At 47.3% G+C, this 71,375-nt stretch overlaps 1 protein-coding gene and 1 long non-coding RNA gene across 4 annotated transcripts in view; one reads left to right on the top strand and one right to left on the bottom strand.

The window, feature by feature from the left end:
• Positions 1-31,731: 31,731 nt before the first annotated feature.
• NMUR1 (neuromedin U receptor 1) lies at positions 31,732-62,485 on the top strand. Of its 3 annotated transcripts, XR_014547901.1 has the most exons (4): positions 35,016-35,055; positions 54,209-55,118; positions 59,623-60,665; positions 60,933-62,485. XR_014547901.1 is itself a non-coding variant. In XM_083612926.1 (3 exons), exons 2-3 carry the CDS (start codon positions 54,218-54,220, stop codon positions 60,021-60,023), a joined length of 1,302 nt encoding a protein of 433 aa, XP_083469052.1. In that variant the 5' UTR covers positions 31,732-32,017; positions 54,209-54,217; the 3' UTR covers positions 60,024-62,485. The 3 variants fall into 3 exon arrangements, 2 of the variants coding, with proteins under 2 accessions (XP_083469052.1, XP_083469051.1); XM_083612926.1 differs by lacking the exon at positions 35,016-35,055 and adding an exon at positions 31,732-32,017 and having other exon boundaries at positions 59,623-62,485; XM_083612925.1 differs by having other exon boundaries at positions 34,950-35,055; positions 59,623-62,485.
• Positions 62,486-70,492: 8,007 nt separating this feature from the next.
• LOC310762290 overlaps positions 70,493-71,375 on the bottom strand; it is a 2,232-nt gene continuing 1,349 nt past the window's right edge. Inside the window, exon 2 of the long non-coding RNA XR_014547930.1 lies at positions 70,493-71,375. This exon is cut by the window's right edge and continues 527 nt beyond it. This is a non-coding gene — a long non-coding RNA (uncharacterized lncRNA).

The following is a 71,375-nucleotide window of genomic DNA, read 5'->3' as shown; positions in this document are numbered from 1 at the left end:
AATAGTAGGTATTTCTTGTGATTTCCATTTTTGGGCCAGCAAAGTCCTCGCTGCGACTGTGGCATATGTAAATAGATATGGTGGCAATTCTTTGTTTCTTGAAGCAGCAAGTTCCACAAATCTGTGCTGCAGGAAAGTCCTTTCTTTGGCTTGCCCTTAATTGTCCAACATTTAGTTTCATTGGATGTCCACAAGTCTGAGTGTTATGCGAGAGGGAGAAAAACTTCCCTCTATCTTTCTCTGCGCTACGCATGATTTTGTAATCATGTCATCTCTCGCTCGCCTTTTCTCTAAGTCTAAAAAAAAAAGTCCAAAACGCTGCGACCGTTCCTCACAGGGGAGTCGCTCCATCCCTGGATCATTCTGGCTTCCTTTTTCCGAACCTTCTCCAATTCTCCAATGACCCTTTTGAGGTGAGGCGATCAGGATCAACGAAGATGACCCAACGACTTCTACACCCTGCCTGCCAAGCTGTCAAAGATGTGCCGTGATGTGCACACTTGCAAAACTTGCACACTTTGCAAGCTTGGGGGTGGGTCTGCTCCCACCTGCAACGGCAGTGCCTTGGGCTAGGTGATAATCCTGCACCCTCCTTTTAAGACTCCTGATCAGCCTCTGTTACTTCTCCCGTCAGCAGCCTATGCCCCCCCCCAGCCTCTTCAGAGACCCACCCCCCACTCTGCCAGGAAGGCATTGGCATCCCTGCTCCCCTTTCCAAAGCAGCCAATGGCACCAAACCAGCTTCACCTCTCTCGGCCCAGTATACCTGAAGGAGCGTCTCCACCCCCATCATTCTGCCCGGATGCTGAGGTCCAGCGCCGAGTGCCTTCTGCCGGTTCCCTCATTGCAAGAAGCAAAGCTGCAGGGAACCAGGCAGAGGGCCTTCTCAGTGGTGGCGCCCACCCTGCAGAATGCCCTCCCATCAGATGTCAAAGAGATAAACAACTACCTGACATTCAGAAGACATCTGAAGGCAGCCCTGTTCGGGGAAGTTTTTAATGTGTGACATTTTGGTGTATTTTTAATTCTTGTTGGAAGCCGCCCAGAGTGGCTGGGGAAACCCAGCCAGGTGGGCGGGGTAAGGTAAAGGTAAAGGGACCCCTGACCATTAGGTCCAGTCGCAGACGACTCTGGGGTTGCGGCGCTCATCTCGCTTTATTGGCCGAGGGAGCTGGCGTACAGCTTCCAGGTCATGTGGCCAGCATGACTAAGCTGCTTCTAGCGAACCAGAGCAGTGCACGGAAACGCCGTTTACCTTCCCGTCGGAGCGGTACCTATTTATCTACTTGCACTTTGACGTGCTTTCGAACTGCTAGGTGGGCAGGAGCAGGGACTGAGCAACGGGAGCTCACCCCGTTGCGGGGATTCGAACCGCCGACCTTCTGATCAGCAAGTCCTAGGCTCCGTGGTTTAACCCATAGGGCGGGGTACAAATAATAAATTATTATTATTATTATTATTATTATTATTATTATTATTCTCCATCAAACGCAAGTGCCAGTCCTGAGCCAGGTGAGGGACGATAACTTGGACCAGAGACATGGACCAGACATGATGGGGGACTGCTATGCACCCAGAAGGTGAAGGATATTGGGCCTGTTCTAGATGGGCCGAACTTCCCCTAAGGCATGGGTTGACAGTGACTGGATCTGGCTGATGGAACAGATCCTTACCTCTCCCACGGGCCAACTTTGACAGGTGACCCTCCCTTCGCCCACTCCCAGGTCCCACCTGCCTGCCACTCAGTGGTGTCCGGTGGCCAATACTCCTTGATGGGCATTCCGGGTCTTAGAAGAAATGACCGCCTTTTGTCCAGCCACAGCAGGGCCTCCGTGTTCAAGCAAGCAGGAGAACGGCCATCTGGCACCGAGCGAAGCTTATTTGAGAACCAAACGGATGAAGATGATGGACTTTTCGGAGCTAGCTGACCTGACGGGAAGAATCCGCGACCAGAAAGAAGAGGAATACCAAGAAGATTGGAAGAAATTTAAGGACTACCTGAAGAAATATTGTAATATTAAAAACCAGAAATCATTTGAAAGCACCAAAGAGGCCTAGGATTAAATTAGGATTTATTAAATAAATTGGGTTTAGAATAGTAAGAAAAGTGAATAAGTTAGATAACAACTGGAAATATTTTTGTTGAAGAATGATATTGGAAAACTGTTACATACAGATACAAGGAAACTCAGAAGGGAGGGATTAGAGGAAGTCAACCAATATGTAAATAAGGTTGGGTTGTAAAGGTTTAAGATTATTTTCTCCTATGTTGTGGTTCTGGTTATGTCTTTCTTGTAATGTATTGTACTGTTTTTTTCTTTTGGTATGTGTGTGTGTGTTTTCTTTCTTCTCTTTTTCTTTTTTGTTAGATTGTAAGTGTTATAATTGTGGAAAATTCAATAAAAATTTTTGAAAAGGAAAAAAAAGACATCCCTGCTCACGCCCTGGCATGCATGTCAAATGCACCGTGTTCAACACTCCTGGCGTGGTGAGTCAGTGCGTCTGGTTGTTAACCAGAAGGTTGGCAGTTCGAGCCCACCCAGGAATGGTTGTGGGTAGAATTCCTGCATAGCTGGGGTTGGACTGGATGACCCTCAGGGACCCTTCCAAGTCGACAATTCCAGGATTCTGTGAATATGGATGTAGCCGGCCTCTCATATGAAATTTAAATGTTCTTCCGGTTTGGTACATCCCCACCAGAGGGAGGCAAAGAGCCACAAATGATGATCTAGGACTCATTGCGCTTCCAGCTGGGTCCTTATTGTGGGCTCCCAGCACCCAAAAATACAGGGGTTTATTGGCAGTGAGTATCCACAGCAGCACCTGCCAGCCTGATCCCACCCCCCCCACTGCCCTCATTTAATCCAGTTTCCCCCTTTCCACGGAAAATCAGATAACTTTTTTCTTAAAGCCCTATTGCTAGCACCCATTTGTGGCATCTTCTGACCAGCCCATAGCCAATATTGAGCTCCGGTCTGGAAGCTAGATGCCAACTCCCCGAAATGCAGTGGCAGCAAAACATAGCCGTTGTGTCTAGTTGCCATTGACAGGGAAGTCATAGTCCCGCTCTATTCTGCCTTGGTCAGGCCACACCTGGAGTCCTGTGTCCTGTTCTGGGCTCCACAATTTAAGGGTGCTGACCAGCTGGAAGGTGTGCAGAGGAGGGCAAACAAGATACAGTGGTACCTCAGGTTACATACGATTCAGATTACATATGCTTCAGGTTACACACTCCGCTAACCCAGAAATAGTGCTTCAGGTTAAGAACTTTGCTTCAGGATAAGAACAGAAATCGGGCTCTGGTGGCGCAGCAGCGGCAGGAGGCCCCATTAGCTAAAGTGGTGCTTCAGGTTAAGAACAGTTTCAGGTTAAGAACAGACCTCCAGAACGAATTAAGTACTTAACCCAAGGTACCACTGTAATCAAGGGTCTGGAAACTAAGCCTGATGAGCAACGGTTGAAGGAGCTGGGCATGTTTAGCCTGGAAAAGAGGAGACTGAGAGGAGATATGATTGCTGTTATGTACTGAATTTCTCACCCTGGGCCAGCAGGGAGATACTGTAGATAGTTATGCAAATAAGGGATCGAAAGTGACGTTCAGTGATTAGATAGTTACGGAAAGTGGTTACAGTTGCGTTGTAGTGGAGCTCTATATAAGCAGGCTGGCTGAACCCTTCAGTTCAGTTCTGTCCTGGCCTGTGAATAAACAAGAGCTGTTTGAAGAACCGCTGTGTCGTCTGATATGTTCACCCACAACTTAACAATTGCCATCTTCAAATATCTCAAAGGCTGCCCCATGAGAGAGGGAACAAGCTTGTTTTCTTCTGCTCTGGGGGGGCGGGGGTAGGACTCGAACCCATGACTTCAAGTTACAAGAAAGGAGATTCTGACTAAACATGCAGAAAAACTTTGTGGCGCTACACTTCTGTGATTGTATGATAGCTTCAGACGCCTGTCACACTCCAGTGATCTGCACTAACGCTCCTTCCACCTGTTTTCACCACCACGCAGGCAATTACCTTTCCCTGAATGTCTAGTTTGGAGCCATATTGCGAAACAGCTCTATTTCCATGTCCAGCATCAGCAGAGACATAAAATACGTGATTCCGGCTAATGGCTGCTATTACAGGCAATGGCAAGAAGGCAGCCTTTCCTTTATTCCTTCCCATTCATATTTGCACCCACCTGGCCGCCAAAGCCCCTTCCTTGCCTCTCTGCTCACGCCTGGTTTGCGTCAGCTAATTTGCCCCCATCGGGTGCAAATTATGCCATTGACTCTTGCGCGGGGGCAAAGCGAGCGGCCGGCTGTCACAAGAAAAGCTTATAGCTCTGTGCGGTGTTTCTCTGGGCAGCCGTTCAAGGCCACAGCTTTCTTCTTCTTGCTCAGAAACAGCTTCTGGTTTCTGGACCAGATTCCCCAGGAAGTATAACTGTTTTCTCATCACTCCCCCCCCCCCACTTATCTTAATCTTTAAAATGTCTAATAATAAAGGTTTATAATTAAACATAAGGAATCAGAGCTATATATATGAGCAGGTGATGAGAGGGGCGGGAGAAGAAGGTTATGTTAATGGGGAAGAATTAATCATTATCATTATTTTCCCCCTTTTTTGTAAAAAGAGTCAATGTTTCTATAAATTTAGACCTCCTTGTCAGTCAGCTGGTGACTTTCTTTGGTAGGGTAGTTCATCAGAACAATTTCGCAGGTTTTCACTAAGCCCCCCACATTAAAAGGTTGATTAAAGAAGTGCAAGGATCGCTGAAAATGGAGCTTCCACATTCAGTAGCACTCTACCTCTACATATGAGCTGCTAGGAATACCCAAGCAGGTGGGCTATTGTGTTCATGCCCGCCTTGTGGGTTTCTTTGAGGCATCTGATTGGCCGCTGTTGGAAATGGCACACTGCAATACGCCAACTGTGACCCTGCAGAGTATTTATGAAGTTCTTAAGGTAAAGGTAAAGGGACCCCTGACCGTTAGGTCCAGTCGTGGCCGACTCTGGGGTTGTGGCGCTCATCTTGCTTTATTGGCCGAGGGAGCCAGCGTACAGCTTCCGGGTCATGTGGCCAGCATGACTAAGCCGCTTCTGGTGAACCAGAGCAGCGCATGGAAACGCCGTTTACCTTCCCACCAGAGCGGTACCTATTTATCTACTTGCACTTTGATGCGCTTTCGAACTGCTAGGTTGGCAGGAGCAGGGACCGAGCAACGGGAGCTCACCCCGTCATGGGGATTCGAACCGCCGACCTTCTGATCGGCAAGTCCTAGGCTCTGTGTTTTAACCCACAGCACCACCTGCGTCCCTATGAAGTTCTTAGATTACTGTAACACTCTGTGTGGAGCTGCCTTTGAAGCTGTAGCTAGGGAAGAATTCTCCTCTCTAGGCTCCTGTCAGCTCCTGGTGGAATCTAGACACACACATATATAAAAAAAGGCTGTAAATGATACCATCCTGGCAGAATTGAATGATACTTGTGTATAATAAATAAATGGAATACACATCTTAGTGGAATGTATGAAAAAAGATATAAAACAAAACTGTGTGATAAAACCAGGACAATAGAAAAAGTATAATGAGAATGATTGGAAGTTTTTTTACAGAAAACTTAATTGGATAAGACATGATGTTGTATAAATATTTGGTTCTTTCAATACTGTTATTTTTCCTTTATTTCGTTATTTTTAAACCCCTTTTCGCCTTTTTTGATGCGATGAATCCTTTTTCCTCTTTCTTTTTCTCTTTTTCTTCCTTTGTACCTACTTTTGTTATACTTGACTTCGTTATGTGACTGTATTTTAAAACAATATGGACTTGTTTTTTTAAAAAATGCTGCAAAAATGTTTTTTTTTAGCGTTTTGAAAATATACCGTATTGGCCTGAATATAAGCCGCACTTCCCCCCCCCCCCAAATTCCAGCTGTGAAAAGTTGAAGTGAGACTTATATTTGGAACTGAGCGCTGCCAGCGCACCTCCTGGCACTACTGCCCTGAACGGTGGATGGGGGCAACTGGTGCCGGCTTGGGAAGGTAGTGCTGGGAGTACCGGAAGGCAGGAGTTGCGCAGCACGCTCAAAACCGAGTGCCAGTGCCGGCTTGGGGAGTGGGGCGCTAAGCACCGACCGCCCCCCTTTCCCCATTCAGGGCAGTAGTGCCGGGAGGCAGGCCACACCCGCAAATAAGCCTTGAATTTTAAAGGTGCAACTTATTTGTGGGTGCCTCTTATATTCAGGCCAATACGGCATATTGAATTTGTCATAAGCGCGCCATCGCCATCTAGTGTCACATTTGTATAATGCACTTAAAAAGGTAAAGGGACCCCTGACCGTTAGGTCCAGTCATGGCCGACTCTGGGGTTGCGGCGCTCATTTCGCTCTACAGGCTGAGGGAGCTGGCGTACAGCTTCCGGGTCATGTGGCCAGCATGACAAAGCCGCTTCTGGCGAACCAGAGCATTAGACGCATGGAAACGCCGTTTACCTTCCCGACGGAGCGGTACCTATTTATCTACTTGCACTTTGACGTGCTTTCGAACTGCTAGGTTGGCAGGAGCAGGGACCGAGCAACGGGAGCTCACCCTATCGCGGGGATTCAAACCGCCGACCTTCTGATCGGCAAGTCCTAGGCTCTGTGGTTTAACCCACAGTGCCACCCGCGTCCCTATAATGCACTTAAAACACACTTAAAATGTTCTTATTTGCCGCTGATGGGAGCATATAACGCTCAGTTCTGAAAGCACTGCATGGGCTGCTCAGTATGCAACCAAACCCTTTTCTGAGGTCTTAGTCTTGGTATAACAAAGACCTAAGCAACTTGGGACCTGGTTACCTTAGAAACCTCCAAGGAAGGAGAATCCACAACCTCCCAAATGTCGCCAGAATGGGAGACAAAAGGGGTCCTTGGAGAAAAGTATTGCTGAAGGACAAAATCCTTTTTTTAAAGACACCACCTATTTTATTTTATTTACTTACTTACTTACTGCCCTTCCTCCAAAGATCACAGGGCAGCTCACAGCACAGAAATTCTCCAAAATTCTGAGATTCTAAAACACCTTCAGGGAAGCTTGTTAAGTTTCTCATTTGTAAATCTTACAGCATAGTTCATGGGTAGGCAAACTAAGGCCCGGGGGACGGATCCGGCCCAATCGCCTTCTAAATCCGGCCCTCGGATGGTCCGGGAATCAGCGTGTTTTTACATGAGTAGAATGTGTCCTTTTATTTAAAATACATCTCTGGGTTATTTGTGGGGCATAGGAATTCGTTCATTCCCCCCCCCCAAAAAAAGATATAGTCCGGCCCCCCACAAGGTCTGAGGGACAGTGGACCGGCCCCCTGCTGAAAAAGTTTGCTGACCCCTGGCATAGTCACTTGCATTACAAAAATACTCCTCTTCCACCTACCCTTAATTGTGTGAGAAAACGCTTAAAGTTTCTGGACTGTGGACTGGCGTCTACCTGGGCTTTATCACTTTAGAGTATGGGGGGAATAGAGACACAGGTGGTGCTGTGGTCTAAACCACAGAGCTTCTTGGGCTTGCCGATCAGAAGGTCGGCGGTTCAAATCCCCACAATGGGGTGAGCTCCTGTGGCTCAGTCCCAGCACCTGCCAACGTAGCAGTTTGAAAGCACACCAGTGCAAGTAGATAAATAGGTACCACTCCGGCAGGGAATGTAAACGGCATTTCCATGCACTCTGGCTCTTGTCACAGTGTTCCTTTGCGCCAGAAGCGGTTTAGTTATGTTGGCCACATGACCCAGAAAGCTGTCTGTGGACAAACGCTGGCTCCTTCGGCCTGAAAGTGAGATGAGCACCACAACCCCATAGTCACCTTTGACTGGACTTAACCTTCCAAGAATTGATGCTTTTGAATTCTGGTGCTGGAGGAGACTATTGAGAGTCCCATGGACTGCAAGAAGATCAAACCTCTCCATTCTGAAGAAAATCAGCCCTGAGTTCTCACTGGAAGGACAGATCCTGAAGCTGAGGCTCCAAGACTTTGGCCACCTCAGGAGAAGAGAAGACTCCCTGGAAAAGACCCTGATGTTGGGAAAGATGAAGGGCACAAGGAGAAGGGGACGACAGAGGACAAGATGGTTGGACAGTGTTCTTGAAGCTACCAGCATGAGTTTGACCAAACTGTGGGAGGCAGTGGAAGACAGGAGGGCCTGGCGTGCTCTGGTCCAAGGGGTCACGAAGAGTCGGACACAACTAAACGACTAAACAACAACAAACCTTCCAAGGGTCGTTTACCTTTAACTTCCCAGAGGGGAGTGCAACACTATAAGTAGCAGGGCCTTTTCTGTAGCTGCACCCACACCCATCCAAGAGAGCTCTGCCCTGCCCTGACATTGCCCTCCTTCCTCTATTATGACTCAAACTTTGCTGCTTGAACTTGGCTGGACGTCCCCCCACTTTGGTACGCGTTTAATATCCACTCCACGATATCAGAAAAAGCGAGTTCTTTTGGGAGAGGCCTAACTCTTACGGGTCTTGATTCCCTTCCAGTGCCGCCACTTCACAATTCAAGGTCTAGAGGTGGCTGTGGCAGCCTTTCGAAGACAGCTCATCGTGGCTGTGTAATTAAAGACTATTGTGCAATTAAATGATTGGTTAATCACTTCGCAGATCAGATGAGCTTCGGAGGGAAGGAGATGAAGCACAGAGCCGCCGTCTGGAACAACGTCGGTTTTGCAGAGGGAGCCGACAGAGGAAGAGGCAACGATACTTCAGCTGTGATGAGCCTATTATCTGCATCATCATTTTGCAGAGCGGGGGGGGGGGGCTTCTGGGACCCCCTGAGCCAGCTTGTGGCTGGTTGATCTCCCCAGCGAGGTGGCAGGATCCAAGCAGATCCCCTGGAGAGACTGGGAAGAGACACAGTTCGCATTAACGCTGCCTAATGAACCTGTCATTTCATGGAAAACTGGCCAGGAAATATTGCAATGTCTAGGACAAAGCCAAAGAGAACGAGCATATAAAAACAGCGAGACCTGCAACAAAATGTTGCAGCATGTCCTTAGCGTTCCAGTCACCTATGGCCTCCTCCAGGATACCCCTAGGGAGCTCAGGTAGAGCATCCCACTGCCTCACACCCCATTTTCTCATTTTTCCTATTACAGCGATGCAGATATACAAAGCCCTAAACAACTTGGGTTCAGGACCAGCTGAGCCTTTACATCCCAGCTTAGAAACATAGAATCAGGGTGTTGCAAGGCAACCCCAAAGATCATCTAGCCCAACCCCCTGTGATGCTGGCAGCTTCATACATCTACATCAGGTGTGGGGAACCTCTGGCATTTATTTTACTTTCAGAGCCTAATAACCTAAGGAGAATCTGCTGCATCAGGGCAAGGGCTGATGTATTCCTGCATCATCATCATCATCATCATCATCATCCCTTTATTGTCATTGTACAACCGGTGTACAATGAAATTAAACGAGTGTGATGGCCTGGGATTTGGACTCGGATGCTGAACCTGAGGGATCCCAGCCTGCACAGGATTCCCCGCCTCCAGAACCAGCTGAGCCTGAAGGGTCCCTCACCTGTGCTGGGTCCTCAGGTGCAGGCATCAGCTGAGTCTGCTCTGGCTCCTGAGGTGATGGAGGACCCATTGCCTCCAGGTGCTCCACTCTCAGCCCCGTCAGAGGAAGCTGAGGTTGCTTCTGGGTCCGGTCACCCTCCAGCGTCTCCTGAGCTGCAGAGGCTCAGGGCAGAGAGGTGGAGGGAACTAAGTTCCCGCAGAAGGAGTGCTCGCCTCCAGGCCAGGAGAGGCGAGTCACCTGTGGACCGGGGCCACCCTATGCCTCGGGGCAGATAAAAGCTGGCCGGCCCCAGTCCCAAGTTGTGGGAGCAACATTGTTGGTTGCCAGTTCCTGCCTGAACCCTGTCCTGCTTTTCTGCCTGAGCTCCTGACCTGCCCTGGCTCCCTGCTTGCATGCCTGTTCCTGACTTCACCCGACTCCCTGCCCTGCACCCAGCTTCAGTTACTACGGACTGCCTCCACGTTGCACTTTTGACCACGGACAGCACTTGGGTAACCCACGGGACCAGCACACCGAGCCTCCCCCCCCCCAACACTCAATCTCTTATTGCACAACACACCACCTCGCAAAGTCAATTTCGCTATGTTATTTTCCATTCAGCAGCCTAACAGCCCACGGATAGAAGCTATTTTTTAGCCTGTTGGCACGGCTGATTATACTTCTGTATCTCCTGTCCGAGGGTAGAAGATTAAAGAGGTGCTGGCCGGGGTGTGAGGCATCCCTGAAAATTTTTCTCGCTCTCCTAAGGCAACGATCCCTTGCGATGTCATCTAGCAGACTCAAGGGACAGCCCATGATATCATGTGCTGTGTTCACCACCCTCTGTAGAGACTTTCTGTCCGTGGCTGTCAGGCCAGCATACCACACTGTGATACAATATGAAAGGACACTTTCTATTGTGGACCCGTCAGAGGAGTTCATCAGTTGTTGTTTAACATTCTCCTTTCGCAATACCCTGAGGAAATGGATTCTCTGTTGGGCCTTTCTGACCACCTGAGTTGTGTTGATTTTCCAAGTGAGGTCCTCACTAAGGTAAACTCCCAGGAATTTAAAGGAGGAGACTCTCTCCACACAGCCCTCCCGATATACAACGGGGCAGGTTCCCCTCTCTTCCTCCAGAAGTCCAACACCATCTCCTTTATAAAAAAATTCCTTCCAGTAGCACCTTAGAGACCAACTTAGTTTGTTATTGGGATGAGCTTTTGTGTGCATGCACACTTCTTCAGATACCATCTCCTTTGTCTTACTAATATTTAAGGTAAAGGTAAAGGGACCCCTGACCATTAGGTCCAGTCGTGGCCGACTCTGGGGTTGCGGCGCTCATCTCGCTCTATAGGCTGAGGGAGCTGGCGTACAGCTTCCGGGTCATGTGGCCAGCATGACTAAGCCGCTCCTGGCGAACCAGAGCAGCGCACGGAAATGCCATTTACCTTTCCGCTGGAGCGGTACCTATTTATCTACTTGCACTTTGACGTGCTTTCGAACTGCTAGGTGGGCAGGAGCTGGGACTGAGCAACGGGAGCTCATCCCGTCGTGGGGATTTGAACTGCCGACCTTCTGATCGGCAAGTCCTAGGCTCTGTGGTTTAACCCACAGCGCCACCCGCATCCCTATTCAGAAGCATAGCTGCCTCTAACTATGGAGGCAGAACAGAGCCACAATGGCTGTTAGCCATCGCTAGCCCTCTCCTCCATGAACCTGTCTAATCTTCATTTAAAGTCATCTCAGTTGGTGGTCATCACTGTCTCCACTTCACATGCACTGCTGCCAAGCCAGGAATTATCATCTATCATATCTTGCATCACGGGCTTGATGCATAACTTTACCTTTCTTTTGGTCAGATTCGCCTGCGTCTTCCCTTCCGTGAAGGCCACCTTTTATTCCTGTCTTCTGCAAAAGTGTGCAGGAGTTCTGCGCATCTGATCACGATTCCTCCACCTTTTCCTCCAAGTCCTCGATCCAAGGGCCAGAACCTCGGAAAGAGCTCTGTGACGTTCCTCGCAAAGCCTCCTGCCACGTTGATGAGGAACGACTGATGAGCAATGTCTTCAAGGACGGCTCTTCAACCAGCTGTGATCTGCATCCTCTCTACCCCACATCTGACCCAAAATAGCACGGCAAACTTATCTCAAATGCTTGGCTGAGATAAAAGGTAAATTGCATCTGACACTTTTTGACATGCTGGTTTTCTGTGAATTGATGAATTGTTATGAAGACTGCCTACAAGGCGACTCCTTTATAATCTATTCTGGTATCTTTGAGAGGCATAAATAATACAATTATTATTATTCTACTGAAGTCAGGCTGACCCACTGAACGTGCTCCTGGTACACATATTGAAGTTCCAAGCGGTAGATTGAAGTTTCCTGCACATAATGTGACAGGTGGCCTTAGGGATGAGAAAGGCAGTGGCGTAGCGTGGGTTGTCAGCATCCGGGGCAAGGCAAGTAATTTGCGCCCCCTAACCCATGGATTTGCGCCCCCTAACCCGTGGATTTGCGCCCCCTAACCCTAACCCCCAGATGTTGCGCCCGGTGCGGCCGGCCCCCCCTGCACCCCCCACGCTACGCCACTGGAGAAAGGTGCACGTTTCTTGTGTTGTGGTTTTGCTCAAAAACCACACTGTTGTGATACTTAACCCAGCTTTATTTTGGCTAATGCAGTGGCTTCTGGGGAAATGAATCCCACCGCCAGGACATGCCAACTTTTATAAACTTCCAACTTAACAGCGCTAAGCGCATCTTCACTTTCCAAATCACATAACGGGTTGCAATCCGTCAACCAAGCAGCGACCTTAACGGATGGAATGAAAAGCAGCGACACAGGGAAGACGCGAGGAAGAGTCGAGGCTGCAGATTCGTCTTTCGGTGTCAACAAATTCCTTCACGCTTCTTTGCCGAAATCTCAGCTTTATCCTTTCATGTAACATCCTGTTTGCACTTTCTTTGGTTGCCTTTACGTCTTAGGCCAGTGGTTTTCAGCAAGGCAGGGGGGCTGCGGGCAACCCTGGCTTCTGTCCCTCTCTCCTTCCCTGCCTCCTCGGACGCCCTCTCACATCTCTGCCTCCCAAAGGCTTGCACAGCTGTTTCTTGCAGCAGCCCTGGCTATAAGCTCCCCAGGTGAATGGTGCCCCTGGCGCTGGCCTGTTGGCATGCACCCAAGGAAACGGGGGCAATTGGCAGGCCCCCAGCTGGCTCCAGCCCACTGGCCGGTGTGCCGGGTGAACTCTGGTCCTTGGTGCAGCATAAATCTGTGGCCCAGGCTTTAGAAGACTGAGCACGCTATTCAGCAGAGAAAACGCTGCACAAACAGAAGTGGCACGAGAGGCTGTGAGAGCATATTTACAAGCAGGTTTATTCAGCGTAGATCAGGACAAAAGGAAACGTGTCTGATCTCCGTGTCCAAAGCAAAAACAGAAAGCTATTCACAAACGGAAGTTCCCAGCATGCAATGCTGGTATGTGTTACAGACACGTGACACACAACAGTCCCATGTCTGTTCCTTACGGTGGAATGGAACATCCCAACATGACCAGGGGGTGCTGAGGCACCCACACAGTAGGCAAGCAAGCGGGCAAGGGAGTTGAGCCTGCCAGTCTGCCAGCCCTTGCTGTTGGGAATAGACAGACAAGTCCCAAGCCCTTGTGGGGCAGTGTTAGGAGGCACCACTCTTTGGGGCACGGGGGCCACAGACCAGAGGCAGCAGCAGCGGCTGCCCAGAGGATTCCCAAGGAGAGGGGAGAGGAGAAGAGGCTGAGGGAACACTCCACAAGGGAGGGTGTTTGAAAGAGGGTGAGGGGCTGCCAGCTCTGCAGGCAAAGGGTGATCTAACTGGGCTCCTGAGCCCCACAGGGGTGCCGCAGAAAGAAGGTAGTTGGTCAAGGGAGCTGTGGGCTTAAAAAGGTTGATAACCTCCGTCTTAAGCTATCGATGCAATACGATACGATCATCTTTATTGTCATTGTCCCACACAGAACAACGAAATTGAAAATCTACAGCAGACATTCAGAAACCAACAAGCCTGCTATCGCAGTTATCCCAGCCTGGTTAGCCCCCTAAAAACTCTGATACCCCTTAATTAAATACAATATACTCCCATAGAGACTACCTTGCACTGCGTTTAAAACCAAAATCGCATTTGCATAGAAACTGTTTCTCAGGCGGCTAGTCCAGTCTTTATAACCCTGTACCTTCTTCCAGAACGCAGAAGCTGAAAGAGATCATTTCCTGGGAGCGCACTATCCTGCACTATCTCTGCAGCTTTCTTATGGCACCTGGAAGCGTAGATTTGATCCAAGGTAGGGTCCATCAATGCCGATACCATAACTTTCCCACTCCACTTGCCCAGAGCAAACGGGCAGGCTAGTCGCTAAGGCGTGATAAGTTACCGAGCTGGAGGTGTTACTGTTTGTCTATAAGGCCCTTAATAACTTGGGGCCAGTTACAGGTGCTGTTTATTCTACTGAGTGGATGTGCTAGGAATGGGTGTTTCATTCCAAGCACTGCAGAGAGACTCACAGCTATCAGGAGACCATCTCTTCTCATTAGCTCCCCCTCATGAAACATCAGCTGAGCATCCTTCTCCGTCATAAACAGTTAGATTCCCCGATGCTCGATGAAGAGTTCTGCAAAGCCCGCATCTTTCCCTTCTGTCATCTTCAGGACAAACAAAGCAATTGCTACAGACTCAGTAGTGTTCACGTTATTGATATAGCACTCAACAGACTATAACTGTGTCAGTCAGAGGAGGCACTGGGCAAGAACTGATTTATGTCACTGAGAAAAATAGATGTAATCTAGGCAGCAGAGTGTGGCAGAATTGGATGCCATTGTGCTGGAATTGAAACGGCCATGGATGTGGAGGCGCAGCAATGCTGCAAAATGAATCTGAAACATAATGGTTGCAAAGCGGAGCGCAGAGATATGTTGAGCTCGGCAATGCCATAATGAAGGCACATATCATTATATGCTCTCTCCACATCCTTGAGCTAAGAGCTGGTCTGGGGCAGTGCTGCAGTCGCTCAAATGATTCTAGGACCTAAGGAGGTCGTCTGGCAAATCTGGAGGGTGAGAGCTCCAGGACAGACAATTTTGAAAGTGCAGCTAAGAAGCTTAAATCATATATATATATATGAAGTTAAACCAATGTCCAGACTTTAACATTCAAAAGCTTTACTTGCAGAAACTGGAAGTTATAGATGAATTAAAACATAATATTTGCAGTCACGTGCTTCTCCAAGCATGGGCTTACAGTCTCTTCTTCTAACTTCCAAACTATATTTTCCGCTCTTCCCAGAGCTCAGCACTAAGCCTTCTGTATCTCAGGCCGTGCCCTGCAGCTCCTTTGAGAGATTCCCGCTTGCACCTTCTCCTGCAGCTTTTGTTCTCTTTCTTCCAAGCAGAGAAGAAGCGCTCCAAGTCCATGTGTTCAATTGAAACACATGCTAAAAACAGTTTAAAACAAGTTACAGCCACAGAAATGACATACCTTCCAACATTTATCCTAATTTTATTATTTGTACTCTTCCCATCTGACTGGGTTGCTGCAACCACTCTGGGCAGCTTCTAATCTCTATAAAAACATAATAAAACATTGAATATTGAAAAACTTCTCTATACAGAGCTGCCTTCAGATGTTTTCTAAAGGTTGTTTAGTTGCTTATCTCCTTGGCTTGGGGGTTGCGTAACTCCACACCCTCCAATATTTCTCTGATTAAAATAGCAACATTATATATATATATATATATATATATATATATATATATATATATACACACACACATACATACATACATACATACATACATACATACATACACACATACTCCGTCCATCTGGCTGGGCTTCCCCAGTCACTCTGGGCAGCTTCCAACAAAATATTAAAATACAGTAACACACCAAACATTAAATGTTTCCCTAAACATCCTAAGGAAAAGCGGGACATTCCAGGATCAGATCAGAAACCGGAACGGCGTCTGTAAATCTGGGACTGTCCCTTGAAAATAGGAGCACTTGGAGGGTCTGAAATAAGGGGGGAGGTGTCCTAAAATATATATTCATCACAGTGCCAAATTACGACTTATCACCATGAGCTCATTTGCCTGCGGTTTCCAGAAGCAACTGTCACGCAGTTCATTGTCTGCTCCTCAGTTGACAGCTGTTCTGGAGCACTGCGCATCTTGAAGTTGCTATTGGGCCATAACTCTCTGATATCTCATTTGCGCACAGTGCCAGCTTGGAAGTCGGTAAAACTCTGCATTGTCAGACGATGGGATCAGGCAGCAGTTTCTAACGCTTGACACCCGCAAATCAGGATTTATTATTATTATTTTTAAGCAGCATAGATTAGGTGAAGGGAATTGGATGGGTGGGTTGCTGAGATAATGGGACTTCATTTCTCCTCAAGCATTTTGTGCAATCATTTCCTTTCGGCATCGGATCGCTTGGCCGAGATATGCAGGAACAATGTGCAGGCATGCGCCTGATCCAGAAGGGAGAATTCTGTGATGTATAGATGGTATATAACACCAATACAGATAGCAAGAATGTATAAAACCGGTTCAAAAATATGTTGGGAATGTAAGGAAAAAGAAGAGACCTTTTACCATATGTGGTGGGATTGTAGAGAAATTTAAAAATTTGGGGAAATGATGTATAATGAGTTGAAGAAAATGTTTAGATTAACATTTGCAAAAAAGCCTGAAGCATTTATGTTAGGGATTGTGGGGAAAGACCTGCCAAGGAAAATGAAGAACACATTTATGTATGCGACAACGGTGGAAAAGGTCTTAATAGCACAAAGATGGAAGAATGAAGAAACTCCAACCAAAAGAACAGTGGCAAGAGAAATTGATGGACTATGCGGAATTGGCTAAACTGACACACAAACTACGTGATAAGGACAACTGTGATTTTAAAAGAGGAATGGGAACTTTTTACAAAGTACTTAAAAAAACAACAAAATGAGTTGGACTGCTTGGCAGGTTTTGAACAAACATGCACAATTTATTTGTTAACATAACAGATGGAAAACTTAGATATTTTTACACTTTTGTAACATGCAGAGAACAATATATGCAAATAAATCAGAAAGAGGAACTGAGGGAAGTCGTGGGGGGAGGGGGGTATGTGGGGGGGAATGGGGAAAAAATACAATTGTTGAAATAATTTGTTATGTGAAGATAACCAATAAAAACTTTAAAAAAAAAAACCCCAGAAGAGAGAGTTCTGCAAAAATGCAGAGTTGATGCTTGTTTGGCGCATGGGATTCAATCCAGATATCATCCCCAGTGGAAGTGCACATAAGAACGTAAGCAGAGCTTTGCTGGATCAGGCCCATGGCCTACCTAGTCCAGCATCCTGTTCTCACAGAGGCCTGTGGGAAATATGCAAGCAGGATCTGACCACAAGAGCAATTCTCCCCTCCTGTGGTTTCCTGCAACTGGGATTCGGAAGCAGTTCCTAGACGGAATCACTGACAAGGTAACTCTGTCTCCTACAAGTCTTACCATTTTGGTCTACCGGAGTGGTATATTGAAGAGATCCTCTCTTAAAGATGAGTATCCCCCATTGTTGCTGCTCTCCGTCCATAAACAAATCGCAATTAATTATGACCCTCCCCCATTTGCATGGTTTCCCCCTTGCATTTAGATTAACGGAGTGGTATAACGTAATGGCAATGAAATTTACATAACTTATGTAATGTGCCATTTTGTCACAGCAGGCGGTGAGATGAATCGTGCAGGTTTTGGCGGAAACCAAACTGCAGCAGAACGGAAACATTGTGGCTTGCAAAGGAAGAATGCCTTCGAACATCCCTGAACAGAATTAGCATGAGTCAAGAAAGCCAGTCTTGTATTAATCACCAGAAAAAGGCCTTGCCTTGGGCGGTCTGAGGCTGATAAACCCAGCAAGGTACCTGCGTCACCTGGGAGCGTAGCCTTTGAGGGCATTGCCCATCCTGAATTTCTCCAGTCCTCCTTTGACACGAGTTACGGGGCTGACCTTGGTGGCTTCCTGAGATGGACAATGAGTTGTTGTACTCATTCGTTTCTGGCCCCGGGTGTTCTAGTTGTGATGGCCTGGGACTCGGGCTCAGACTCAGAACCAGAGGAGTCTCAGTCCGCACCGGATCCTTTGCCTCAGGCATCACCTGAACCAAGTCTGGGGCCTGATTCTGAAGAGTCCCAGTCTGCACAGGTTCCCCTGCAACAAACACCAGCTGGGCCGAGTCAGGGGCCTGAGCCTGCCCTGGCTCCAGATGCGGGGAGGACCTCGTTGCCTCCAGCTGGGCCATCACTTACAGCTGCTCCACTACCGGTTGGGTCAGGGGAGGCTGAGGCAGCCCCTGGGTCTAGTAACCCACCGACGTCTCCCAAGCTGCATAGACTGAGGTCTGAGAGAAGGAGAGACCTGAGTACTCGCAGGAGGAGTGCTCGCCTTCAGGTGAAACAGGGAGGTGAGTGGCCGGGGGATCAGGACCGGCCACTACCCCAACAAAGATAAAAGGCTGTTGGACCCCGCCCCAGGTTGCGGGAGCAACATTGCTGTATGCTAGATCCTGCCGGAGATCCTGCATCTGTCCTTGCCTGGTTTCCTGCCTCGCGTCCTGCCTTGGCCCTGTTGGACTGACTCCTAGCGAAACCTTTGGATTCTGGACCGGACCTGGACCACATTTCACGGGTTACCCCCAGGCCCAGGACACTAGTAATCTTTGGGAAGCCCTTGACAATAAATACAGAAAGAGCCTTGCAAGATCAGACGAATCGTGTATCTATTTCCCCCTTCAAGTTGGGCTATTATGGTTTTTGTGGGGTGCCTGTTTGTGTGAAGAAGGCGTACCCGAGAGTTCCAGCCACCTTTGGGTGAGAGTCTCGGGTGGGAGCCAACACCATCGGTTGCTGTCTAGGACACGAGTATAAGCAAAATTGACGGGTGGCAATTTGTAACCCTATTTATTACAATACGGTATTTTATACAGTTCTCTCGGTGAGTGTCTCCTGCTGTTTTTGCAGTGAGTTTTTAGAACGGAATGAGTGATATTGGAAGAGTAGGTGAGAACAGCATGATTTGTGTTTGTGTAGTATGGAAATGAGCTGGCGTCAGATGTGAGATGGAATCTGGGTGCGATGCGTCTGACTTAGTGGGGTGATCACTCCACACTGTGAGCAGAATGTGGCTTAGCAAGAGCGAGCATGAAAAAGGATTTCAGGTGTTTCCAAAATCTGCTGCTGTGTTTTCGCCTTTGCCAGATTGTATTGTTTTATTTGGTGTTGTAGTTTTTCAGTTTCGTTGTTTTGTTTTTTTATTTTAAAATAACTTTTATTAGTTTTTTAACATATCATTTTCAACAATAATTAAACATACTTTTATATCTTATACAGGGTTTTTTTTACTTCCATCAATCACATCTGCAAATTTTCCAATCTATTCACTTAATTTACATTTCTCACTTTCACTATTACATTTAAATCTCATAACTAATATCTCTATTCTTTCTCTACTTTGCAATGTTTCCTATATTCCTCCTTACAGAACTTCTTGTAGTCCTACTAGCATAATTTGTTGGTTACAGCTGCTCTTCAATTAGTTCGTACATTTCCTCCAATCTTCTGTGATTCTCTAGTCCCGCAGGTTTCGAATCCTTCCTGTCATTTTATCTAATTCTGCGTAGTCCATTAATTTTGTCTGCCATTCTTCTTTCATTGTTTTATACATATTGCTGCACGCCACCCCTTTCTCCAAGTGGTGCAAGATTCCAGGGGTTTCTGGCAAATACCCAAGTTTCATGTTTCCTTTGGAATGAGGCACAGCAGAGACTGTGGTGTCTTTCTGATATATGGTTTATTTACACATATCTACCACCTGAGCCTATGAAGGAGGGCTTCACAGCATTAACACCCCAAGAGGGTCTGGCTTCTTCCATAGCCACAGCCGTGGATTCTAGAAGAAATCAGGCATGGCTCTGTCTCTCTGGCTTCCAAACCTGCTACCAGCTTCTAGCTCACCTAACTCAACTCTCAACTCTGCCTTTGCCTTTCTTACTCTCTAACTCTTCTTCTTCTTTGGCGATCCCTCGTAGCCGAGTAAGATTGTCTTCCATAAACACGGTTTTAACAGTGAGTCCGTAAGTGGAGGCCAATTCTGGATCCACACATCCTTCCACAGTGGGGACATAGGTTTCCGGGCAGGAGTTGATCACGGTGAGAGTTTGCCAAGCATGCCTTCTTCTTAGCACGTTTCTCCCTTGCCTCCTGAGTTCGAGTGTCTTCAAAGCCCATGACACCTTTGGTAAAGGCTGTTCTCCAACTGGAGCGCTCACAGGCCAGTGTTTCCCAATTGTTGGTGTTTTTTTTAGATTTTTTAAAAGATTTGCTTTGAGACAGTCTTTCAACCTCTTTTGTTGACCACCAGCATTACGCTTTCCATTTTTAAGTTCGGAATAGAGTTGTTGCTTTGGAAGACGATCATCAGGCATCCACACAACATGACCAGTCCTGCGAAGTTGATGTTGAAGAATCATTGCTTCAACGCTGGTGATTGTAACATACCGCTTGTTATCATCCACCTGTTCTGCCGTTGAGGACTTCTCGGATCATTCTTTGTCTGGCTCCTTCGCTTTGACCTTACCACCTTGGGTGACCCTGCTGGGAGTATGAGATTCCTGACGGCTTCACTCATAAGGGTCATAGGAACATGCAAGCCCACTCACCACGACAAGGTGATGATCCAATGAGTGGGATTTTCTAACTTGCTGCTGTTTAGTCGTGTCCGCCTCTTCGTGACCCCCTGGACCAGAGCACGCCAGGCACTCCTGCCTTCCACTGCCTCCCACAGTTTGGTCAAACTCATGTTTGTAGCTTCGAGAACACTGTCCAACCATCTCGTCCTCTGTCGTCCCCTTCTCCTTGTGCCCTCCATCTTTCCCAACATCAGGGTCTTTTCCAGGGAGTCTTCTCTTCTCATAAGGTGGCCAAAGGATTGGAGCCTCAGCTTCAGGATCTGTCCTTCCAGTGAGCACTCAGGGCTGATTTCCTTCAGAATGGATACGTTTGATCTTCTTGCAGTCCATGGGACTCTCAAGAGTCTCCTCCAGCACCATAATTCAAAAGCATCAATTCTTTGGCGATCAGCCTTCTTTATGGTCCAGCTCTCACTTCCATACATCACTACTGGGAAAACCATAGCTTTCACTATACGGACCTTTGTTGGCAAGGTGATGTCTTTGCTTTTTAAGATGCTGTCTACTGCTAAATAATAATAACTAACTACCAGCGAGTTGTGGGAGTGGAGACCACCCATTTTCTCTCTGGCACAGAGCCACTTCCTTTGTTGCCTTAACACCCCATACGCAGGACACCACCTTGCCAGGAAGCTAGCCTGGCTAATCCAGAAATTTGAATCCTTGCTTAGGTTTTAACACTTGCTGGATCCAGGAATTTGAAGAGAGCCCAGGCATACAGCCTGTTTCCCCCGCAAGCTCATAACACTATAAAACAATGGGTCTGGTTCAGAAACTGCAGCTGGTGCACAATGTGGCGGCCAGAGTGCAGGCGGCAGTTTCTGGCTGAGAACATGCGACACCATTGTTGAAACAACTGCCCTGGCCGCTCCCTTACTGCCCTGGTTCAGGGTCCGTGTATTAATTTGCAAAGCCTCTGGAACAGCTTAGGTCCAGGATAGCTCAGGGATCACCCCAAATCTCATATCCCAGCTCAGTCACAGTGAAGCTCATTTGTCAACAATAAAATGAATATTTAGTGTTGCCAGCCCAGTCCTGTGGACTACTCTCCTCAGAGAGATCCTGCAGGCTCCTTCTGTGCCAGCTTTTAAAGGCTTGCTGAAAATGTCTTTGTTCCTAAATGCAGGCAATCAGGAATACAGCTTTCCACAATGGTTAATCGGGTCCTCCCTTAAAGAGGGCACGTATTGCAGTGAGACCTGGAAAACCGACACCCTGTGTTGTGGGAGGGTATGATTGGTCAGCCACAACACCCGATTGGTAGGTCCCTCAAAGCTGGGTGCAATCTGGCCAATGGGACGCAGTTCAAACGGTTTGAGGGACCTATTTATGCCCAGGCACGTGACCCAGAGCTTCCTCTTTCGGCTCGTGCATTCAGAACACCCACCCACCTCTCCCTACTTTTAGGGCTTTGCGCTTGACCTTGCTATGCCGTCATGTGTCGCCTGTCGTTGGGACAGGGGCACGGCAGGAATTTTCCCCACTTGGCTGATTGGCTGTTGCCATTTGGGTTTTGCCTGCCGCGTAGCAAATTGTCACAACTTGTAAGGTTGCGGATAGGCTCTGGTTCAGGTGATAGGGATGGGAGAAGGCTCTCGCCATCCCTGTGTGAAGGGCATTCCGTTAAAGGAATCCAGGGACTCGATGGTTTGGTCAACCCCTGAGAGGGGGTTCTGCCTGTGCCTGAGTCCAGGGGGACATTTGGGTGGCGGAGTTATCCTGTTCCTGGCTTTCCGCTTATCCAGGTGTTCACCCTTGGCTGACCTATGCTGGAACCCTGGGTCAGCGCCACCTGCATGGCAGGGAGCTAGTCGAACCAGAGCCCATGCAACCAATCATTTTCTGTACAGTGGTACCTCGGGTTACATACGCTTCAGGTTACATACGCTTCAGGTTACAGACTCCGCTAACCCAGAAATAGTGCTTCAGGTTAAGAACTTTGCTTCAGGATGAGAACTTCTGCGCAGCGGCAGCAGGAGGCCCCATTAGCTAAAGTGGTGCTTCAGGTTAAGAACCGTTTCAGGTTAAGGACGGACCTCCGGAACGAATGAAGTACTAACCCGAGGTACCACTGTAATCAATAAAGTTGTGGCCTAAATTCTGCCAAAAACCAGAACCAAAATTTGAGTAATGTGTGAATTTAAGGGGAAGGTTTCTGGGTTTGAACACGCAAATTGATGCCTGATCTTAACTTTTAAAAAATCATATGCAGTGCCTTTTTTTTCTGGGGTGGGCTATGCATACCCCTAAACATTTTGTGAATCTCTGTGTTGTTGTTTAGACGTTTAGTTGTGTCCAACTCTTCGTGACCCCATGGACCAGAGCACTCCAGGCATTCCTGTCTTTGGACTTTTGTCCATTTACTGTATTTATTTTCCCCGATTTGAACTATAAAATGGTGGTTTTCATGAGTCAAAATGAGATTACCCCTAAACATTCTTTTTTTAGGAAGAAAAGCACTGGTTTTATGTTCTTATTGCTGTAAACCACTTTGATATTTTTTAGATGATACAGAAGTCTACAAATATTTTTATAACTAATACACACCCTCGTGCCCCATTGATCTACACAGCTGTGAGCTCTCTGTGCTCTCTCCAAGAGCATCTCTCCAATGGCTAGAGCAGAAGACGAGCCCTTTGCTGTCCTGGTACATGAGATCTTGTTCCATTTGAGGATTTTGAACCAAGGACCCCATTCCCTACTCTCAAAATAAAACCAGGATTTGAAGCCAAGACGTTCTGCCTGCCGGGGTCCATCACCCAGTTAAAAGGCAAGTTCCTTCTGTTAGTCTCAGTAAAGTTTCTTCAAAGTTTCTTCACTGTAGATTTCAGCTTTGGGGGGTGGCGGCTGTTTGAGCTGTGCTTGGCTTGGCTTGTTGCTCCCCGCTTCCTCCTCCATGACTCCCAAGATATATATAAAGCATTCTTTTCCTACTTGACAGGAATAAAAACGGCAGAACCTTTGCGCCGGCCACCCAGCTGTGGCGATTTAATCACGTAATAAAGCCGGGCTTTCAAAAAGACTCCTGTGACCTTTCTTCTCCACCCAGAAAGAGACCCAGGGGAGCAGCAAAGAATCGGCTAAATGCCCGCATCAAAGGCTCTTTCAAGTAGATTCCACGTGATTTAAAATAACATCTAAAGACCAGACGTCATCCTCTGTGAAGAGCTAAAGAGCACCTTTGGGAGAAATCTGGATTTCTTAATAAACGGCTCATTAAACCAAGAACTCCGGCTTGCCTTTAAAACGGTCAGAGAACCTGGATTAAAAAAGGGATTCTTTCGCGATGGGAGTTGAAATCAGAAGGCCAAGAGTTATAGTTTGCACCTGCTGTAATTGTGGTTTGTGTTCCAGGGGTGCAGGCAACCCATCATTTGGGCAGCTGCCCTCTTATAATAATTTATAATAATAACGATGATAATAATTTCTTATTTATACCTCACCCATCCGGCTGGGTTTCCCCAGCCACTCTGGGTGGCTCCCAACTGATTAAAAACAGAATAAAACATCAAACATTAAAAACTTCCCTGTACAGGGCTGCCTTCAGATGTCTTCTAAAAGTCAGATACAGTCATACCTCGGGTTGAAGTAGCTTCAGGATAAGTATTTTTGGGTTGCGCGCTGTGGCAACCCGGAAGTAACGGAGCGTGTTACTTCCGGGTTTCACCGCTCACGCATGCGCAGACAAAATGACGTCACGCGCATGCACAGATGCGGCGAATCGCGACCCGCGTATGCGCAGACGCAGGTTGCGTTCGCTTCTGGATGCGAACGGGGCTCCGGAACGGATCCCGTTCGCATCCAGAGGTACCACTGTAGTTTCTTTTTCCTTGATGTCTGACAGGAGGGGGTTCCACAGGGAGGGCGCCACCACTTAGAAGGCCCTCTGCCTGGTTCCCTGTAATCACACTTCTCGCAGGGAGGGAACTGCCAGAAGGTCCTCAGAGCTGGACCTCAGTGTCCAGGCTGAATGATGGGGGTGGAGACGCTCCTTCAGGTATACTGGGCCAAGGCCCTTTAGGGCTTTATAGGTCAGCACCAACACTTTGAGCAGTGCTTGGAAACCTACTGGGAGCCAATGTAGGTCTTTCAGGACCGGAGGTATATGGTCTCAGAGGCTACTCCCAGCTGCCGCATTCTGGATTAGTTGTCGTTTCCGGGTTTGCTCCTGAGAATGCATGCCTTAGCTTAGACGGTGCTGCAAACCATCAGTTTGCATTATGTGAGTCGGGGGTGAATCAAATCAAACTGTTCCTTCGACTATGCAACTAATTATGCATCCCCGCCCCACAAAAAAAGGAACGTGGTTATTCAATTGGACCGCTGCTAATTCCTTCAATTAACGTTTTCTTCCTGATTCAGCAGTGCCATGGGATCGCTTGGGAATAGCTAATCCACTTTATGCAGCGGACCTGGCTTGGTGCTGAAGTCAGCTTTGTTGTGAATGGGATTCTAGATGCAAAACCCAGCACTGAGACCAAAGAGAAGGAGGGGGCGTATCGAAAACTCTGGCAGAATAGCATGTGGAGATCATAGCCTACCAGGAGATGCCAGAGAAATTTAAGTGACACCAGGAACAAGGTATCTTGTATTATTTGGCAAAGAAAGAGCAAAACAATAAAATTAAAGTGGGCCACTGTGGGAAAATATAGGCAATGCGCCCTTTAACTACCGTATTTTTCGCTCTATAGGATGCAGTTTTCCCCGTCCAAAAATGAAGGGGAAATGTGTGTGCGTCCTATGGAGCGAATGCAGGCTCCTTGGCTTCAGCGATAGCAACGTGAAGCCTCCGAAGCGCAGAGGGAGCACTCCCTCCGTGCTCCGGAGGCTTCGCGTTGTTCTCCAGGCTTCAGGCAGCTATCCGCAAGCCTTCGGAGCGCAGCAGGAGTTCCCCCCGCGCTCCGAAGGCTTGCGGATAGCAGCATGCAGCCTGCAGCATGCAGCATGCAGCCAACTCCCGCTGCGCTCCCCAGGCTTCAGGCAGCTATCCCCAAGCCTTGGGAGTGCGCCCCCAGCCCTGCAAGCTCTGGGAGTGGCAGCAAGGCTGCGCGGAACCTTGCTGCCGCTCCTGGACCTGTTCTGGGGGCTGGGGTTGGGGGAAGCTCAGGCTTCCCCCTCCCCAGCCCCGCGGCTAAAAACGAAGCCAAGACAGCGAGCGGGATCCATCCCGCTCATTGTCCTGGCTTCTGCCGAAGCCACGCGCCGCACCTCCCGGCTGGAGAGGTTGCGCACGGCAAAAGAGGAAGCCAAGACATGGAAGAGACTTGAGGGCCTCGGATATAAGGTTGCCAGGTTAATGAGCTAGATCGACGTGATAATAAGGACTGACAAAACCCGGAACCAGGAGGAAGGGACATTGGATGAAGATTGGACTTGTTTGTATTTTTTTCCCTCTACCATTAGAACTGTTTTATAAAATTGATGAACATTAGGAAAATGTTGGAATGAAATTACTTGGCTTTAGCAAAAATGTTTAAAGAATTATGAAAGAATGTTATGGTTATGAGAAGCTGGTAAGGACAAGATTTAAGTTTTAAGCTTTAAGATTTATCTTATTATAGAAAGATAAGACTAAAACAGTTTAGGGTAATGTAATGACAGAATATTATGAAATATGGAAAGGATTTGCTGGGATAATTAACAACTAGGATACAAAGAAAGGGAGGAGGAGGAGGTCTAAGAAAGAAGGTAAGGCCAGTTGAGGATTTGGAAATAATGAATTTGTTTTTTTAAATGTTTTTTAATTGTTTGTGATGTATTGTATTTTTTTCTCTTTTTTTGGTTTGAATTTGCATTTGTTTTTGTCTATATTTTATTTTGTAACATTTTGAAAATTCTAATAAATATCTTTAAAAAAAAAAAAAAAAAGAGGCAGCCAAGACTGCCAGCGGGATGGATCCCGCTCGCTGTCGTGGCTTCTTTGCTCTTTGGGGCTGGTGGGGGAAATAATTTTTTTTCTTTATTCCCCCCCCCCAAAAACTAGGTGCGCCCTATAGTCTGGTGCGCCCTATGGAGCGAAAAATACAGTAGATAACTCCCTTCCCCGGGGAAGGGATGCAATTTTTGGAAGAGGCTCTTTGAACTAACGTCTCCTTCCTCTCCTGGTTAAATCTGTGGTTTTCAAGCTCCCTAGCTTCAAAACATCTGGAAGGACTTTCTGACAGTCAGAGAAAGCTGTTCGACAGGGGAAAGGACTCCTGCAACGTTTCTGTGTTTTAAGAGAATATTTTGCAGCCTGTTAATCACGCTGCCTTAAATGCGTGTTTCGTGTTTTGACCTTTTATTTATAATGTTTCAGTCTGATATTTTGCAATGTTCAATTTGGAGCTCAAAGTCAGGTTCTAAATTGCTCTGAGGTTATTTTTTTTTTTAAAAAAAAAATATTACATGAAGTGGGATGGGAAATGATGGAAACAAACAAATGGAATTGAATAAACAGATAAATAAAATCCCAGTTGCTAGGATTCTCAAGTGGCGAAACAGCAAACTTGCCACAGGGATTGGGTTGCCCACTGTGATAATGGAATGCCAGGCAAGAGGCCTCTTTTATGATGTAGAGCGATGTAATCCAACATGTGGCCCACAAGGCCTTTCTTGGAGACAATATTCAAAGAAAAAAACAGCTTAAAGCCTTTGTGTTGTGCATATTTAAACAAAAGCACATGGCTCGGTTTGTTCATTAAAATTGTTTAATAATTAAATCTATTAAATCTATTAATTGTCTCTATATGTAACTAAATATATTAATTGCATAAATTAAGTAATATTAAATACATTGCGGACACTGTAATTTATGATACGGAATATTGATTCAGCGTGTGGCCTGCAGGTTCGGTGTCGAAGAACTCTTGCTGCCCAATTGGTGCCCCTGAACCTGGCAGCAATTCCTGCAGGCAGATAAAGTGTGTCAAGTCCAAAATTCAACAGTCAGGAAAACACAGTCCAGAACCCAACCGGAAGCACAGTCCCGTAGCTGACCAGGACTCGGAGCATCCAAGCTGAGGTCCATCAACATGGGCAACTGAGCAGATCCAGCACCTCAGCTCTAATTATTATTTTTATTAATAATAATACCCATTCTGCCAGGACACTGAGGTTCAGCCCTGATGGCCTTCTGGCGGTTTCCTCGCTGCGAAAAGCCAAGTTACAGGGAACCAGGCAGAGGGCCTTCTCGGTGGTGGCGCCCGCCCTGTGGAACGCCCTCCCACCAGATGTCAAAGAGAAAAACAACTACAGTGGTACCTCAGGTTAAGTACGTAATTTGTTCCGGAGGTCCGTTCTTAACCTGAAACTGTTCTTAACCTGAAGCACCTACCTTTACCTAATGGGGCCTCCTGCTGCCGCCGCGCTGCCACGATTTCTGTTCTCATCCTGAAGCAACGTTCTTAACCCGAGGTACTATTTCTGGGTTAGCGGAGTCTGTAACCTGAAGCGTATATAACCCGAGGTACCACTGTACCAGACTTTTAGAAGACATCTGAAGGCAGCCCTGTTTAGGGAAGCTTTTAATGTTTAATAGGTTATTGTATTTTAGTGTTCTGATGGAAGCCGCCCAGAGTGGCTGGGGAAATAAATTATTATTATTATTATTTTATTTTATTTTATTTTATTTTATTTTATTTTATTTTATTTTATTTTATTTTATTTTATTTTATTTTATTTTTATTCTATTTTTATTATTTTTATTTTTATTTTACCCCACCCATCTGGTTGGGTTTCCCCACCCACTCTGGGCAGCTCCCAACAGAACACTAAAAACAGAACAAAACATCAAACATTAAAAGCTTCCCTAAACAGGGCTGCCTTCAGATGTCTTCTAAAAGTCAGATGGTTGTTTATTTCCTTGACATCTGATGGGAGGGCGTTCCACAGGGCGGGTGCCACCACCGAGAAGGCCCTCTGCCTGGTTCCCTGTAACCTCACTTCTCACAGTGAGGGAACCGCCAGAAGGCCCTCGGAGCTGGACCTCAGTGTCCGGGCTGAACGGTGGGGATGGAGAATGGGGTGTGGAGGTCCAAGCACCCATATTTTCTAGGCATAAGTCAAGCAGAAGTGAGGATCAGGCCTCGGAATAAAGGAGTTCTGAAATGCAGCTCGAAAGCCACTGTATTAAAAGAATATTTTTAAAAATGTAAAACAGGTACATATTTGTTTCCCTCCATCGAATGCAAGGAGGTGAAGAGATCCATCGACTGTTTTGTCTTCCCGGGAACTCGGGTTACAAGCTGGATTTTACTCTCTCTTTTGCTCCAGCTGCAAGCTCCAGATTTCACCAGGACAAGAGGCTCCCAGATTTCCTTCCTTTGCCTCCGTGGCTCCCTTTGGGCCACCCAGGTTCTACATTCGTGCTTTTCCAAGATCACAGCCTTAGGGTAAAACTCAGCCCGATGCCAAGATCTCCCAGCGGCTTTCAAGCGCTGCCTATAAAAATAAAATAAAAACCCGCACATGTGAAAAGCTTTAGAGGGGCCTGCAAATCATTGCTCTGTGGCCAAAGGAAATAATTCCACCCATAACCAGAGAGACCCCTAGCTAAATAAAAACACAGTTTTTATTGCAAATGAGTATGTTTTGAAATATCTAACCTGGAGGATAAGAGAACGTAAGGGGAAATAGGAAAAATAATAATACAGTATGCAATTACCTGGCTGCATGATGAGGCAAATCGCCCCATGCAAAATGGGCTGTGTTTTCATTTTCTCTTGTTGTCCAAGCTCAGCAAGTTTCAAACTCATCTAGTTCTGGATATTTTATAGATCAAAGATGGTTGAAACATTCCTTCTGACTTTTCTCCCTTTGTGGATGTGTAACCCTTTGTACTTGGCATTTGGAATCTCTGAGCAATGGTCTGTTTTTGGCCTTTATTTTGGTTTTCATCTTAAATTGTCATGTAACTCATTACCCTCACGTTGCATCTGCAATTAAATCCCTTATTGCCTCATTATAACCCAGGCGGGGGACTCTGAACTTAGAATAAGCAAATTAGAGAGGCATTTTGCTGCAGAATATGTGATGTTATTCCTTATAGCTACTGACAGAACTTTTAATTTGCTCCAACACTGGGCCTTTGAAGTGGGGGCAGCCACATTATATTACACTGGGAAACAATTTTTTTTCCCCATTTTCTGTTGCATGAGATTTTTCAACTGTTCTTATATGTTCTTTCAATGCTGATTTCAAATCTGAAATCGATTTTCGTGTACGTGCTATAGTTATCTTTCAATTTCTGACTTTTCCCGATATGTCATATTTACACTGGGGATAAGTGGACGCTGACACATTGATCTACCCTAACCACATGGTAATTATTGTTTTGCAAACTTAATTTTTCTTTAATTTTATAGTTTTGTAACCTAAATATTTGTATTTTTCAGATCGGACCATGGCTTCTTCAAGCAGACAAAAATGTGTAAGATTTGAAATCAGCATTGAAAGAACATATAAGAGCAGTTGAAAAATCTCATGCAATAGAAAATGGGGGGGGGGAATGTTCCCCAGTATACTGTGTATCCCCAGGGAATACATTTTTTGCACACCTCCAACTGTACATAGATAAACGTGTCATGTTCAATGCTATATAAGTCACATTTATACTCATATTGTACTACTATGGCTTTGTGTTTAATAAAATATTGAATTCTTGCATTGTGGAAAACAAAGATTATGGTGAAAAGTGAAAAACATGAATTGCAAAAAAAAACCATAGAGCTTACAGAACAAAACCAACTTCAGATGAAATCAGCACATCGAAATTAGGTTAGAACAACTGCAGGTATCAATGCAACAAAATTTTTGTTTCCCACTGTCATTGTTGTTGTTGTTAAAATCTCTATACCACCTTCTGGACTCAGCTACATTGGCAAAGCAAAAGCACTTTATAGGCATTGCATGTGCATTATAACAATGTTACACCAGGTGGCGCTGTGGAGTTCCGTTTCTGCCAACTCGATTTCTCATACAAAGCTTACAATGCTTGAATTTCAGGGTGCAACAGTATATAACCGCCTTCCTCCCAAATCAGCATCCTGTTCTCACAGGGGCCAGATGCCTGTCAGAAACCTGCAAGCAAGAGCCGAGTGCAAGAGCCCTTTCTCTTCCTGCGGTTTCCTGCAACTGGTATTCCCTGTATCCAGGGCAGCTGTCTAGCAGATCCATCTGGTACGCAGGCTGAGACCCTCCCTGCCCGCGGACTGTCTCGCCAGAGTGGTGCATGCTCTGGTTATCTCCCACTTGGACTACTGCAATGCGCTCTACGTGGGGCTACCTTTGAAGGTGACCTGGAAACTGCAATTAATCCAGAATGAGGCAGCTAGACTGGTGACTGGGAGCGGCCGCCGAGACCACATAACACCAGTCTTGAAAGACCTACATTGGCTCCCAGTACGTTTCCGAGCACAATTCAAAGTGTTGGTGCTGACCTTTAAAGCCCTAAACGGCCTCGGTCCTGTATACCTGAAGGAGCGTCTCCACCCACATTGTTCAGGCCGGACACTGAGGTCCAGCACCAAGGGCCTTCTGTCGGTTCACCTCCCTGCGAGAAGTGAGGTTACAGGGAAGCAGGCAAAGGGCATTCTTGGTAGTGGCACCCGCCCTGTGGAATGCCCTCCCACCAGATGTCAAAGAGAACAACAACTACCTGACATTTAGAAGATATCTGAAGGCAGCCCTGTTCGGGGAAGTTTTTAATGTGTGACATTTTAATGTATTTTTAATGTTTGTTGGAAGCCGCCCAGAGTGTCTGGGGAAACCCAGCCAGATGGGCAGGGTACAAGTAAATAATAATAATAATAATAATAATAATAATAATAATAATAATAATTAATATTGCTGCCTCCGACTGTGGAGGCAGAGCAGAATCATCCTGGCTAATCGCCATTTGTAGTTTTATCCTCCTCTGGTAATTTGTCCTTCTTTTAAAGCCATCCCAGTTGCCGGCCATCACTGCCTCTTCCTGCGGAAGTGAGTTCCATAGTTTAACTCTGCATTGGTCAGTAAACAGGTCATCTAGGAGCATCCCCCTTGCACGTCTGTATCTGAAACCACTTTGCTTCCCTTTTCAGGCTGTAAAAGCTGGCTGGGAGATCCTTTTGGCTGTCCGAGCAGAGGGTGAAAAAAGGGAATTTGCAATGTAAACTGCACATGTGATAAATGAGGATCTAGACAATTACCAGCCGGGCTTTTCACTTGGAAGAACATCCCCGGGGCTGGAGGCTCGCATGTCTTGTGCCTCCTGCACCTGAGCAAATCTCTGAAATGCGAAGAGAGAGAGGCCCTTTTAAAAAGGAAAAGGAAAACCCTGCTCCCTGATCCTAGAATTCTCTGCCCACAAACCAGAACCCACCCAAGGAGACTCAAGGAGATTTACCCGTTGCCTCCATGTGGCACGACAAATATTTGCCTTGAATTCCTGCCCCCAAGGAGCCTCGTTTCTCTTTGCTGGCCTCGCTGAAATGTGCAATTGCTGAAATGTGCGAAGAGTCCCAGAAAAGTCTGGATCCTTCACGGGCGAGGTCTGCGTTGGTCTTCCATGTGTGCAGAGGAGGGTGACAAACCTTCTGAGGAACGGTTGAGGGCATTTAGCCTGCAGAAGGGAAGACTGACAGGTGACAAGAGAGCCATCTTCAAATATCTTAAGAGCTGTCACATGGAAGTTGGAGCTGGCTTGTTCCCTCCTGCTCCGGAGGGTGGGACCTGAAACAAATGGAATTGGAGGACAAGGAAGGAGATTCTGACTAAACGTAAGGAGAACTTTCTGGGGGTAAGAGCTGTTTGACATTGGAACAAGCTACCTTAGAAGGTGATGGATTCTCCTTCCTTGGAGGTTTCAAGCAGAGGTTGGAGGGCCATCTGTCGGGGATGCTGGGGTGTCCCTTCCAACTGGATGATTCTATGTCTCTATGCTTATGTGAGAGAGGACTCTACCTCTCTTTCAAATCAGAACCAGTGAAGGCAGTGAAGGTCCTGCGTGAGTGCCTGGAGGCGGTTGGAGGATGGATGGCGACTAATGGATTAAGGTTCAATCCTGACAAGACAGAAATACTGTTTTTTTTGGGGGGGACAGGAGGGCTCCCTGGTCCTGAATGGGGTAACTGTGCCCCTGAAGGACCAGGTGCGCAGCCTGGGAGTCATTCTGGACTCACAGCTGTCCATAGAGGTGCAGGTCAATTCTGTGTCCAGGCCAGCTGTTTACCAGCTCCATCTGGTACGCAGGATGAGACCCTCCCTGCCCGCTGTCTGTCTCACCAGAGTGGTGCATGCTCTGGTTATCTCTCGCTTGGACTACTGCAATGCGCTCTATGTGGGGCTACCTTTGAAGGTGACCCGGAAACTACAACTAATCCAGAATGCGGCAGCTAGACTGGTGACTGGAAGCGGCCGCTGAGACCATATAACACCGGTCTTGAAAGACCTACACTGGCTCCCAGTATGTTTCCGAGCACAATTCAGAGTGTTGGTGCTGACCTTTAAAGCCCTAAACAGCCTCGGTCCAGTATATCTGAAGGAGCATCTCCACCCCTGTTATGTACTGAAGTTCTCACCCTGGGCCAGCAGGGGGATACTGTAGATAGTTTTCACTCAGGTCCGCATATGCAAATAAGGAATTGAAAGTGATGTTCAGTGATTGGATAGTTACAGAAAGTTGTTGCTGTTGCCTTGTAGTTGAGCTCTATATGAGCAGGTTGGCTGAACCCTTCAGCTCACTTCTGTTCTGGCCTGTGAATAAACAAGAGCTGTTTGAAGAATCGCTGTGTCATCTGATATGTTCACCCACAATTTAACAACCCCCATCGTTCTGCCCAGACACTGAGGTCCAGCACAGAGGGCCTTCTGGCAGTTCCCTCCCTGCAAGAAGCCAAGTTACAGGGAACCAGGCAGAGGGCCTTCTCGGTGGTGGCGCCCGCCCTGTGGAACGCCCTCCCACCAGATGTCAAAGAGAACAACAACTACCAGACTTTTAGAAGACATCTGAAGGCAGCCCTGTTTAGGGAAGCTTTTAATGTTTGATGCATTACTGTATTTTAATATTTTGTTGGAAGCCGCCCAGAGTGGCTGGGGAAGCCCAGCCAGATGAGCGGGGTATAAAAAATAAATTAGTAGTAGTAGTAACTGGTGAAGCACCAACCCAGTCAGGTAGGGATGCGCATCTCTCTGCCTGCGCATATCTGTTGCCTGCAGGGGCCGCAGAAACTGTGGGAGCTGCCGGCACCCTTGTCGCCACCCACCTGGGCAGGCTCTGCACATTGCCCCGTGACCAAGGCGTGCATTGTGCTCATTCTGTGCTCATCCCCTGCTGTGCAAGCCCCTCGCGCCTTCCTGCGGCAGCAGCTACTCAGAGTAATAAGCATAGCCGGGAGGACTGCAAACGGAAAATTGGATCGTGTGACTGGAATGATGCCTGTCGGAGTGGGGGGCAGGCAGTAATAGGTTTATTGCTTTGGGAACGAAGGCCGCATGCACACCATACATTTAAAGCATCTTCCCAGGATTCCTGGGAATTGGAGTTTGAGGGTGCTGGGAGTTGTAGTTCTGTGAGAAGGAACATCCGTTCCCAGAATGATTGGCGGGGCAGTGGAGATGTGCTTTAAATGTGTGGTGTGTATGTTGCAGGCCACGGGTTCGAGCCCCTGTGGGACCACAAATATCCCCCACCCTTTCTATTCCCCTTTCCACAGCATTGGTGGTTCAGTGGTAGAATTCTCACCTGCCAAGTGGTAGGTCTGAATTCGATTCGTGGTCAATGCGGTAACATGGTGGTTCACCTTGGGTCTCCAGCTGATTTTGGACTATCCCATCATCCCTCACTAGCAAGGGCAGTGGTTAGGGATGATGGGAATTGTCCAAATACAGCTGGAGACCCAAGGTTGGGAAACACTGGGTTAGAGCATGGTGCTGATAACGCCACGTGAAATATACTCAGAGTCGCAAAGTGATTTCATGCTCTTTATTCAGCTCATAGTGCTGAGGAGGAATGAATGAAAGTCCCCTCAAAGTATCTGCTTTATATACATTATTTACACAATGGGCTGCACATGATTGGCTAATTCCGGAATTCTACTGTAAGCCAATCAGGTTGTGGATTCACTTCTATCTGGAGCATGATTGGGTGGTTCCTGCCAACCAATCATACTGCTGCATTGTTCTAGGACCAATCCGACTGCTGCATTCTGGATCCTATTGTTCTAGTACCAATCAGACTGCTGCAGTTTGGATCCTATTCAACTCAGTACATAACACCACGGTTGCAGGTTCGATCCCTGTATGGGATGACTGCATACTCCTGCATTGCGGACGGTTGGTCTAGATGACCCTGGGGTTTCCCTCCCAACTCTATTATTCTTTGCAATTTCGTCCTTCCAGTCTGGGACGCTTTGGGGGTCAATTGTTTTTTGTTCTGCTCGCTTGCCTTCTGTCATGTTTGCACTTAAAAAAATAAATAAATCAACCTGAATAAAAGGGGGGAACAGCAGCGTGCCCCTGGGCATGTGCAGAACGCGACTCCCTCCCCCAGGCTATGGCAGAGCCACTGCCCCCTCCTTCCCTTCCATCCGAGGGAGGAGCTTTCAGCAGCAGAGACGGACCCGGCGCGATCCTGCTCCGCCTCGCCGTCCCGTCGGGCGTCTGGCGGCGCGGGCACGCCCTCTGGCGGCGCTTTAAGAGCCCTGCAAGCGGCGGAGCGAGCTGCAGGCAGGCGCTTTCGACGGCCGGGGCACCGGGCGAAGATGCGGCGGCGGCGGCAGGAGACGGGCGGGCGGACTGGGCGATGGACGGAGCCGAGGTGAGCGCGGTCCCTCTTGGGCTGGCTGCAGGGGAAGCGTCCCGGCAGCCGTCGAGGCGGACGGACGGACGTGCCTGCCAGCCTGCCTTGCTCGCGGGAAGGGGCGCGGGGACAGCGGGGAGGGATCGGGGCGAGGGGCGGCTAGGAGAGAGTCGGGCGAGTGGGTTTGGGCTCTGGGGACTCGACGGGCGCTCCCGAAAGCCCTGCCCGTGAATCCTAAATGGTGGTTATTCTGGAATTGCCAAGAGGAAGGCGGCATGCACTCTGCACATGCTTAGAGGCGCTTCTCTTTCAGCTTTGCCCAGTGGTTTTGGGGCGCGGGGTGAGTAAGCCCGGTGGAGGCGCAAAAGCCTGTTCATCCGATGAAGAAAGCAGAAGGTCGAGGTGCAAGGGACACCACGGGTCATCTAGTCCAACCCCGGCTGCAAGTGGAGGTGATGAGGGGTTAGGGAGCAAATTGGTGAGCGGATCGACAGTTGGGAGGGAAATGGGGGTGGTGGCTGGATGGAAGGAGGACCGGGAGAGACTAGGCAGACAGAGAGGGTGAGAAAGTAGATTCTTAGGAGCTGCATTTGGACATTGGTGGCAGGAAAAGATTGTTTGTTGCAATACTAAATAGGTCCAGATGGTCAGAAACGGGGGTCTTCTTAGGGGCGGTCAGGGACTCAGAGGTACCACACCTGCTTTGCATCCAGAAGGTCCCATGTTCGATCCCTGGCAGCATCTCCAGGTAGGGCTGTATGGTGTAGTGGTTAGAGAGTGTTGGATTAGTACCCAAGAGACCAGGGTTCAAATTCCCAACTCACTGGCTAGTCACTGCCCCTCAGCTTTACTCTCCTCGCAGGGCTGTTGTGGGGGATTAAATGAGGAGGGGGAGAGATTTGTAGACCACCTCAAGCTCTTTGGAGGGAAAGCTTGGATATCAAGGCAATAAATCGGGCAGGGAGCATCGCCTGCTTGAAACTCTGGGGAGCTGCTGCCAGTCAGTGTAGACAGTATTGAACTAGATGGACCTGATGCTCAGCTTTCTAGCTTCCTGAAATAGGCTTTGGGCTACAGAAGGGTCGTGGCTCAGGAGTAGAACACCTGCTCTGCATGCAGAAGGTTCCAGGTTCAGTCCCAAGGCAGCACCTTCCAGTAGGGTTAGGAGACGCCCCCTGTCTGGAACTCTTGAGAGCTACTGCCAGCCAGAGTTGACAGCATTGGGCCAGGTGGCTCAATGGATCTGGCTGAAAATAACGTACAGGGTTCTTCTGCGCCATTTCCCCTCTTCCTGCTGCTGCTTACAGGGTCCCTCTGAAAGCCATCCGAAATCTGCCGTTTATCCGTATGGATGGAGATGCCTGCAAGTTTCTGCCTTGGCCTCGTCTTTTAGCCATGGTTGGTGGGACGGAGAGAATTGCAACCAGGGGACTTAGGAAGGATGAGGCAACGATGCCTCCGCCTGTCTTGTTCTCAAACAGCTGGCTCACAGCCTGAGCGCAGATCAGTTTTGCCTTGGCTGTTCAGAAAGCCTGAAAATTTATATCCAAAATGCACCAAGTGACTAAGGAGACCGGCAGGGACCCCAGGGGTCATCTAGCCCAACCCCCTTCGATGCAGGAATCACAACTGAAAAATCCCTGGCTGGTGGCTGCCCAATCTCTGCATAAAAACCTCCAAGGAAGGGGGAGTCCACCGCCCTGGTATTTATAGCACACCTTCTCTACAAAGAGCTGGAGGTGGTGTTTGTGCCTCGCCGCTGTACCTTCCCCACAAGCTTGCGAGGAAGGCTCAGGGAGAGAGGCTGGAGCCAGGTCACAAAAGCGAGCTCCGTGGCTGTGGGGAGATTCGAACCCGGGTCTCCCCCACTATGTTGCACCGGTCCTCTGACTCGGCTCAGTGCCCTGGAAATATCTCCTTGGGGTGCCTGATTCCGGATGGCATGGCAGTGTTGGGGGGGTGATGTTTAGAGGCGCCCCCCCTTGCAACCAGCGCAGCCTCTGCAACATTGCAAGGGCCGTTGGGTGGGGCACCCCCCGCCCTCCTCCTGCAGCGTGACAAAACGCCTTCGGGGAGGCGGGGGAAGCCCTGAGCACCCGCCACCCACATAATGCGCGTGAAAGCTGAGCTGGCTTCGCTTCTGAGTCGGCGTGCATGGAATTGCACTTCAGTTGCGCTGAGTGCTCCTGCCCATGCCAGCCCCAGAGCTGTGGAGAGAGTGCGGGCTGCTTGAAGAGCTGGTTCCCCATCCCAGGGGTGTGTGTCTGGACTGGGGGGAAAGGAACCCCCCCTTGTGTGTTCTCTGGACATCTCCTGAGCTCTTGACCACCTGCGGCAGGACACACAGGTAAGGCTTTGATATGGTGCCATTGGAATCTGCTTCCGATGCGGGAGGGGGGATTGCTGGGAAATGTGTGAATTGGGAATAGAAGACAGCGCCCCTGAGCGTGTGCAGAGTCCCTTTCCTTCAATACTTGGTAAGTTGGAAGCAGCTGGCACAAATCAATGGCCGGGGAAAGAATTTGCAAGCAGGAGGGTGGGGGGCTGCAAAAACAACATCCCTTTTCATAGAAAATCAGCACAGGGCTCAAAATGCGATTTAGGTGTGTGCAATGCTCAGCAGTGAACATAGGGACATTTGGACTTAGTGGTCTTACGGTAAACGTGCCCCCCCCTTTAAATGGTCTTTTGTGTTATTTCACTTGCTCTGGAATGTGGGGTGCTGCGTTCGCAGACCTCCTGTTGCTTCTGCAAAGTGGAGTCCTGGACTCCTGCTCTGAGCGCTCCGCCGGTGATGTTGCAGCGCTGATAACGGAACAGTACGAGAGAAAACAGTCCGTAGCTTCCTGTTGCTTAATAATAATATTTAACGACCACTCATATCTAATACGCTTAGAGTAAAACACTCGACAAAGGGGTGAGAGTTTTAAAGGGCTTAAAGCTGGGGTTTGAAAGAGGGATGTGGCAAATTCATGGAGGGAAACGGGTCTCTCCCTGTATATTTGTCATGATGGCTCTATGGAGCCTCCAGTTCAGGTGCAGTATACCTGCAGGGGGAGATATTGATGGGCTCTTGCCTTTCTTGCCCTGCTTTTTCGATGGAGGGAAAGGGGCTTCCCAAAAGCATATTTTTTGCCCCCGTGAGAAGAGGGCGATCTCTTCTCTGACCCAGCAGGGAAATCCTTGTGTTCTTATGGTAGGCTTCGCATTATGCAGATAATGGGAGACTTGGCTTAGTTTGGTTTAACGGAATAGGTTTGTTTAAGTAAGCTTTAACAGAGCATCAGAGGAGAGAGAGGAGGGGGACCACGTATATTCCTCAATCTGTGCCATAAAAATGCATTTATTAGCGACGGGTTGTGCCGAAAATGTGGACAGGGACATGCAAATGCGATCCAAAATGCACAGCCCATTGAAAGCAATGCAGTGCACAGTTAGTTCCCTGCCCAGGAAGTGGACAACAGCTTGTGTGCAGATCTCATTGGCTGTCTCGGGATGCAGAGCTGGGGGAAGATTGGTTTTCTAGAATCATAGAATTGCAGAGTTGGAAGGGACCCTACGGGTCATCCAGCCCAACCCTCTGCAATGCAGAAATCACAGCTAGATGAGTCCCTGGCAGGCGGCCACTCGACCTCCGCTTAGAAACCTCCAAGGAAAGAGAGCCCACCGCATTCTGGGAGTCTGTTCCACTGCTGAACAGCTCTTACTGCCAGGAAGTTCTTCCCGATCTTAAGTCGGAATCTCATTTGAATCCACTGGTTCTGGTCCCGCCCTCCGGAGCAGCAGGAGGAAGAACTGAAATGTTTGGGAAGAGGGAGCGGCGAAAGGAAAATGTGCAAGGCTGTTTAACAGGCCCATCTAACATAGCATCCTTTTTCCGATAGGGTCATGTACGTATTCTATAAAATGCATATCAGTGTGTAGGGCTATGGTGCCCTTTTGCCTGTAATCTGTCATTATTTTTTCAGAAGCTGAGTGCTCACCTGCCCTGCTGCTTAAACTTGGGGGGGGGGTGTGCTTGTGGAGCCCTTTAATCGAAAAAAGTCCATGCCAATTCTGCATAACTATTTCTCCCCATCACCATTTTCCCAGGCCAGTAGTAATGTCCTGCCTTCAAACCACGCTTAATTTTAGAATACGAAGAAAATCTCGGAAAGTTATCTGCCGCTCCCCTCCTTTCCAACACTTGTGTTCTGTTTGTGTGTGTGTCTTTTTAATAAACAATGTGTTTTGTTGAGGCTCTGTGTCCCCTGCTGTTGGGATTGAGGCAAGTTTAGAGCAATTACATACTTGCGAGTAAAGGGAGAGAGGTGGCTTGTCGGAGTGAAGGAGGGCAAAGCCAAGCCATTGCTCTGTTTGCTGACACGCTGCATGAGGAGCAGATCGCTGCAAAATGGGGAAGAGAAGCAGAACCGCAGGGGAGGTCGGAATTGCCTGTTTCTGCCTTCAAAAGGTCTTAGCATCTGAGGAAGGGAAGGGCTATATCTCAGAGCCAGGGCAGAGGCTGTGCATGCAAAAACCTCAGGACTAGTTCCATGCCTCGCATCTCCAGGAAAAGTGGGGAGAGAACCGTCAACAGTGTGATGCAGCAGCAAAAAAGGCTAATGCGATCCTAGGCTGCATCAACAGCAGTATAGGGTCCAAATCAAGGGAGACAAGAGTGTTGCTCTCTTCTGCCTTGGTCAGACCACACCAGACCACACCTGGAGTCCAGGGGCCAGTTCTGGATGCCACAGTTTAATAATAATAATAATAATAATAATAATAATAATAATAATAATAATAATTTATTATTTATACCCCACCCATCTGGCTGGGTTTCCACCGCCACTCTGGGTGGCTTCCAACCGCATATTAAAAAAAATACAGCGTCAGACATTAAAAACTTCCCTAAACAGGGCCGCCTTCAGTTGTCTTTTAAAAGTAAAATAGTTGTTTATTTCCTTGACATCTGCTGGGAGGGCGTTCCACAGGGCAGGCGCCACCACCGAGAAGGCCCTCTGCCTGGTTCCCTGTAACCTCACTTCTCGCAGGGAGGGAACCGCCAAAAGGCCCTCAGAGTTGGACCTCAGTGTCCAGGCTGGACAATGGGGGTGGAGACGCTCCTTCAGGTATACTGGACCAAAGCTGTTTAGGGCTTTCAAGGTCAGCACCAACACTTTGAATTGTGCTCGGAAGGATTCCCTTAGAGATGGTAGACTCTCCTTCACTGGAGGTTTTTAAACAGAGGTTGGGTGGCCACCTGTCAGGGATACTTCAGCTATGATTCCTGCAAATCAGGGGGTTGGACTAGATGACCCCCGGGGCCCCTTCCAACTCTACAATTTCTTGATTCTGAATGTCATTGGGCTGAGTTAGGCTGGCTCTGACTCAGAGCATCGTGTGCACCAGGAGCCAAAGGCTGGTGGAACCGGGGCAAATAAGGAAATCTCTCTCCTCTTCTGTCACCGAGCTGAGCCCAGGCTGGGTGGGGAGCTGTGCATGGGAGTCGGCAGGCCCTGTTTTGGGGGGACATCTAGGGCACCCCATCACCTCCCTAGGTGGCAACAGGGAAAACGGGGCGCTCTCCGGCTAAGATCGCAAACCCAGCTCCTTTGCGCCTGCAAAGGCGCGAGCGGCACAGTTTGATTTCATTTACTTACGTACAGCATTTTATATCTTGTAAAATATTTCTGCAGCTCAAGCTGACTCGCTAAGCCCTCGCGATGCTTTTGCTCTGAAAAGTTCTGGCAGCTTCTCCAGGATTCTGTCTTTTGAGCATACATTTTGGCAGCCGGTCCAGACATTCGGTTCTTTTAAACCAAAACAACATCTGAGCCATTTTAATTTTTTTCTGGGTGGGTGGGTGTTGTTTCACAACCCCAAAAGGAAAAGCTATATGTTAGTGAGACTTTAACCCTTCCCCTCCAGGAGGGGACAGTTGCTCCTGTATTCGAATTCTGCTTGCAAGGTTTCCCATTTGGGCATCTGGTTTATGGTTACCAGACGTCCCCGTTTCCCAGGGACGGTCCCCAGATTTACAAATCTGTCCCCGGACAAAACCAGTCCCTGGAATGTCCCCGGATTTATATTTTAAGTGTAGATTTATAACTCACCAAGATAAGGTGTGCCTGAAGTTGTTCGCTACAAGCTTGAACCGCATGCTTAGAGCTATTTCAATCTATATTGCATCCCAATATTTCTGCCTATGTTTACTTGCTGTTGCATAGATATATGTATGAACCTGACCTTTAGAACTTTGTAAGTAAAGCATTTTAAAACTTTTTTAAAAAGTGTAGATTTATTAGTAGGGAATGAATGTTGCGTGATTGGTTCAACGGCACAAGACACCTCATATGGGGACTTCTGGAGAGGCAAAATGGTGGGCGCCAAGGCAGCGAGCAGCTCCTGAAGCCAGCCAGAGCCAACTGCGCTACCAGGCTGGCTCCAGGCTGCTGAGACTGCCGCTGCCACTGCCAAGGGGGAACTGAGGACACCCGGCTGGCGCGTCAACTGGGGGAACCGCTGACACACCCCATGACCCAAATTGAGCCGGAAGCGAGAGCTGACTGCCCAGTGGCGCTCCGGGGCCAGGAAAACCCCGGAGCCGATGGAGGGAGAAGGAGGAGAATAGCAGAAAGAGAGAGAAAGAGGAAGGAGGAAAAAGAGGGGAGCCCCAACCTTGCCGCGCCGCTGAGGAGGAGAGCATCAGGAGAGCATGGATACGTGGCCAAGCCCAGGCCCGACCCGAGCCTACTCCACGGTGACTAGTGCTCCAAGAGAGAAGCCCAGAGAAAGGCTGCATGACAGAGGAGACCGCAGAAGAGAAGATATTACTTCTTAATTTTTTTAATAATAATAATAATAATAATAATAATAATAATAATAATAATAATAATTTATTATTTATAGCCCGCTCATCTGTCTGGGCCTCCCCAGCCACTCTGGGCGGCTTCCATAGAAACCAAAAATACAGTAAAATATCACACGTTAAAAACTTCCCTGAACAGGGCTGCCTTAAGATGTCTTCTGAATGTCAGGTAGTTGTTTATCGCTTTGACATCTGCTGGAAGGGCGTTCCACAGGGTGGGCGCCACTACCGAGAAGGCCCTCTGCCTGGTTCCCTGTAGCTTTGCTTCTCGCAATGAGGGAACCGCCAGAAGGCCCTCGGCGCTGGACCTCAGCGTCCGGGCAGAATGATGGGGGTGGAGACGCTCCTTCAGGTATACTGGACCGAGGCCGTTTAGGGCTTGAAAGGTCAGCACCAACACTTTGAATTGTGCTCGGAAACGTACTGGGAGCCAATGTAGGTGTTTCAAGACCGGTGTTATATGGTCTCGGCGGCCGCCCCCAGTCACCAGTCTAGCTGCCGCATTCTGGATTAGTTGTAGTTTCTGAGTCACCTTCAAAGGTAGCCCCACGTAGAGTGCATTGCAGTAGTCCAATCGGGAGATAACCAGAGCATGCACCACTCTAGCGAGACAGTCTGCAGGCAGATAGGGTCTCAGCCTACGTACCAGATGGAGCTGGTAAATAGCTGCCCTGGACACAGATTTGACCTGTGCCTCCATGGACAGCTGTGAGTCCAAAATGACTCCCAGGCTGCGCACCTGGTCCTTCAGGGGCACAGTTACCCCATTCAGGACCAGGGAATCCTCCACACCTGCCCGCCTCCTGTCCCCCAAAAACAGTACTTCTGTCTTGTCAGGATTCAACCTCAATCTGTTAGCCGCCATCCATCCTCCAACCGCTTCCAGACACTCACACATAACTTTTTTCTCTCTCTTTTTTTTTTAAAAAAGTGTCCCCGGATTCTTTGAACAAAATCTGGTAACCTTAATGTGGTTGGCCACTGTGAGAACCTCAGGGTGCTGTACTAGATGGGTCCCTGGGCCTGATCCAGCATGCTTTTTTGATGTTCTTACGTAAAAAGGAGAAGGGATATACCTGGAACTTCTTTCCCTTCCCCTTAAGAATGGCATCTCTGCTCCCGCAATTGCAGAGGAAGGTTGGCTGGGGAAGACTTTAGCCAGGAGATGCCGGTCAAGACGGGACCCTCTCTCTCTCTTTCTCTCTCTCTCTCCCTGCACTTTCCACGATGCCCAGCTGGAATATTGCACAGCCAGCCAGTGAGGGGGGGAGGCAGTTAGGTACCCAAGATATAGCCCCCCCCTCCGCCCCCCACCCAGGCCTTGATGAATGCTTGTGGACAGGCAAATGAAAGCAATTCTCTGCCACGAGACAACCTGTCAGCTCTCTGACAGGGTAGATTTTGGAAAGACCGTAACTCACTTTGCGCTTCGGGTATGTACACAAGCGTGATTAATATCAAAGCTAAATTGTCAATTGGAGGAAGGCGGGTGGTTTGGCCAGATATGGGGAAGCAGGTAAGCAATCTGCTGGGCTTTTGATGGATGAGGTTGTCAGGTGCGTTGAAGGACTTGTTTTAAATAGGGATGTTTTAAAGGAGGAGGATATGGAGCATTGTGAAATCTGTAAACAAACCCAAACCTGCTGGCTCCAATATGTATGTCTGTATACTCTTAGCTGGTCCCCTTCATATAAGAGAGGCAGACCCAAGGAACTGGTCTGGTCTGTCCTGCTTCTTCCTATAACCCTTGCATAAAACTTGGTGGCAGAGCAGCTTCTTTGATTGAAGAAGGTTCCTGGCAGCATCTCTGGGTAGGGCTAGGAGAGACGCCTGCCGGAAACCCTGGAAAGCTGCTGCCAGTCTGTGCAGGCACTATTGAGCTAGATGGGCCCAATGGTCTGATATGCTGCATAAGGCAGTCAAATTCAGCTTCCTATGTTCCTAAACATGCCTCGTTTCATGTCTTGGATTCCCAGAAAATGCTTGAGCTTGCTGCTTTCTAGGGGCTGCCCCACACCAGTATTAACCCCCCTGCCAGCATCACCAATGAGACCAACAGCTTACTGGGAGAGGCATCCTACAGGCGCCCAGAAACCCTTTGCTTTGCTACTTCAACATATATACAGTGGTACCTCAGGTTACAGACGCTTCAGGTTACATACTCCGCTAACATAGAAATAGTGCTTCAGTTTAAGAACTTTGCTTCAGGATAAGAACAGAAATCATGTTGCGGCGGCGCAGCGGCAGCAGGAGGCCCCATTAGCTAAAGTGGTGCTTCAGGTTAAGAACAGTTTCAGGTTAAGAACGGACCTCCGGAACGAATTAAGTACTTAACCCGAGGTACCACTGTATGTGTATACACACACACACACACACACAGAGTCATACCTCGAGTTGTGCTTCGGGTTGAGCGCATTCAAGTTGCACTCCGCGGCAACCCGGAAGTAATGGAGCGCGTTACTTCCGGGTTTCGCCACTAGCGCATGTACAGACGCTCAAAATGATGTCACGCGCATGCGCGGAAGCGGTGAAACGCGACACGCGCAGACGCGCCGTCGCATCTTGTGTTCCGTTCGGGATGCGAACGGGGCTCCGGAATGGATCCCGTTCACATCCCGAGGTACCACTGTGTATGTGTATACACACACACACACACACACACACTTTTATTTTGCTTTAAACAAATACAGATAAGTATAAACAACCAAAATTACAAAAGAAAAATCCTTAATGGAAAAAGCTAAAAAAAAAAAAACTACAAAGAATATCAAAGTACATGGCATAAAACATAAGCTATTATGGGAAAGAAAAGGAAAAGGAAAGAAGGGGGGGATAGAAAAGAAAAGATAAAAAAAGAAAAAAGGAGACAAATGAGCCAAAACACAAGAAGGCTCGTCTACACTTCCATCAAGGTCACAACAGATCATTATTCTTATCAATTCTCTCTATCTGCATTCCATAGAATCCCTCATCTTGGTATCAGGGAACATTTCCCTGTACTACTTCGCAAGTTAAACACGGGAGCTTCTCTTCCCAGGCAGAGCAGCTTCTCAAGGCTTGCAAGCAGTGATATCTGTTGAAGAAAAAGGATGATTTGAGGCTTATGTCTGCTTGAAATGGGGGTCTGTTGCTTTGGCTGTCATTGCCCAGCCAGAACTGCAGTTATTGAGGGCTTTTTAAGTGCTTTATGCTGCCCTGGTGGTTTGAGAGGGTGCTATATAAATACCAGATTTCAGACAAGGGTCTTTCTGGGGGTGGGGAATTGAATTCAGTTCACATTTTAAGTTGAATTTATTAAATTCCCAGGTTCCGAAACAATATGACAACTGAAGCCCCACCCTCCTGCAAGTTCACAATTATCCAAATCTGCAACACTATTCTCCAGCCAAGCAAACGCTTACAAAAATGTTATTATGATATGTATTTTTGTGTTTTTATACTGTATGTCGCCCTGTGGTCCTCGGATGAAGTGCAGCAGATAATAAAATTAATAAATCAACAATAAGCAGAGGAAAATGTGCAAAAAAATCAATATGAAAGCAGCATACAGAAATCATCGTATTGGGAGCAATTGCTGGCAAGAGTGTGGACGTTGGTTAAGACTGCAAGCAAAAATGTGTCTGTTGAGGAGAATTCGGCCCTAAAAGTGGAATAATATCCATGAGGTTTTTAAAAATAAATAAAAATTGCAAATTGCTGCAGAAAAACAACTCTGGAGAACTGAATTTAAGGCTGGAAAAATTGAGAAACGGAGAGAAATGAAATTTGCAGATCCTTGCAGCCTTACCTGGGGATACAACTTGCCACCTTCTGTATTCAAAGCAAATGCTCCACCACGAAGCCAGCCTTCTCCCAATCCACTTGTCCTCCAGATATTTCTGACTACAACTCCTATCATCCATGACATCTGCTTGCAAATTGTTTTGTCTGCCCTGCAGCCGCAGAGATCATTGTACTGATGCATACATAACAGAGTTGAGTTCCGGGACCAGATCTTTCCAGGAAAGATAAGCGGAGCTGTCTTTCCCATAGGGCTTAGTGGTGCGTTGCGCCAGGGCGCCGGCCTCTCAGGGGCGCCCCGCCGATTGGGGGAGTTGTGCGGCTTTGCCGGCGGCCCCCCCTTTCCCTGCAAACCCACCAGCTGTCCCCCACCAACTATCGTATTTTTCACTCTATAAGACGCACCAGACCACAAGACGCACCTAGTTTTTGGAGGAGGAAAACAAGAAAAAAAATATTCTGAATCTCAGAAGCCAGAACAGCAAGAGGGATCGCTGCGCAGCGAAAGCAGCAATCCCTCTTGCTGTTCTGGCTTCTGGGATAGCTGCGCAGCCTGCATTCGCTCCTTAAGACGCACACACATTTCCCCTTACTTTTTAGGAGGGAAAAAGTGAGTCTTATAGAGCAAAAAATACGGTATATGTCTGGCGGGCATGCAGCTTCCTTCCCAAGCCTCCGCAGGGATTGCTCTCCCACAGCAGCATGGGGGAGAGTTGCGGGGGGGGGGCCATGGCTGGCAGTGTGCAGCTTTGCCCCCCCCCACTAGCCGTGGTCATTTGGGGGCGTCGGGCAGATATTTGCACCCCGGCGCTGCATCTGCTAAAGACAGCCCTGAAGATAAAAAACTTATCTTTCTCTGTCTCTTTCTTATTTTTATCCCTTTGCTTATTTGCTATCTTCTTCATTTTCTTTCTTATTTCTTGTTCCATTTCTGTTTTTTGTTATATATTTTAATAAACCAGTTCCTTGATGACGGAGACCCGGCTAAAAGTATACTTTGAAGCAAGGTTTGGGTGTGCTATGTCACCTTACGGTTTGCTTAGAAATACTGCCGCCCGTTCCAAAGTGAAGAACTGCGTATGACTACAAAGGAAAAGAGACAGCAGTGGACTCAATCAATCAATGGACTCAATCAATCAATCAATGCCTCAAAAAGAGGGCAGAATGCCAAAAATCGCAAAATGCCCACCATGCAAACAGGAAATGTTTTCGGAGTGCTAGTTCACCTTGTGGCAAAGACACAGAAAATCCACCCATTGTGCAAGCCCCATCTCTCCCTTTTACCAAATGTATATATCTCTTGCCCGGGGGAAAGACACTGAGAAGTCAGTATGGAAAAAAATGACAACCTGCCAAGGCTCTGGAGAGATTATAATCAACCGGCTGCGATTCATTACATCTCCATTTTGAATTTTCATTTAACCCGTTTAATCGGATAATGGCACATCCGTGAATCCATCAGTTAAGCCAGTCTGGTATCTCAAGTGTCGGACAGGTGCTTGTTCAGTCTTCCCCGCGGCCTCTGGCCTGTCCACTCTCTGCCATGAAAATGATTTAACGCTTCTCTGTCTATTGCTGTCCCCCTGGATTCTGCCCAGCCAGGGAGTGCGTGAGATTGCTTGCAGAGAAGCCAGGCTGCGTTCAGTGGGGCTTGATCCCAGGTAGGCACGCAGACGATGGCAGCCAGGATCACTTGCCAAGTCGAAAGAAAAGCGCCAGGGCTTTCAGTGAGCTGTCATGTCCTTCACCCACCGGGCGCCCTCCAGATGTGGACTATAGTTCCCATCCACCCCAACCATCGCAGTCCAAAACCAGAGGGTGCGCAGGCCAAACTAATAGCATCAGCCTCCTCCTGCTGTCTTGTTGTTGTTGTTTAGTTATGTCCGACTCTTCATAACCCCCTGGACTAGAGCACGCCAGGCACTCTTGTCTTCCACTGCCTCCCACAATTTGGTCAGACTCATGTTTGTAGCTTCGAGAACACTGTCCAACCATCTCGTCCTGTGTTGTCCCCTTCTTCTTGTGCCCTCCATCTTTCCCAACATCAGGGTCTTCTCTTCTCATGAGGTGGCCAAAGTATTGGAGCCTCAGCTTCAGGATCTGCCCTTCCAGTGAGCACTCAGGGCTGATTTCCTTCAGAATGGAGAGGTTGGATCTTCTTCCAGTCCATGGGACTCTCAAGAGTCTCCTCCAGCACCAGAATTCAAAAGCATCCATTCTTCGGCGATCAGCCTTCTTGATGGTCCAGCTCTCACTTCCATACATCACTACTGGGAAAACCAGAGCTTTTACTATACGGACCTTTGTTGGCAAGGTGATGTCTCTGCTTTTTAAGATGCTGTCTAGGTTTGTCATTGCTTTTCTCCCAAGAAGCAGGCGTCTTTTAATTTCGTGGCTGCTGTCACCATCTGCAGTGATCATGGCACCCAAGAAAGTAAAATCTCTCACTGCCTTATGCTGTCTATCAACCCTCTAATTAAATGTCTTTGGGTTGAAGTCAGCAATAAAGATGAGAGAGCCTTCAGCACCTAGAATAGAAATCTGAGGCGTGGGAGAAAGCTCTCCTATGCATTGCTCTTGGTTTGCAGCCTTTGGTCCTGCTGTCGTGTGACCAAGAGACCCTGCCTATTAGTCTTAACTACGGCTTGCTTGATAGCAGCCAGTTTCATTCATAAGCTATAGTTTGCTGTTGACTTTTCTCAAGTAACCGCAGTCTGTCGGGTTTGGACGAATGCCAGAGTGGGGTTAATTAAAAAATTCAAGTGGCAGTTTTCAAACTTCCCCAGGGATTCTTGAGCTTCTTTGTAGCTGCTCGATTTTGGTGATATTTATTTTCAGCGCGGTGTGTTTCTCTAAAAAGGTATGGCTATCTTCTTTCCGTTATGAGGAATTCGTGCAGGCACAGCTGACAAATGGATAGCGGAAAGTCGCTTTTACTTATCTATCTCTGTCTCTTTACTGTTCTTACTCATATCTCTTTGCTTATTTGCTATCTCCTTCGTTTTCTTCCTTTCTCATTTCTTGTTCTGTTTCTGTTTTTTTGTTGTATGTTGAAAAGTTTTAATAAAACTATATTTGAAGAAGAAGAAGCTAATTTGACCTGATTGGATAGATTTTAACACTTGCTGGATCTAGGGATTAATTAGAGGAGTCTGACACCCACAAACTCATAACTATGTACACACATCACTCTCCCGAAGGCAGAAATAAAGAAGAGAAAGCACAATGTCCTTTTCCACCATGACGGGCCAACTCGTCAATTTTTAGCTTGTGTGATAGGTAAAGGTAAAGGTCCAGTCGTGACCGACTCTGCAGTTGCGGCGCCCATCTCGCTTTATTGGCCGAGGGAGCCGGCGTACAGCTTTGGGGGGGGGGTGTCATGTGGCCAGCAGGACTAAGCCGCTTCTGGCAAACCAGAGCAGTGCACGGAAACGACGTTTACCTTCCTGCCGGAGCGGCACCTATCTTTCTACTTGCACTTTGATGTGCTTTCGAACTGCTAGATTGGCAGGAGCAGGGACCGAGCAACGGGAGCTCACCCCGTCGCGGGGATTCGAACTGCCGACCTTCTGATCGGCAAGCCCTAGGCTCTGTGGTTTACACCACAGCCCCACCTGCATCCCAGCTTGTGTGATACCTTGGCTTTATTTCTAAAGTTGAGCCACTGGAACCTCCTTTCTTAAGCCTTTTGAGGGGGGCTATTCAGTTTGCTGCCCCCTCCCTCCCCATCAACTGCATCTAAGGCCACTTGTGATCTGTCTTATGCTGTCGTCACAGCTGCTCTTCGGGTGCATTCATAGAATCATGGAATTGGACGGGACCTGAGGGTCAACCAGCCCACCCCCTGCAATGCGGGAATCGCAACTGAAGAATCCACCTTCTGTTTCAAAATCTCCAAGGAAGGAGAGCTCGCCACCTTCTGAGCATCTTTTGTTTATTTCAACACAACGAGCAGTCCACACAACTCAAAAGCTTACATGCTTCTCCGCCATTTTATTTTATTTCCCCCCCCAAAAAATTTATTCATTTTATAACACAACTAAACAACACAAACAGAAAAACAAACAATACAAACAAATTCTAGTCTTATCCTTATTTTTTTCTGAACATTGTTAGGTGGGCTTCCCCAAGTCCCCCCATCTGATTTTCATTTTACCTCATCTTTAGCAGTTTACATATATCATAATTTTTAACCATTTTTTTAATCACGCTTACTTTTACCATAAAAATCTTCATATTTTATCACTTACAAATAATACCATTTTAAAATAGACTATCTTCTGCTTCTGACCCTACAGCCTATATCCAGTTCCAAAGCTATTCTAAGATTTAAATATTAACATATTTTTTCAAATATTCTTTAAACTTCTTCCAGTCTTCTTCCACCACCTCTTCTCTCTGGTCTCGGAGTCTCCCGGTCAGTTCGGCAAGTTCCATATAGTCCATCATCTTCATCTGCCATTCTTCGATAGTTGGTAAATCTTGTTTCTTCCAACTCTTCGCTAGTAATATTCTCGCAGATGTTGTGGCATACAGAAAAAAAATAACATTCTTTTTGGGGATTTCACCCCCCATCTCCACCATTTTAATAGAGAGAGAGAAATATCTCTGATATCAGGGGTTGCCCACCTATTTCGGTATAGCGATTAAATCAAATGCCAACAACTGGAAATGCAATTGGTGATAAAAGCCTGTCTGTGCTGGTCCCGGGGGGTTACTGTGCGGCATGGTCCGAGTCCAGTCTGAGGTCAATGGTGAGGTATGGAGGCTGTCCATCAAGGCTGAAGCGGGGTCCAAGGCAAGGAGTCGGGTGTGGTCAGGAACTCTGACAGAAGAGCAGGACAGGGTGCTGGCAGGAACAGGTTACCACCAATGTTGCTCCCGCAACTTGGGACTGGCTGTCTTTTATCTGCCCTGAGTCATAGGGCGGCCCCGGTCCACAGGTGACTCGCCTCTCTTGGCCCGGAGGCGAGCACTCCTCCTGCGGGAACTTAGTTCTCTCTGCCCTGAGCCTCTGCAGCTCAGGAGAGGCTGGAGGGTTACCAGACCCAGAGGCAACCTCAGCTTCCTCTGACGGGGCTGAGAGTGGAGCACCTGCAGGCAATGGGTCCTCCATCACCTCAGGAGCCAGAGCAGACTCAGCTGATGCCTGCACCTGAGGATCCAGCACAGGTGAGGGCCCTTAAGGTTCAAGCCCCAGCCCCTGCTCAGCCGGCCTGTGCAGGCTGGGATTCCTCAGGTTCAGCCTCTGAATCCGATTCCCAGGCCATCACACTGTCCTCAAGCACACACACACACACACACACACACACACACACACACACAAACAACCAGCCAGTTTTTCTGTTTCTCTGCTGCTTATTATCCTTCCCTTCTCGAACCTGCTGCCCTGCAGGTATTTTGGACTAGTTTCATGACAGAGTCCCTTCCCTGCATGCAACAGCTCCCCATGTTCCTAGAGGGTGGGGCACAAAATCTCCATGCAGAATCATAGAATCGTAGAGTTGGGAGGGTTCCTGGGGGTCATCTAGTCCAACCCTCTGCAATGCAAAGCCCCAGGTTCAATTCCTCATGTCTCCGAGTCATCATGGGCTGTGCTCAGCTAGATAGACCATTAGTCTGAGTCGGTATACCATAAAGCAGCTCTCCGAGGACTAAGAGTGTAAATGGATGGGTGCAATAGGAGTAGTGAGCCTGAGTGTGCTCACTGTGTTGTTTAGATGTGACTCTTCTCCTCTCGCAGGAAGAAGAAGAAAAGAAGTTCTGTGCATCTGTGGCCAAAGTCAGCTGTGTACAGCTCCGACTGGCAGGAACCCAATAACGTCACTAACCCACCTCCCAATGTTTCTGAAAACTGATTCTGCTTTTGGAAAAAGAAAGGAGAGGAACAAATGTAAATTGAATTCAGTAATGTGTGTGCGGCATTTTACTAATAAAAAGGGCAGACAGTCTGCCTGGAGCATGGAGGGGCGGAGGACAGAAGCAGGGCTGATGACTGAATCATCCTATCTGTCAAACGCGCTGGGAAGGAAGGGGCTTTATCCTGCTCTGTGCTCTTCTCATGTCAGCCCCTGCACACATTCCGGGTTAGCCCTGCAGGGGCAAAATCATTCAGTGGAGGACAAGAAGGATGGGGGCTGGAGCTTGTTCTACAGCAGAGCTGAATAATATTTATGGTCTCTAACCAGCTTGTATAACCTAGACAGCATCTTAAAAAGCAGAGACATCACCTTGCTGACAAAGGTCTATATAGTTAAAGCCATGGTTTTCCCAGTAGTGATGTATGGAAGTGAGAGCTGGACCATAAAGAAGGCTGATCACCGAAGAATGGATGCTTTTGAATTCTGGTGCTGGAGGAGACTCTTGAGAGTCCCATGGACTGCAAGAAGATCAAACCTTTCCATTCTGAAGGAAATCAGCCCTGAGTGCTCACGGGAAGGACAGATCGTGAAGCTGAGGCTCCAAGACTTTGGCCACCTCATGAGAAGAGAAGACTCCCTGGAAAAGACCCTGAAGTTGGGAAAGATGGAGGGCACAAGGAGAAGGGGACGACAGAGGACGAGATGGTTGGACAGTGTTCTTGAAGCTACCAGCATGAGTTTGACCAAACTGCGGGAGGCAGTGGAAGACAGGAGTGCCTGGCGTGTTCTGGTCCAGGGGGTCACGAAGAGTCGGACACGACTAAACGACTAAACAACAACAACAAACTATGTTGTATAATGCAAATTAATTAATGTATATGCACAGTTGATTAGCAAGGGGGTGGGGAATCTTCGTCGTTTATCACCCAACGTTATTCCATACAAAATAGCAGGGTAGCATCCTGTACAAGCTGCAATTGAGAAAGTTTGCTGCTCGCTGCGTGTTTATCCCGTGGCTCTGGGACTCGGGCCGTTTGCAGAGAAGGAGCTTCATCCAGCACCGTGATGGATTACAGGGTCCTTTGGACTGGCTGACAGTGGCTTTTGCAGGCATGCGTTTCCTAGTCGTCTTCCCTTTGTGTTCTGAGGGACTTATCGACAGCGTCACTCATGTTCAGACAAACTACTTGTGCATTCATCTCTTTGTGAGCGCCGACTGTATTGTTTGCTGTAATTATGCTTCCAACTCTGTTCGGCTTAAGCATTTGCAAATTTTATTCCGGTTAAGCCCCAGAGGATCCCCACAGGCAGAGACTTCACTAGCAGTTTGCCAACTTAGACAGCTGCAGAAGAGGATTAGATGAATCTGTGGAGGGTTAGGCTCTCAATGGCTGCTAGGCTATGGATTTCGCCATGAGAGGTAGTGGGAATCACAGGTGGAGAATGTGCCGTTGCACGTAAGGTCCTGCTTGTGGGAATACCAAAGGCATCTGGCCGGCCACCGTGAGAACAGGTAAAGAATCATAGAGTTGGAAGGGACACCCAGGGTCATCTAGTCCAACCCCCTGCAATGCAGAAATCTCAGCTGAAGCATCCATGGCAAATTACCATCCAACCTCTGCTTAAAAACCTCCATGGAAGGAAAATCCACCTCCTCCAAGGGAGACTGTTTCACTGTAAAACAGCTTTTGCCATCAGAAACCTTATCCATATGTTTAGTTGGTGAAGTGTAGGTGGGTTGCCACGAGGCAAGACACAGCAATAACAGCAAGAACCTTTATTGGACTACATAACTGGGAAACAGGGGCAAAGCAACTGCTTATATACATTCCTGGAAGCCTGGGCCACTCCCACTCCCAACGTGGTTGGCTGTCTAAACTTCCAAGCTGCAAATCACGACTCAGGAGTTCAAGGGCCAATGGCAGAGGCCCAAATCCTGAAATGTTCTGTGATTGGACATCATGTATCGAATCAGAACACAGGAGCTCAGAATCCTTAGTCCAGACTCCAGCTCAGGCAAACACAGACCACTGAATACATAACATTTGGGATCTCCTTTCTTCTAACTTGAAGCCATGGGTTTGAGTCCTACCCTCCAGAGCAGGAGAAAACAAGCATGCTCCATCTTCCCTGTGACAGCCCTTGAGATATTTGAAGGGGGCTATCTTATTTCCTGTCAGTCTCCTCTTTTGCAGGGACGCGGGTGGTGCTTTGGGTTAAACCACAGAGCCTAGGGCTTGCGAATCAGAAGGTCAGTGGTTCGAATCCCCGCGACGGGGTGAGCTCCCGTTGCTCGGTCCCTGCTCCTGCCAACCTAGCAGTTCGAAAGCACGTCAAAGTGCAAGTAGATAAATAGGTACCGCTCCAGCGGGAAGGTAAATGGCGTTTCTGTGCGCTGCTCTGGTTCGCCAGAAGCGGCTTAGTCATGCTGGCCACATGACCCGGAAGCTGTACGCCGGCTCCCTCGGCCAATAAAGCAAGATGAGCGCCGCAACCCCAGAGTCGGTCACAACTGGACCTAATGGTCAGGGGTTCCTTTACCTTTACTTTACTCCTCTTTTGCAGGTTAAGCATAGCCAACTGACTCAACTGTTCCTCATAAGGAGGCAGGATCAGAATGGTCTTTGGCCTGATCCTGCAGCCAGGCTCTTCTTAACTCCTCTTCTCTCTCTTTTTCCAGCTCGGGGCCATGTATTCCTCTGTCAACTGCTCCCACTTGGAATTAAAGTTGTCCATCCTGGAGCTGCTGGAGAAGGCAGCCTACAAGGACCTGTGCAACGACAGCAGTCGAGAAGAGCCTTACTTTGACCCCGAAGACCTGAACATGACCATAGAGGAGCTCCGCCTGAAGTACTTGGGGCCTCGCCGGTCGGGGTTCTTCGTCCCCATCTGCACCACGTACCTCCTGATTTTCGTGGTGGGTGCCGTGGGCAACGCCCTGACCTGCCTGGTCATCATCCAGCACCGATTCATGAGGACGCCCACCAACTATTACCTCTTCAGCCTGGCCGTCTCGGACCTGCTGGTCCTCCTTCTGGGCATGCCGCTGGAGATCTACGAGATGTGGAGCAACTACCCGTTCCTTCTGGGCGCAGGCGGCTGCTGCTTCAAGACGCTGCTATTCGAGGCCGTCTGCTTCGCCTCCATCCTCAACGTGACGGCCCTCAGCGTGGAGCGCTACATCGCCGTGGTGCACCCTCTCAAGGCCAAGTACGTGGTGACCAAGAACCACGCCAAGAGGGTCATCATCACCGTCTGGGTCCTGTCCATCATCTGCTCCATCCCCAACACCAGCTTGCACGGCATCCAGACCCTCCACGTCCCCGCCCGCGGGGTGGTCCCTGACTCGGCCACCTGCACCCTGGTCAAGTCCCGCTTGATGTACAACCTCATCATCCAGGTGACCACCATCATCTTCTTCTTTGTGCCCATGGGCGTCATCAGCGTCTTGTACCTGCTCATTGGCCTTCAGCTCAGGAAGGAGAAGATGCTGGAGGCTCTGGAGGCCAAGTCGGCCAGCAACTGCGACTACCACAACATCCGCCTCCAGCAGAAGAAAGTCCGCAGGAGGCAGGTGACCAACATGCTGTGTGAGTCAAGGGGGCCCAGGAGCCACGTGGGGTTGTGGGGAAAATATTGGGGGGGTGTTACTTGCTTTCTTCTTATTCCCAGAACTAGGGCTACAGTCTTTGCCTTTGTGTTGCCCATTCATTTCTTTCACCAGTGAATGTGGTGTCAGAAAAGGCATATACAGTGGTACCTCGGGTTATGTACGCTTCAGGTTACAGACCCCGCTAACCCAGAAATAGTGCTTCAGGTTAAGAACTTTGCTTCAGGATGAGAACAGAAATCGTGCTGTGGCAGCGCAGTGGCAGCAGGAGGCCCCATTAGCTAAAGTGGTGCTTCAGGTTAAGAACAGTTTTAGGTTAAGAATGGACCTAACCCAAGATACCACTGTATTATCTTTAGCTGTCATACTGCCAGGAGTTGGTTATGTACCTTCTCTGTACAGCGGTACCATGGTTCTCAAATAATAATAATAATAATAATAATAAATTTATTTATACCCCTCCCTCCCCAGCCAAGACCGGGCTCAGGGTGGCTAACAACCAATAATAAAAACAAGTTAATTGAAATACAACTTTAAAAACAAGATTAAAATACAACATTAAAACAATTAAAACATTAAAATGCAGCCTTAATCCGTTCCAGAATTCACTTCCAAAACCAAAGCGTTCCAAAACCAAGGTGCGCTTTCCCTTAGAAAGTAATGCAAAACGGATTAATCCGTTCCAGACTTTTAAAAACAACCCCTAAAACAGCAATTTAACATGGATTTTACTATCTAATGAGACCATTGATCCATAAAATGAAAGCAATAATCAATGTACTGCACTATAAAATAAATAAGACAGTATTGTAGATGATAAAAATTAAAATTATTTTTTTCCCTTACCTGCACTGATGATAGTCATTGTTTGGATGGGGGGCTTTTATCCATTTCCGCAGCCACACAATCAATCAGTAGCTGAACTGGGTTCCACACAGTCAGGAAAACAAAGTAACCGAAAAAGCCTCAAAAACAAATAGCAAAACAAACAGCAAAAACAAAAGCACCGAACGTAATCCGTTCCAGAGGTCCGTTTGACTTCTGAAATGATTGAAAACCAAGGCGCAGCTTCTGATTGGTGCAAGCGCCCTGGAAACAATAGCTGACAGCCGCATTGGTCATTCGGCTTCCGAAAAATGTTTGATAACTGGAACACTTATTTCCAGGTTTTCAGCGTGTGAGAACCAAGGCATTTTGAGTACCAAGGCGTTTGAGAACCGGCACAATATTATGATGGAAGACTGGGAGAAGTTGTGGAAAAAAGGAATTAAATTTACAGCATGTAGTGTATTAAGAGAAAATTTGGTGAAAATGATGTATAGATGGTACTTAACACAAGTGAAGCTAGCAAAAATGTATCATACTCATGATATTAAATGCTGGAAATGTAAGGGGGGGAAAGGAACCTTTTACCACATGTGGTGGACGTGCCCCAAGGTAAAAGACTTCTGGGAAAGGATTTATAATAAACTGAAAAAAAAGTGTTGAAAAACACATTTATTAAGGTGTTTGAGAACCAAGGTACCACTATACTTCAGCTAAAACACACCATTTGTAAATGTGCGCACACACAAACAAACACATGCATGCGTGGTGCTGGATCTCACCATGAATGCCACCCTTGCTCTCTTAAAGCAACAATGGCACCTACCTGAGAAGGGTCGGACAGTGGCGGAGCTTCATGCTCTGGCACTGGGGGGACGGAGAGCAGGCGGGGACGGGGCTGGAGCGCATCCGGGGGCGTGGCGCACGGCCCACAGGGGTGTGGCATGCGCCCTGGGTGTGCATTGCGCCTATTACTCAGAAGGGTGGTGGGAATGGGTGATTGGCAGATAGCTGTGATGAGCCTGTTGACGACTCTTAACGACTGCAATAGGTCTTACAGGGAAAAGCAAGGGGTGAAAGGTGAAAAATGGCTTTGTCATGTATAATGAGATAAGAATCCAATGTCTTTGTTCAGACCAGGTCTCTCCATGGTTTTAAGTATTCTGAGTAATACCCCTCCCCACCTTCTCACTATATAGAAGGATCTGGCAACTTCTGTTTCAGTGTATCTGAAGAAGTGTGCATGCACACGAAAGCTCATACCAAGAACTAACTTAGTTGGTCTTTAAGGTGCTACTGGAAGGAAAAAAATTTTTTTGTTTTGACCCTGGGTGCATAGTTTAAATTAAACATTAATTTCAGCATAGGCGAAACAGTGGGATTTGTGGGGAGGAAGACATGGCAGGGGACTTTCTGTAGGAAAGCTGGCGAGAAACCAAGTCCTGGATGTAAGACAGAATACTTTCCTTCTTCCCCCACTTCACCTCACCTCCATTGCTTTTTTGGGGGGGGGCAGAGAGCTTTTCCTGTTCATTTCCCCCCTGGTTGCTGATCAGTGTAGAGAATTCTCTGCCTCTCTCTGATTTTGTCATTAAATTTCCCCCTGTCACATCGGAGGCTAGCACCCCTTGGAGCAACGCGATTCCAGCCCAATCCAAACGAATAAACAGATTCTAGTTAAAAATTATATATGCCAGAATATTCCCCGGTGTGAGGGAAGGTTTTTCATGTCCTCCTTAGCTAAATACACAGTAAAGGTATACTGATCCTTCGTAAATGTGCCCTTTCAAACCCCTCACAAGCTTTAATTTGTTGGGTTTTCTGCCACAGCTAACTGCCATGCTCTCTTACACCACGTTCCTTCCAGAACTTTCCAGTACTTTGCTACTACAACCAAGAGGCCTTTGGTTCCTAACCGCCATTTCCTCGGTGGGTTTCAAAGAGGATTAAGATGAATTCCCACAGGGGAAAGCTCTCTCTCTCTCTCTTTTTTTAAAGATATTTATTGGAGTTTTATAAAAACATAAATTTAAAAGATCATATAAAAAAAAAGAAATACAATAGAAGAAACATAAAAAAATACATAAAATAAGAAAGGGAAGAATAAAAACAAATCCATTTTTGTAACCCTAACTCATTATCTTATTTCCTTGGCCTCCTCACACCTCCCCTTTTTTGTATCCCCATTTACATAATCAAATCAGCAAATCCTTACCCTCTTTCGTTTATCTTAACTCTATATCTTAGCATATTATAACTCTATATTTTCATCCATTTTCAGTTCAATTTTGCATACTCTTGTTGACTTTGTTGCTAATGCCACTTATTTTCAATCCAACATCATTTTTAACATTCATTAATTTTATAGTGTTTCTGAAGATAGTCTTTAAATTTCTTCCAGTCTTCTTCCCACAGGGGAAAGCTCTCGATGGCTATTAGCTATGATGGCGATGCTCCACAGTGAAAGAGCGGTCTAATAATAATAATAATAATAATAATAATAATAATAATAATTATTTATTTATACCCCACCCATCTGGCTGGGTTTCCCCAGCCACTCTGGGCGGCTTCCAACAAAATATTAAAATACAGTAATACATCAAACAGAGCACTAAAATATAATAACCTATTAAACATTAAAAGCTTCCCTAAAGAGGGCTGCCTTCAGATGTCTTCTAAAAGTCTGGTAGTTGTTGCTCTCTTTGACATCTGGTGGGAGGGCGTTCCACAGGGCAGGTGCCACCACCGAGAAGGCCCTCTGCCTGGTTCCCTGTAACTTGGAACTCACAGTGAGGGAAGCGCCAGAAGGCCCTCAGCGCTGGACCTCAGTGTCCAGGCAGAACGATGGGGGTGGAGACGCTCCTTCAGGTATACTGGACCGAGGCCATTTAGGACTTTAAAGGTCAACACCAACACTTTGAATATGCTCGGAAACATACTGGGAGCCAGTGTAGGTCTTTCAGGACCGGTGTTATGTGGTCTCAGCGGCTGCTCCCAGTCACCAGTCTGGCTGCCACATTCTGGATTAGTTGTAGTTTTCGGGTCACCTTCAAAGGTAGCCCCACGTAGAGCGCATTGTAGTAGTCCAATCGAGAGATAACCAGAGCATGCACCACTCTGGTGAGACAGTCCGCAGGCAGATAGGGTCTCATCCTGCGTACCAGATGGAGCTGGTAAACAGCTGCCCTGGACACAGAATTGACCTGCACCTCCATGGACAGCTACAAGTCCAAAATGACTCCCAGGCTGCGCACCTGGTCCTTCAGGGGCACAGTCACCCCATTCAGGCCCAGGGAATCCTCCACACCTGCCCACCTCCTGTCCCCCAAAAACATTACTTCTGTCTTGTCAGGATTCAACCTCAATCTGTTAGCCGCCATCCATCCTCCAACCACCTCCAGGCACTCACACAGGACCTTCACCGCCCTCACTGGTTCTGATTTAAAAGAGAGGTAGAGCTGGGTATCATCCGCATACTGATGAACACCCAGCCCAAACCCCCTGATGATCTCTCCCAGCTGCTGCATGTAGATGTTGAAAAGCATGGGGGAGAGGTCTTGTGTTCGAATCCCAATTGCGGGTTTCCCACAGGAGGCAGTCGGTCGGCCACCGCGAGGGTAGGTGTTCTCCTCTCTCACAATCTTCTCTCTGCCCCTCAGTCGCGCTGGTGGTCGTCTTTGGGATCTGCTGGGCTCCCTTCCACACCGACCGCCTGGTCTGGAGCTTCGTGACCCACTGGACCGACCAGATGCTGGGGATGTTCCAGTACGTGCACATCATCTCGGGCGTCTTCTTCTACCTGAGCTCGGCCGCCAACCCCATCCTCTACAACCTGATGTCCACTCGCTTCCGGGAGATGTTCAAGGACGTGATGTGCCGCCGGCGCTTCCAGAAGCTGGGCTCGCGCAAGCACTCGCCCAGCAGCACTCGCGTCACCATGCGCAGCACCGTCTCCGAGCACGTCGGAGGAGGCGACGGGCAGCCGCTGTCCGACCTGGAGGACTACGAGGCCGACCCGGAGAGGGATGAGGCGGAGGAGTGCGAGGGCCCTTTCCTCTGAGGAGGAAGCCGCGAGTCTAGCCGCACATATCTTAGGAGGACAGAGCTTTCCGCCTGGGCCGCGAGGCACCGCCGGCGCTTGGTGGTACTGTGTAAAATAATGCGTTGGGATGGGGGCCTGGTCCTGCCTGGCCCCGCATCCATTCCCAGCTGCTTCGCCCTCAGGAACTCAACCGCGTTACAATCAGAGGGCTTTCTTTTGTAAGGGGCCGCACATGAATGTCTTTCTCGGCCCCTCGTTGTAAAACCGTCACCGTCACAAAGGGTGTGTGGATGTGAGTGTGAAGGGGAACCTCGTTTCCGGGTTCCCTAATTCGGCTTGCGCTTTTCAAAATGGCCGCTTCTGACTCTGCCTTCAAAATGGCGGCCGCAAAGAGGGCAGGGCGTGAGGCTGCTCCCAAATCCATGTGCGGCGAGGCGCATGGCGGGAGGTTCTAGAAAGTTCCGTGGGATTTCCACACCCTTTCCGATTCAATCTAAAACAGATTAGGGGAGGGGAGTTTGCCCTTGGCGGTTCATGTCCCTCTCATGGTCCCTGTTTTTCTAACTGTGGTGGCCCCGCGGCTGCCATGTGCTTGGTTCGAACCTATTTATTTATTTATTTTGTCGCAGTGATATTCCCACTTTTTTCTCCAAAGGCAGTGTTAAGTTGTGGGTGAACATATCAGACGACACAACGATTCTTCAACAGCTCTTGTTTATTCACAGGCCAGAACAGAACTGAACTGAAGGGTTCAGCCAGCCTGCTTATATAGAGCTCCACTACAACGCAACTGTAACCATTTCCTGTAACTATCCAATCACTGAACGTCACTTTCAATCCCCTATTTGCATATGTGGACCTGAGTGAAAACTATCTACAGTATCCTCCTGCTGGCCCAGGGTGAGAACTTCAGTACATAACAGGCAGCATGTGTGGTTCTCCCCCTTCCTTCCTGGTTTATCCCCTGCACAACACCCCTGCGAGGCAGGCCAGGCTGAGGGGTGGTAAGGAAAGAAGATACTGGACGCTGTATCCGTCCTTCATCCCTTTCAGAAGATCACCCAGTGAGCTTCACGGAGGAGCAGGGACTTGAACCCTCGTCTCCAGATTCATGCATGTGTGTGTTGCATTGCTGCTGCTCTACATCTGCATAACTGTACGTTTATTTCTTTATTTTTCTAGGCTTCGGCACCCTGCCTTTCCCTCACGATGTTTCAGGTGGCTTAACCCAAAAGAAAGTATATTTCAGTTTTTAAAAAAGTAAGCATAACTCAGGATTGCGGTACGTCTGGAGTTTCCCAGACATAGCCAGCAATTGGCCGTCGGAAACAGAGTCCGGGCGGAAATCGCTTTAAACTTCTGGGGAAATCCAAATGTATGGCAACCCATGTCGGCACTGTCGTTGTTGGCGATTTCCCTTAAAAACAGCTCAAAAACTGTGTGTTTTTTCGAGATTTTGCAAGAAGCAAAAAAACTCAGCAACTTTGGACAAAACTAAAAAAAATAAAAATAAAGCCCAACATTTGATTTTCACTTTTTGAAATATGGCAAATTACTCCAGAAGAGACCAGGCCCCAAGAAGGACCTGAATGCAACGTATATCTTTTGTATTTTGTTATCAGCCAGTTTTCTTTAAATCATCATAGGCAAATGCGGTGCTAGGGGCATGACTGAGGTGGAAAAGATTATGCGGGGGGCGGGGGCTTGGAGAAGATGGATATTGATATTTTTTTTTCCTCACTGTCTCACCATACGAGAACTCAGGGGCAATGAATGTTGGACGATTGGGGGCAGGCAAAAGAAATTTGTCACACAGCGCAAAGTTTAACTGTGGAACTCCCTGCCACCAGGATGGAGCAATGGCCACCAAGTAGAATGAGGACTGGGACACATCCAGGATAAAGGCCATCAGTGGCTACTAGCAGTTGGTAGGTCCTCGAATGCCAGGTTCTGGGAGTCATAGGTTGGAGTCTTCTGGTGCCACTTGTGGGCTTCTCAGAGTTATTTTGGCTGGCCACTGTGATCGTAAGAAGGTAAGAGATTTAGGGCGGTGCTAGAGGTTCCCCCGCAGGGCACTGAGCTGAGGGGGTGCAAAATCGAGAAGATCCATAATTAAATTTAAATTTAACGTTTTTTATTTCTTTTTAAAAAATTCATTTTTATTCAATTTTCCACTTTAACAATCCAATCACAACACATTAAATATTCCAGATTATACATATACATATCAAATAATCCAAATATTCTGCCAGATTATAAATAGGACTTCCCATGCTTCGAGTTTGGAGGGTTCTGATCATCTCATACTTCTACTGCTTTCCATAGTCACTTCCGATGGTTCCTCTAATTCTTTCTGTTGTTAACCTTCCTTCTTTCACGGCCTCTGAGTTGTTCCCGCAAGCGAGTTAAAACATTTTTTATTTCACTAGCCAAAGACCATGGCAACATCCAAAGAAGAAGGGAGAAAACAAAACAAAACAGCAGTCTTTACATATGCAGTAAAACCATGGTCAGATCCACCAAAATTCCTTCTTACACAGAATAAAAAGTAATTCTCAAATAAAATGTGCAAATTAGATTGAGTATATCCATTCAGGTGCCCAATTTTGGCCTCGCAGGGGATACCACATTATGAAAGATTGCCAAAGTCCACCCCTGGTCAAGCCAAGGGCCCATCTTGTCCAGCATCCTGTTCTCACAGGGGCTGACCAGATGCAAGTAGGATTCGAACTCAAGAGCCCTCTCCCCTTCTGCAGTTTCCAGCAACTGGTATTCAGAAGGATTGCTGCCTCCGACTGGCTAGCATTCATCGGTAGCCCTCTCTGATAATTTGTGGTCGTCTAAGAGTCCAGCGGGTCATCTAAGAGTCCAGCAGGGACGTGGGTGGCGCTGTGGGTTAAACCGCAGAGCCTAGGGCTTGCCGATCAGAAGGTTGGCGGTTCAAATCCCTGCGACGGGATGAGCTCCCGTTGCTTGGTCCCTGCTCCTGCCAACCTAGCAGTTCAAAAGCACATCAAAGTGCAAGTAGATAAATAGGTACCTCTCTGGCGGGAAGGTAAACGGCGTTTCCGTGCGCTGCTCTGGTTCGCCAGAAGCGGCTTAGTCATGCTGGCCACATGACCCGGAAGCTGTATGCCGGCTCCCTCGGCCAGTAAAGCGAGATGAGCGCCCCAACCCCAGAGTCGGCCACGACTGGACCTAATGGTCAGGGGTCCCTTTACCTTTACCTTTAAGAGTCCAGCTGCTGGAAAACCAGGCTTTATTTCTGCCAGTTGAATCTGAACCCTACTTTCTTGTGGATTAAACCCTACAGCTGTTTCTCTTTTATTTGGAAGAAACAGAGTTGGATACAAAGCGATTTCAGGGTCAAGCGATTCCGTAAATATTAAAGAGCGTTCTCTAAAGCCAGCTGGGTCATTCACAGAAATCTTATTTTTCCCTTCAGGCAAATATTTATTTCAAAAAGTGTGTTTGGCATTTATCTTTATAACTGCGTTCAGAAGACTTGACTGGCAAGTCTGCAGGCCACAGAATTTTTATTGCTGCCTCTTTTCTTTGTCAAAAAAATGAGAAATAACTAGATTTGCTGCAATACTTATTACCCTGCCAGCAGGGAATGTTCTGGTTTCATCTAAATACGTAAAAATAACACCAGCATTTCTGCCCATCATTCTACATCTAAGTGAAAGAGGTCTCTGGGGGTATTACTTATTCCTGATTCTTTATTACTCTTGAGAATAGATATTTAAAACTTTTTTCCCCTTCTTAAAAACCCTAAAACTAACAGCATTTGTAAGTGGGAATATAGTTTTGAAAGCAAAGAAAGAACAAAGAACAATGACCAAGGAGGGGATCAGCCCACAAATATATATATATAAGACTGTTTTATCCAGAAGTGTGTGTACTTACATGGATTTACATGTACAGTGGTGCCTCGCAAGACGAAATTAATTCGTTCTGCGAATTTTTTCGTCTAGCGAATTTTTCGTCTTGCGAAGCACGAAATCCCATAGGAATGCATTGAAAATCAATTAATGCGTTCCTATGGTCAAAAAAAGTCCAAACAAAACCAAATTTGGTACAACAAAAGTTTATTAAGTGCTCTTTAAAGTCACACATACTGTAAAGAGCATTTCAAAATTCAAACCCAGAAATTTTTTAAAAAAACAGTAGAGTGGCCCAATGGTCACAGAAAATCATAAAAATGCAGAAAAAAACAAGCTTCCAGATTCTTGCAAACCCCTCGCCAACTGTTCCCCCAGCCACCCAGCACACAGAAATTCAAATCCAGATTTTTTTTAAAAAAACAGCAGAGTGGCCCAATGGTCACAGAAAATCATAAAAATGCAGGAAAAAAAACACAAGCTTCCAGATTCTTGCAAACCCCTCCCCAACACCAAGTCCTTGAATTCCAAACACCCCAACCCAAAATCCAACCCCCCCCAAAAAAAGTTTTAAAAGCTTAACTTACCAAATGGCTGCAAAAGAAGTTTTGGAAAAGCTTCAAAAATCACCAAAGTCTTTAAAAACCTCAAAAAAGGCTACTATGTACACTGCGTTCTATGAGTTGCTCCTCGAAGTCAAGTTGCAACTGTATTAACGGTGTTAAGAAAAAGGAAACAAACTTGCAAGACGTTTTCGTCTTGCTAAGCAAGCCCATAGGGAAATTCGTCTTGCAAAGCAGCTCAAAAAACGGAAAACCCTTTCGTCTAGCGAGTTTTCCGTCTTGCGAGGCATTCGTCTTGCGGGGCACCACTGTACAGCAGAATTAAGTGGAAATGGGGTAAAATGATTCCATCAAACAGTGGCAAATTCAGGTTATTTGGGAGGTTGTGCATAACGAGCCAACTTTCCCAAAAGATCAGACTATTTGCAACAAGGAAAGCTAGAGGAAAATGCACTGGAAAGTGTGAAACGTCACTCACATTGACACAACTGCGGGAGGTTGGACTAGATGACCCTGGGGGTCCCTTCCAACTGTACAATTCTATGATTCTATGAAGACATCTAACCTCCATGTAAGTACTTCTGTCTGTCGCCTGCAGGCCAGTCTTGGTTCCTCGTGGGGATTCCCCAAAAAATAGACCAGAGTCAATTGATATTTCATCCAGCAGAGCTTTGCTGCTACTGAAGGCAAATGAGCATATTGTTGTTGTTTAGTCGTTTAGTCGTGTCCGACTCTTCGTGACCCCCTGGACCAGAGCACGCCAGGCACTCCTGTCTTCCACTGCCTCTGCAGTTTGGTCAAACTCATGTTGGTAGCTTCGAGAACACTGTCCAACCATCTCGTCCTCTGTCGTCCCCTTCTCCTTGTGCCCTCCATCTTTCCCAACATCAGGGTCTTTTCCAGGGAGTCTTCTCTTCTCATGAGGTGGCCAAAATATTGGAGCCTCAGCTTCAGGATCTGTCCTTCCAGTGAGCACTCAGGGCTGATTTCCTTAAGAATGGAGAGGTTTGATCTTCTTGCAGTCCATGGGACTCTCAAGAGTCTCCTCCAGCACCAGAATTCAAAAGCATCCATTCTTCGGTGATCAGCCTTCTTGATGGTCCAGCTCTCACTTCCATGCATCACTACTGGGAAAACCATAATGGTCACAAATCCAGTACATTCAGGATTGACCCTGTCCATAAGAAATCCAGTTGCAGCAGACTTAACTTAAACTTACAATAACTTATAATAAGATTACCAGTAAACCTTAACACTAAGCATACTGTGTACAGAACACCACACCAGAAGGAAGAGAGATAGAAAAAGAAAGTGAAAATCCAGGCTCCTTCTGACCTTTTATAGTCAGCATGACCTTGACAGAAGAGATAACATAACCATTTTAAGCCAGATGTACGCAGCTTCTCTGAAGGAATACCGTATTTTTCGCTCTTTAAGGCGCACCAGACCACAAGGCGCACCTAGTTTTTGGAGGAGGAAAACAAGAAAAAAAATATTCTGAATCTCAGAAGCCAGGACAGCAAGAGGGATCGCTGCGCAGTGAAAGCAGCAATCCCTCTTGCTGTTCTGGCTTCTGGGATAGCTGCGCAGTCTGCATTCGCTCCATAAGACACACACACATTTCCCCTTACTTTTTAGGAGGGAAAAGTGAGTCTTATACAGCAAAAAATACGGTAACTCCTTCGGAGCTTCTGCTTGTTTCTTTCACACAGAGAAGCTTCCAGAAGCCTCTTGAATTAATAAGAACAGAAAAGATCTCTACACATCAGATCAATACTTTCTGAAATGCAGACTTGAGCATCTCATCCTAGAACCATGGAATTGCAGGCTGTCCAACATTCCTCCAATGAAAATAGGGACATTCTATTCTCCGTCAGTATCCCTGCTTGAGCATTTCCTCCTGGTCGAGTACAAAGTTATTAGAGGAAACACGCAAAACTGCAGTATTTTAAGCACAGAAATCTTTTATGAATTGCATTTAGAGAAGCCGGGGGGGGGGGAGAAAACCCCAAATCAATAAATACAACTAACTAGCAGCAATACTGATTTTTAGCCATGAGTTATTTTCATGTTTCTGCCATTACAAGTTTTAATGCATTTTTAACCTTCTGTTGGAAGCCGCCCAGAGTGGCTGGCGAAGAAATAATAATAATAATAATAATAATAATAATAATAATAATAATAATAATAATTACAAGCCTGTCTGCCAAACCCCTTTGCATGCAGATGCAAACAGAGCCCAGCAGGGACTAGGCATGGCTAGGAAGCATCCATAAAGGATATTGTCACTTTAAAGGGCTCTTAAAGAAACACACACACACCCTGTGCCAGACTTTGTTCCATGGTAACTAATGGCCAATGCCTTCTGTGTTGCCCATATTTTATAGACAGTCCCTTAGCCCCTGCTCCTTGGTGAACTGTGAACCATTCGCAGAAAACACCATATGCAGATAGGTGGACGGTCTTTGTTGGAGCAACTGAAGGGATGCTCAGAGTTTTGTGGGCAGAAGAACTACCATATTTTTCGCTCTATAAGACGCACCAGACCACAAGACGCACCTAGTTTTTGGAGGAGGAAAACAAGAAAAAAAAAATTCTGAATCTCAGAAGCCAGAACAGCAAGAGGGATCGCTGCGCAGTGAAAGCAGAGATCCCTCTTGCTGTTCTGGCTTCTGGGATAGCTGTGCAGCCTGCATTCGCTCCATAAGACGCACACACATTTCCCCTTACTTTTTAGGAGGGAAAAAGTGAGTCTTATAGAACAAAAAATACGGTATATTAGAAGAGGTATTTAGGAGGCAGCAGACACCTTGAATTCACCACTTTAATAGCTCATAGATTGCTCATCCGCACACCGTGGCAAATGGCTTTTGGACAGCGTGTTTTGAAAATGCCACTGAAATGTCAAGGCCTATTACTGTAACAGCTATGTGGCAATTGGCGTTGGACAGACAAGAAATGCTCACTGGAGATAAACAGTTCTTATTTCCCCGGGAAAATGAGCAAGACGCCTTTCCAAAACGCTCCCGAAATACCACGAGGGGAAACTGATCCCCAGTCACTTATTTCCTACTCCCTCATCAAGAAACACTCCCTGCGTAAATAGAGGCGGAGAAGGAAAACAGAACTGCTGCAGTCGCTCTGCGTCAGGAATAGCTGGTGTTGTGTCCTCTGCGTGGACTACAATTCCCATCATCCAGTGTCAGTTTCCAATCTACGCTAGTTTGTACCATGCCAATGAGCCAATGCTAAGTACAGTATGTCCTTTAATCAGGGGTTAAATTTGCTCGGCAGTGACCCTGGGCTCAAATTCGGGTTGCACAATTAAATAATAATAATAATAATAATAATAATAATAATAATAATAATAATTTATTATTTATACCCCGCCCATCTGGCTGGGTTTCCCCAGCCACTCTGAGCGGCTTTCAAAAAAATATTAAAATACAATAGTCTTAAAATACAATAGATCCGCTTCTCCAAAAAACATTAATGCGTGATGTTTTATTACGTTTTAATATATGTTGGAAGCTGCCAAGCAGATGGGTGGGATACAAATAATAAAATTAAAATTATTATACTTTTGGGGATAAAGAGAGCGGCAGGAAAACACCTGGAAAGTGTGGAATAAGACTTGCTTTGATGCATGCTCATCTAACACCCCCCCCCCAAACCAATGAGGATTAAATGAACAACAAACAGGTTGCCTGGAAGCAGCATGAGACAAATCAGTTTGTTTATTGATGTTCAAAGCTTAGTGGCATTGTGAAATTTGAGGGGAACAAAGCAATGGCATAAATGAATAAAGCGAGTTGCATTTGTTTAATAATGGCATGAACTAACTGTTGCATTGGCAAAGCTATAGATAAGTTACGTCATTAAAAGAGGCTCCTACTAACTCCCTCTAACCCATTTATCTGCAAAACAGAAGTTCTAACATTTTGGTTCAGCTTTAAGGGCCGCATTCATACCATGCAAATCCTGTCTCTCAGGATTGCCCACCCTAAAACACACACCCCTCTAGAGCTTTTTCAGGATCACCCAACCATTTTGTCGGCATCCGTCTGTCTCAAGAGACAATAAAAGACGTGTGTGTGTGTGTGTGTGTGTGGATTATGGCTATTTGAATTGTTATTGTACACATATAACTTCATTAGCAGGATTAACTTAAACCAAACAGTTAAAATTAATGTGAGAAGATAACTGTTGTTGTTTAGTCGTTTAGTCGTGTCCGCCTCTTCGTGACCCCCTAGACCAGAGCACGCCAGGCACTTCTGTCCTCCACTGCCTCCCACAGTTTGATCAAACTCATGTTTGTAGCTTCAAGAACACCATCCTGTCGTCCCCTTCTCCTTGTGCCCTCCATCTTTCCCAACATCAGGGTCTTTTCCAGGGAGTCTTCTCTTCTCATGAGGTGGCCAAAGTATTGGAGCCTCAGCTTCACGATCTGTCCTTCCAGTGAGCACTCAGGGCTGATTTCCTTAAGAATGGATACGTTTGATCTTCTTGCAGTCCATGGGACTCTCAAGAGTCTCCTCCAGCACCAGAATTCAAAAGCATCCATTCTTCAGCGATCAGCCTTCTTGATGGTCCAGCTCTCACTTCCATACATCACTACTGGGAAAACCATGGCTTTAACTAGACAGACCTTTGTTGGCAAGGTGATGTCTCTGCTTTTAAAGATGCTGTCTAGGTTTGTCATTGCTTTCCTCCCAAGAAGCAGGCGTCTTTTAATTTTGTGGCTGCTGTCACCATCTGCAGTGATCATGGAGCCCAAGAAAGTGAAATCTCACTGCCTCCATTTCTTCCCCTTCTATTTGCCAGGAGGTGATGGGACCAGTGGCCATGATCTTCGATTTTTTGATGTTGAGCTTCAGACCATATTTTGCGCTCTCCTCCTTCACCCTCAATAAAAGGTTCTTTAATTCCTCCTCACTTTCTGCCATCAAGGTTGTGTCATCTGCATATCTGAGGTTGTTGATATTTCTTCCGGCAATCTTAATTCCGGCTTCGGATTCTAGGGATAAATTATTAATTGGAGTAGTGAAGGAGATGCGGTGTTACAAATTTTAAAAATGTAAGAAACCACAAAAGGAGTGAGGGGAAGTCAAAATACATGTTGGGAAATACTGGCTTGTACTTGTGTCAAAGTATTTCGGAAAAAATGAGAAATAAAATTTATAGATATATACCATATTTTTCCGTGTATAAGACGATATTTTTTCCTTAGAAATAATAGGCAAAAATTGTAAGTCGTCTTATACACAGATAGCGGAGGGGGAACGGGCGATTGTTGGCAGCAGCCAGCGGCGATTGGGCGTGTGATTTGTAGCGAGTTTTGCTGACGATTGCTGGCCTCGGCAATGTGTGCGATTTGTGGGGGGGCTGTAGAGAGATTAGCAGCGGTGACCCCCCTGCCCCAAAGCTCAGAAACTCTGGGCAACCCCCCCCCCATTTTTTGTTGCGGTCCCCAAAAAATAGGGGTCGTCTTGTACACGGAAAAATATGGTATATATAAGGGACAATGGAGTGTGCCTCCGGGGGTGAACTGCTGGAGAATCACGGCACCTGCCGTGGCTGCGGAAACCAGTACATTCCGGGATCAAATCAGAAACCGGGACGGCTTCTGTAATTCCAGGACTGTTCCTGGAAAATCGGAATACTTGGAGGGTATGCAATTTTACGATTCTATGAAAGAAGATGATGAAAGATGCAGGTCTCTCGCCTCTGCCACCACAAATTAAAAAACGTTTCTGTCTGAATTGGTGGCATTGCTGCCAGCACAGCCACCATCAGATCAAGAATGGGCAGAGGGCACAATGAGCCCGACCGTCCCTTGGAAGGGGGAAAGGGCAGCAGCGGGAAATTAGTCTCCTTATCTGGACTCAAATGCTACCAACTTATCAGCTTTAATGAGCTGGTCTCATCGAAAGTACAACCACTGCACAGGATTTCAGGAGAAACAAATAGTGAGGAGGGCACTTCGGTCTCCTTGAGCCTTCCTTCAGAAACATACTGGGAATAATATTTTTTAAAAAAAAAATAGAGAGAAAAAACAAACGCAAATGCATTTCAATAATTCGGAAAGTGCCGCCGGTGTCTTCATTTTCATAAAGATCACGTTGAGCTGGAAATTTCATTCCGAGTTCTCAATAACCGACAAGGGAAATAACCCAGGGACCAACTTGGCGCGTTGTCCTCGCTAATAGCCCCTGGTTACGCAGAGAGACTGAAGCGTGTGTCTTCCGCTGTTCTGTAATTGCTTTGTGCAAGATGAGAATTGGATGTCGGATGAAGATATCGGAACTTCTCAGCTTCTGTTTTGCAAAGTGTGGGTGGCAAGGGAAGCAAGTTACTAGACCCTAAGACTCTGAAACTGTGCCTGACGGAATGTGGGCAATGCCCAGTAAAATCTCACTAGCAGGGGGCAGGGAAACTGCTGGCGAGACTTTTCAGGGGTGGGGTAAAAGCAGGGCTTTCAATTCAGCATCTATTTAGGTATAAGCAGTGCTTTTTTCTGGAAAAAAATGTTTAGGGGTACTCTCATTTTCCTACTCATATTGAAATGCTGCCCCTCAGTGAGGCCAGACTTAGAGTAACAAAATGTTTAGGGGTATGCGCCCCCCCCCAGAAAAAAACAACACTGGGTATAAGACTCAAAAGCAGTTTTGTACCCGCTGCCTTGCGAGACATCTTTGGGAGAATAAAAGACGAAGGAGCAAACCCTACACAAATCTGGAGTGGAGTTCCTAAAAGCGCTTTATCGTTTGCATTCTTAATCTGAGCAGTAAAACAAAACAGTGGGGTTAATTTTTGGTCTGGTTGTGGCAATTGTCCTATCATTTGATTATTCAAAAAAACTTTCTCCCCAAAAGGGAATAGTTTTGGTGCAAAACCACCACATGCGTACCAGAGAGCCAGGT

The sequence above is a fragment of the Podarcis filfolensis genome, assembly GCF_964270895.1.
Source record: "Podarcis filfolensis genome assembly, chromosome: 5".
Taxonomy (NCBI): Eukaryota; Metazoa; Chordata; class Lepidosauria; order Squamata; family Lacertidae; genus Podarcis; species Podarcis filfolensis.
Note: the sequence above shows the minus strand (reverse complement) of the source record. Positions and strands in the feature narration are given on the sequence as shown.

What these genes read in the sequence shown, in the direction of transcription:
- NMUR1 (XM_083612925.1), top strand. An exon ending in GCAGGTGACCAACATGCTGT is followed by an intron (nt 55,119 to 59,622) that starts GTGAGTCAAGGG and finishes TCTGCCCCTCAG; the next exon opens with TCGCGCTGGTGGTCGTCTTT.